At 38.6% G+C, this 72,089-nt stretch overlaps 3 protein-coding genes across 7 annotated transcripts; 1 reads left to right on the top strand and 2 right to left on the bottom strand.

Annotated features, from left to right (window-relative positions):
* Window positions 1-476: 476 nt before the first annotated feature.
* Window positions 477-10,640, top strand: LOC107773420 (putative CoA ligase CCL12). 3 transcript variants are annotated; one of them, XM_075241211.1, is made up of 14 exons: window positions 477-966; window positions 4,150-4,279; window positions 4,379-4,638; window positions 4,971-5,172; window positions 6,232-6,272; window positions 6,697-6,825; window positions 7,176-7,249; window positions 7,341-7,561; window positions 7,797-7,891; window positions 7,966-8,182; window positions 8,403-8,528; window positions 9,059-9,157; window positions 9,522-9,728; window positions 10,292-10,640. In XM_075241211.1, the coding sequence occupies exons 1-14, from the start codon at window positions 683-685 to the stop codon at window positions 10,403-10,405; spliced, it is 2,199 nt and encodes a 732-aa protein (XP_075097312.1). In that variant the 5' UTR covers window positions 477-682; the 3' UTR covers window positions 10,406-10,640. The 3 variants fall into 3 exon arrangements, with proteins under 3 accessions (XP_075097312.1, XP_075097313.1, XP_075097314.1); XM_075241212.1 differs by having other exon boundaries at window positions 633-809; XM_075241213.1 differs by lacking the exon at window positions 477-966 and adding an exon at window positions 3,187-3,303.
* Window positions 10,641-60,431: 49,791 nt separating this feature from the next.
* LOC107773015 (vesicle transport protein GOT1) lies at window positions 60,432-65,470 on the bottom strand. Of its 3 annotated transcripts, none has more exons than XM_075241209.1 (7): window positions 65,313-65,470; window positions 64,806-64,874; window positions 64,077-64,168; window positions 63,884-63,964; window positions 63,635-63,732; window positions 63,466-63,547; window positions 60,432-60,821 (listed from the first exon to the last, which is right to left on the bottom strand). In XM_075241209.1, exons 2-7 carry the CDS (start codon window positions 64,834-64,836, stop codon window positions 60,783-60,785), a joined length of 423 nt encoding a protein of 140 aa, XP_075097310.1. In that variant the 5' UTR covers window positions 64,837-64,874; window positions 65,313-65,470; the 3' UTR covers window positions 60,432-60,782. The 3 variants fall into 3 exon arrangements, with proteins under 3 accessions (XP_075097310.1, XP_075097309.1, XP_075097311.1); XM_075241208.1 differs by lacking the exon at window positions 65,313-65,470 and adding an exon at window positions 65,074-65,096 and having other exon boundaries at window positions 63,884-63,948; XM_075241210.1 differs by lacking the exon at window positions 65,313-65,470 and adding an exon at window positions 65,009-65,027.
* Window positions 65,471-66,832: 1,362 nt separating this feature from the next.
* LOC107773785 (spermidine coumaroyl-CoA acyltransferase-like) lies at window positions 66,833-68,770 on the bottom strand. Its single transcript, NM_001325168.1, is given in 2 exon segments — window positions 66,833-67,430; window positions 67,961-68,770. Coding segments are annotated over 2 exon segments (1,329 nt in total). The 5' UTR covers window positions 68,764-68,770; the 3' UTR covers window positions 66,833-66,904.
* Between the last annotated feature and the right edge of the window lie 3,319 nt (window positions 68,771-72,089).

Genomic DNA, 72,089 nt, shown 5'->3' with positions numbered 1-72,089 from the left:
ATCAATATAGTTTTACATAATGCATACTTCAATAGTGATTTCTGTTATGATATATAATTTCAAACATAATGTTAGACAGCAGATAAAAATTAAGATTATAAATGATCGAAACTCCCAGTTCATTGCTTCTATTTTTCTCTCTCGTCATCCAACCTTCTAAAGATATGTTTGAGATGTGCTTTGTCTATAAATAATCTAAAAAGATGTGAAATTAATTACCCGATGTCTCGTGTTTTAGAGTTGAATTTTCAAATTGAACTAAAACTTGAGTAAAAAAAAAATTCAAATATGATTTTATATATTTGAAAACTGTTCCAAAATAACTCATGAAAACTCAAAGCCTATAACTTGCTCAGACTCAGTTTAACCATTCACATTGTGATATGATTTTTTCATTAAATTAGTCATTTATTTTAATTTCTTCTTATATTAATGATATATAAGTATATAAAAAAGGCGACATCGTCAAATCAAATACCGTTACGTAAAAATGAGTAGGTGGGAATAATTTTTTTTTATTATCTAAAATATAATTTCATAAACTTTGGACAACAAACATTTGAAGGGTGACGGGTGGTTAAGTTAACGATTGAAAGTTACCTAAGTTATCTGCATCTTTGTCCTTTGCATATATAATATATATGTATCGGACCGGTAAGAGTCAAGAGAGAGAGAGAGAGAGATGGGAAAGAGCATAAGTGAAGTGAGGGTGGAAGATTTGGTAAGAGCAGGAGTAGCAGAGGAGGAAGCAAAATGGTTGATGGGAGAGCTGAATGTTGCAATTGCTAAAGTTGCTGTTAATATTAATGGTGAGTTGGATCAGAAGGAGGTATGGCGTGAAATCACTGCTCGGAAATTACTGAAACCCTCACACCCACATGCTCTGCATCAGCTCCTTTACTACTCTGTCTACCATAACTATGATCAGTCCACTCATGGCCCTCCTCTCTATTGGTTCCCTTCACTGTAAAAATCTCTCTTTCTTCCTCTCTGTCTTTTTTTATGGAATGCTAAGGGCCAGCATTTCTAGAAAACCCTTATCTAGATTTCATATTAAAAAAATTGATCTTTTCTGTATCATAAAAAGAATGATCCTTTTTCTTTTGAAAGTTAAAGGGGAAAATCTTTTCATTAATAAACTGATCTTTTCATAGTCTATGATTATTGGGTTTATGGTAGCTAATTTCTTGGATTAAGAGCTGTAAATTGTTCTCTTTCTGTTGTTGGCATTTTGATTTCATTGACAAAATTTACAGTGATACCTGCATGTGAAGTATTAATAATTGAATTGAAACGGCTCAAAATGGAGCTGAATGTGTGTTTGGGATTGAGACTAGTTGTTTGTTGTACCGTTCGCCAAAAAGTTATACTATATGCTGAATTCTCTTGACTTTTTTTCTATTGACTTCGTTGTATTTTGACTCCCCTTAATAAAAATACTGGTGGTGGAATAGAGATGTGCAAGAAAAAGTGAAAACCAAGAAAGTAGCGTATCTGAAGCTAGTGGAAAGTGTAGACAAGGAGGAGAAGACGGCGAATAGGGAGTATTATAAGTTGGCTAAGAAAGAGGCAAAGCTAGCAGTTACGGCGGCCAAGACTGCAACTTTTAGTCGTTTGTATGAGAAACTCGAGGGCCGAGATGGGTATAACAGGTTGTTCAGGTTAGCCAAGGCGCGAGAAAGGAAGGCGCATGAATTGGACCAAGTGAAGTGCATCAAGAACGAAGAAGGTAGAGTTTTGTTTGATGAGGGGTTTATCCGTCGGAGATGACAGATCTACTTCCATAGTCTCTTGAACGAGGAGTGGGACAGGAGCATTATACTGGGTGATTTGGAACTCTCTGGGAGTCGTTGTGACTTTGGGTATTATAGGCGGATTAGAGTTGATGAAGTTGAGGGGGCTATGCGTAAGATGAGCAGGGGCAAAGCGACTGGGCCAGATGAAATTCCGGTGGAGTTTTGGAAAAGTGCGGGCAAGGCAGACTTGGAGTGGGTCACTAGGTTATTTAATGTCATTTTTAGAACGAAGAAGATGCCCGAAAAGTGAAGGTGGAGCACGATGGTTCCTATATGCAAAAACAAAGGTGATATCCAAAATTGCAATAACTATCGGGGTATCAAGCTGCTTAGCCATACTATGAAAGTCCGGGACAGAATGGTAGAGCTAATGGTAAGGAGGAGTGTGTCTATTTCCGAGAACCAGTTTGGGTTTATGTTGGGGCGTTCGACTACAGAAGCCATCCACCTTGTTAGGAGATTGATGAAGCAGTATAGGGAGAGAAAGAAGGACTTGCATATGGTGTTCATCGACTTAGAAAAGACGTACGATAAAGTTTCGAGAGAGGTTTTTGTGGAGATGTTTGGAGGCTAGAGGTGTACATGTTGCCTACGTTAGGTTGATTAAGGACATGTATGATGGAGTAAAGATCCGAGTGCGGATGGTGGGTGGGGACTCAGACCATTTTTCGGTTATGATGGGATTGCATCAGGGGTCGACACTCAGCCCTTTTTTGTTTGTTCTGGTGATGGACGTATTGACGTGCCACATCCAAGGGGAGGTGCCGTGGTGTATGCTATTTGCAGATGATATTGTATTGATTGACGAGACGCGAGACGGTATGAACGCGCAATTAGAGGTATGGAGACAGACCCTGAAATCTAAAGGTTCCAAGTTGAGCAGGACCAAGACAGAATACTTGGAGTGTAAGTTCAGTGGCGAGACTCAAGGAGGGGAAGGGGAGGTGAGGCTGGACTCGCATGTCATCCCTAGGAGAGAGAGTTTTAAGTACCTTGGGTCTATTATTCAGGGGATGAGGAGATTGATGAAGATGTCACACATCGTATTGGGGTGGGATGGATGAAATGAAGACTCGCTTCTGGTGTTTTGTGTGACAAGAAGGTGCCACCGAAACTTAAGGGTAAGTTCCACAAAGTGGTGGTCAGAGCAACGATGTTGTATGGGGTTGAGTGTTGGCCAGTTAAGATCGCTCATATCCAGAAGATGAAGATAGCAGAGATGAGTATGTTGAGATGGATGTGCGGCCACACCAGGTTAGATAAAATCAGAAATGAGGTTATTCACGACAAGGTGGGTGTGGCCCCTATTGAGGACAAGATGCGGCGGCTTAGGTGGTTTTGTCATGTTAGGAGGAGGAGCACAGATGCCCCGGTGAGAAGGTGTGCGAGGTTGACATTGGAGGGCCTACGGAGAGGTAGAGGTAAGCCAAAGAAGAGGTGAGAAGAGGTGATTAGGCAAGACATGACGCACCTTCAGCTGACCGAGGACATGACCCTTGATAGGAAGGTATGGATATCAAAGATTAGGGTAGTAGAGTAGGTAGTCTAGAGTGTTCATAACAGTAGTATTGGCACGCAGTCTCGCTTTATGTTGCTAGTAGGTTTTTATGACTAACCGTTGTTTTCTTTCATTGTTAATCACCTTACTGTCTTGTTGTTTTTATTCTGCTTTTATATGGCTTTTTGGTACTGTCCCTTGTCTATATTTTCATTAATGTGGTGCTTATGCTTTTCTGAGCCGAGGGTCTATTGGAAATAACCTCTCTATCCTCACAAGGTAGGGGTAAGGCCTGCGTACACACTACCTTCCCCAGACCCCACGGTGTGGGATAATACTGGGTATGTTGTTATTAATAAAAATACTAGCTCCGCCACTAGTTGTACCTGCATGTGAGGCAGGCAATCATTACTCTCTGTTTCTTTACTAAAATGAGCAGTAGAATTTTGTGAAGATTTACACTGACTTGCTTTGTACGGATTTCCAAGTTGTCGTTGAAACTTGAAAGATAACATAAGTTAACTGTCCATTGTAGTGATATGTTTTTGTGATATTTTTTTTGCTGGATCATTCTGTGAGACATTTTGATAAAGGAAGAGTAACCTTTTTCAAGAGATTCCGTTAATGGATAAAACTTGAAGACTAAAAAGCTACTATCAAGCAGTTGAAATTGCTAACTTTTTGTTATATTTTTACACATAAATTTAGCAATGATACAGTTTTTGCTGAAATGTTTTACATTGTTTCTTGGAAGTGTTATAGTTATGAAACCTTTGTTTTCAGAGTTTCATATTACTTATCTCACCCGAAGCTTCCTGCTCTTGATCAGCTGACTCAACTGCTCTCTCTATGCAGGAATGAATCTAGATGCACAAATTTGGGCCGCATAATGGAAACTCATTGTCCGAAGCTTTTTGGAGCATCATACAAGGATCCGATCTCAAGTTTTAAAGAATTTCATAGGTTTTCTGTTCAGCATCCTGAGGCAAGTTCTTGTTTCAGTGTTGAATTTGAATTTCGGGTTACTGAGATTTATTCCACATTCTATTCATACTTGGAGCTAATAATTTGGAATTTTTTCCAGATTTACTGGCCAATTGTTTTAAAAGAACTACCAATTCACTTTCTGGAAACCCCTAAATGCATACTGGATACCTCTGACAAGTCAAAACATGGAGGTAACTGGCTTCCTGGTTCAGTTCTGAATATAGCCGAGAGTTGTGTGCGTTCGAGCAATTACCCCAACAAGCAGGATGATAGCGTGGCCATTGTATGGAGGGCAGAAGGGAATGATGATAAAGAAGTTAATTGCATGACATTGAAACAGCTGAGAGAACAAGTAATGTAGGCTCTTGCTTCATATTGTGATATCTGTTCATTCCATTCGTATTTGGTTTAATGAAGCTTACTTTCTCTAATTCATCTTGGTGAAAGTAAAGCCATGTACTTATTAAATTGTTCTTGTGGTTCATCTGGTGCACTATCTTGCCTTTGGTATTACGGATATGATATATTTTCCTTCCTTCTGTGTTGTTTTTTCTGATACTGTCTTCAGGCAAAATAATTTGATCATAAGTTGTCTTCTTGTATACATACATTGCCATTACGTCCCCCTTCATGCTCCCTTCTTCTCATAATTAAGAGAAGTCATTTTAAACTTGTCGTCTCTTCCACAGGATGGTGGCAAATGCACTGGAAAACATGTTCTCAAAGGGTGATGCCATTGCCATTGACATGCCAATGACTGCCACAGCAGTCGTTATATACTTGGCCATTGTTCTTGCTGGATTTGTGGTGGTATCAATTACTGATAGCTTTGCTGCACAGGAGATTGCGGTCCGTTTACGAGTATCTAATGCCAAGGCTGTATTTACACAGGTACTTCTAGTAAACAGAAAATGTTAACTAAAGGAGTTGCCTATTGAGGAGATAGGCGGGGACACATTTACGTAATGAATCCACCAAGAGATGGTTTTGCTCTACCTATTTAACAAACATTCCTAGATGTCTTTTACTGGATTGGCCTCCCCCCCCTTTAAGCTTGCAATCTCTAAAGATTTTCCCTAACCAGTTTTGAAGGACATGATCATTATCTCTATGAAAGTTCCTTCTCTCTCTTTTGAATCCCAGGGGTTACCACAGGGAAGAGGCCAGTCCCTGAAAAAGCCATCTCGATTGGTATCCTTTTTTTTATTATTATTTTTTTTTATTTTTTATTCCCTCCCCTCCAAGAGCTCCCCACATTGCTCTTGGGGTGACTCGAACTCACAACCTATTGGTTGGAAGTGAAGGGTGCTCACCACTTGAGCAACCCACTCTTGTCAATTGGTATCATTCAAATGTGAATATAGGCCTGATTGAAGCATAAAAGTGAAATAATAATAATGAGAGGCTTTTGTCCGTTGACGGGAGAAGAGAGTTAGCTTTCTGCTGAGTGAGCCCGAACAAGAGCGGATGCACACTAGATCAGAGCAAGTTTAGCTGGCCCAATAGGTGTGATTGTTCCCTTATTCCCAGTGATCAATCAGACAATGTTACAGGATTGAAGTTTTGCGGACATACGAGAATAGGAAATCCCTGCCTTCCAACTTATGTTGCTATAAAAAGACATTTCAATTTATAGGACCTTATTTTAAAAAAGAGATATCAAATAGCAGTTTTATAGTTAATCAGGTTCACATCATTGGGGATCAGATAATCTTGTTGCTCTTTAGTGCTATTGAATTCCATTGTGCAAATGTTAGGTTGATTATTAAGCTTTTGCTGGATATTCAGCTTTATTTTCTATGAGTCTGTTCTTGGGTGAGTTAATATTGTAATTCAACAAAAAAAAAGAAGAAGTAAATATTGTATAGTTGGTGACAGTAATCTTACTATCAGTAGAGTTATATTTAAATTGTGTATGATGATTCTAACTTCTAAGCTACACTTATTCAGGATTCCATAGTGCGAGGAGGCCGAAGATTCCCCTTGTACAGGTAACTGACTAATGTTATGCTGGATGCTAAAACTTTAATAATGCACATAAGAACCTATATAGTGTCTATCTTTGGTTGGGGATAGAAAATTGCGAAAACCCTTCAAGGAAGTGATGAGGACATCCATCTTCCTCTTAACCAAAAATTAAACATAATTACACATCCATCTTCCTCCCAACCAAAAATTACACATTCTTCACCATGAAAGAAAAGAACAAATAGTTGAAGTAAAAAAGAAAACAAGGAGACAATATACTAATTTACTGACATTCAAAAGTTCCAATGAAAAAGTAAATTTAAATAAAGAATAAATTAAAAAGAAGGGAAGGAAATTCAAATGTCATCACTACAGGCATTGATAATTATCATTTCCTTCTTAAAGAAACATTGTGAATACATGTTTTATGCTCTCTAACTCTTGCAGTCGAGTTGTAGAAGCTGCTCCACTTAAAGCTATTGTAGTTCCTGCGATTGGGGAGGATGTACAAGTTCAATTAAGGAACCAAGATCGATCATGGAATGATTTTCTTGCCAGTGTCAGTCACCTTCCCAGGTAATCTGATAATCTTTTTCTCCAAAAGCATTACGATGAATATGTTCTCGAACAAATTACCAAAAAAAAAAAAGAATATGTTCTCTAGCTTATAAATTCCTCTATAGCGTATATACCGTAATGATAGTTTAAAACTGGTGAATCTATCATGGCAATATGTAGCAATTTTAGTTGCAATCCAGGATTATGCTGGATTTGTCTTTTATTCCCAACATCATCACTTTTAGAAGGATGACGAAATTTCTAAATTTACAGAAAATTCATAAAAATGTGCTGCGACCATCGAATAATAACTTTATTTTCCCTTGTTGTAAGAACTCAAGCTTTGATAATATTTTCTTCTTTGGCAGGCCAAATTCTTATTTTCCAGTTCATCAATCGATAGACTCTGTTACCAACATACTATTCTCATCAGGAACCACAGGTAAAATATCCTTGTTGAGACTATGCAGTTTATTTTTGGCTGTGGCATTTGTGCAACTTGTTCATTCTGTCATTCCTTTTGCCTCGGTCAGGAGATCCAAAAGCAATACCTTGGACTCACCTGTCTCCCATTCGATGTGCTGCTGAGTCATGGGCTAATCTTGATGTTCGAGCTGGAGATGTTAGCTGCTGGCCCACAAACTTGGGATGGGTGATGGGACCAATTCTAATCTACAGTTGCTTTCTAACTGGTGCAACTCTAGCTCTCTATCATGGATCCCCTCTAGACCATGGTTTTGGGAAATTTGTGCAGGTAGAAACTTTTTCTTCATATTCCATTAAGGGGTCTGCCAGATTTATACTAAAATCTTTATTTCTTGGTGAATGTTTGTGGCAATTAAATGTCATAGTATATCTCGACAACACATTTTTCTAATGAACCAATTTACTTTGATCACATTGTTTGATATCCTAATTCGCCCGAGCTTGCTTTTCTGTATTTTCTATATTAATTTTCTTCATTCTTTCAACCCTTCATGTGTCAGTAGGATGCTGGAGTTACTATCCTGGGGACTGTTCCAAGCTTAGTGAAGACTTGGAAAAGTACTGGGTGTATTAAAGGCCTAGATTGGACAAGGATACGGTACTTATTGAGTTCAAGTGCTAAATATTATATCAATTCGTCAGTGGGAAAATCTAACATGAAAGCATCTGCAGGATGTTTGCTAGTACTGGAGAAGCCTCTAATGTCGATGATGATCTTTGGCTTTCTTCAAGGGTGGACTATAAACCTGTTATTGAATGCTGCGGAGGCACAGAGCTATCGTCATCTTACATTATGGGAAATCTTCTTCAACCACAAGCTTTTGGAGCATTTAGCTCTGCATCAATGTCCACCGGTTTTGTCATCTTAGACGAAGATGGGCGCCCTTATGTAAGAGAGCTTTACAGCATTTTAAATATCTTCAGCTTGTTGAAAATTCTTGGTCATAATTATTTATCCTTACAATCATTGAAAGAAAAGCCCTGCTGCATGGCTTCAAGGCTTATTCCTGACTGTCTTATTCATAAATGAGACACTCTTTTCCTCCTGTATGATGTCATAAAGCATACATTTTGGCTTTGATAAAGAATGATTTTGAACCTGTTTCCAGCCAGATGATCAAGCTTGTGTTGGTGAAGTAGGCTTGTTTCCAACCTATATGGGAGCAACTGATAGATTGCTGAATGCTGATCATGAGAAAGTGTATTTCGAGGGAATGCCGATGTACAAAGATATGGTATGCATCATATGTCGTAGAAAAGCATTGTTCTCTGTTGGCTTTTCCCTACAACACGTAGCATTGTCCTATTGAACTATGTGAAACCGAATTTGGATGAACTGGAGACTGCTCCTTCTTTACTTCCTAGCTTTAGATATAGAATTTTAAGCTAATAAAGGTTCCTTTCTAGAGAATGAAACGGTTTGATCAACTAGTCATGATTTTACATGACAAACCATTAACTTCCAATTGATAAATTCCTTGTAAAGAGTACCCCCCTCCCCCCCCCCCAACACACCACCCACCCTCTCTCCAATGAAAAGAATAATGTCTTTGTGCCTTTTTTTTTTTCCTGCTGATTTAGACGACCAAGTTCTTTGACCAAACAATAGAGTATGATCGTTGACTACAAATTGTGGATGATAAACTCAAAACTCAAGCCTTCTTTTCCATATTTTAATCGGATAAGTTGCACTCTGCTGAGTAGCTTTTAAGTAATTGGATCACTGTCATTGCTGCTATAACTGATGCCGCAGTTATATTTCCAGCAACTAAGGAGACATGGTGATATCCTAAAGCGAACTGTTGGAGGTTATCTTGTTGTTCAAGGCAGAGCTGATGACACCATGAATCTTGGAGGTATAAAGGTACTACACTACCATTCCACCACTATCAATCTCGTAGTTGACTCTACATTTGCTCCTTTCAACATACCCGTAGTATCTATCAAAACTTCTGCCAAGTGTGCCAGTCTGTGTGCTTATATGCTACTGATATCCCTTTCCACTCAGATTTATTCAGGCTAGTGGCGATAGTATAAAGTTGCTCTTACTGTCCTGTTCACATAACACCAGTGAATGCTCACATAATCTCTGATGCACTTGACACTCAGAACAAGCACAAATTTATTATCTTGAGTGTTTGAATCTATAACATAGCTGAAATTTTTATGGACTGCCTTTATTGATTCTGGAAGCAATACATAACTAAAATTTTCTTTTCTACCTGCAGACAAGTTCAATAGAAATTGAGCGTGTTTGTGATCGTGCTGATGTCAGTGTCCTGGAAACTGCTGCAGTCAGTGCTGCACCACCAAATGGTGGTCCAGAACAGTTAGCTATATTTGTGGTTCTCACAGAGGGGATAACTGTTTCACCAGACACTCTGAAGAAAAGATTCTCAAGAGCCATTCAAAGCAATCTTAATCCTTTATTCAAGGTTTGTACTTTCTAAGGTTTAAGCATAAGGTTACATTCAACTAGAGATTACAGAATTATCCTATCCTAGTCCTAGAAAAGAATATTTGAAATAATAGTTTCATTTCTCGTTTGTCAATCAAAAAAGAAAGATAACAATAACTTCTTGTCAAAGTAAACAGACCTCAGAAATTTACAAGAGAATTGATACAGTATGGAGATACAAAACTTTTTGTTGTTGCAAGTCTTCATTATTAGGGTTCTTGATCCATTTTCCATTGTTTAAAGATTGTTCCTGAGATTGTCAATTTTGGACATTTGGTATATTGTACAAGAACACTAAGATCCATATGTTATGCCTTTTTAACTCTTCAATGAGTCCTAGTCTAGAAGCATTAGTTCTTGCCCTGGAAATTTATGGAAGATGAGTCGGAAATGCAACTCCACTCGAAACCCTTTTATTTGCATTAAATGTTGCAGGTCGCACCCTCTCCTCTTTAGGGTGTCTTTGACTCTTCCGGGCAACAAAGAGTGTCTTTCACTTTTCTTACCATTTCTGATAACCACTTTTCTTACCATAAATAGGTGAGCTCCGTGAAGATAGTCCCGATGTTCCCTCGAACAGCTTCAAATAAGTTGTTGAGGAGAGTTCTAAGAGACCAGTGGAAGCAAGATCTTCAGATACAGAGTAAAATTTAGCTAAAATCACAAGTCTGGTATGTCTGTAATATGCTTATATAGTTATATACATATAAGCAAAAGTGGAAGGGTAAGCAAGAAGATATGATGTTGACATTATTTTGTGCATGTAGTAGTATTAGTGATATTTAAATCTCAGTTGGAATTTTCTTGTGTTACTTGTTAGTCCTGTGAATTTTCTTGTGTTACTTGTCATTTTAACTACAGTGGTATGCGATTTATCTCATTGTGCAAATGTCCTGTCTAAAGACTTACCGTTTCTATCAGACAGAATTGACATCATGTCTCAGTCACCAAAATGCTTTCAGAAAGTTTTAAGAGGATCAAGAGGAGTAGTACTAAATATATCTCACGAATTGGTGGGAGAAATGAGACATGAAATTTGCACTTATCATTGATGTTCGTTGAAATGATACTACAGGCAAATCTCTCTATAACAACCTCATTTGTTTCAGATTTTTTTGGTTGTTATAGTGAAGTGTTGTTATAGAGAACATATATTATAACATAGTATGAAAATTGGTTTGATAAAAGATTTTACTTTTATAGTGAATGACTGTTATATAGCGATGCTGTTATAGAAAGGCTTGACTGTACTAGTTCGTTTCTTGACGATTTTGCTTTCCTATAGACTCTTTAAAACAGACTATGGCTAAGTTCAAGTCCTATGGAAGTCAGACATTTGGTCCTCAACTCTTTCAAGCACCTGGGCACCTAACTATTGTTGACTCAAACATGTTTATTTAAACTATGTCTCTAAACTATTAGTAAATGTTTTGAATTATCATATACTTCATGTTAAGGAACAAAGAGAGGCTTCATGTATTTGATAATAATCCTATACTACTTCATGTTTTGAATTATTAGGTACTTAGTTGTTGAAAATCACACACATTTCTCACACATTTGATGTCGGAAACACTATATATTTGCCTTCCGAATTAAAGATCTATTGAATAAGTTGGATTAACTATCATATTAATGACTGACAAATGTTTTAAATCAAAAGATTGTCTTCTAAAGCATCAGAATCAACAACTAACACCACTCGTATAGACCTACGGATGATCTTAGAACAAAAAAGACTTTCAGAAAAGATAAGTACAAATTAGTAAAGTAGCCGATGTAGCAAGTTTTAAGAAATTTTTACTCGCTTAATCCTTTTTTTTTTTTACTATTATTTTAAAAAATAGAATCATTTCTTGTTTATTTCATAAAGAGCTTTCTTTTTAATGGTATTAGCATATTACAAAATTTATGCTCAACATTTAATGAAGGCACTAATCACGCTTTCTTGACCTTTTCTTTTTGAATAACTCCATGTATTTCAGCTAAATATGGCAATAGAAAAGCAATTTTTATCTCTTTTAGGTGGAGATGGACTCCTTCAGAGTAGTCATTCCATGGATCGTATATACCCACAATTACAGATTATTCACTCAATTAATTTGTATCGCATATGAATCATCCATGATACTACAATTATAACAATTACTATCCCATGTATAATATTGAAAATTAAGTAAAATAAAAAACACAACTAAAAGTCATGAAACATGAATAACATTATTATAGTCTAGCATAATACCATGCATCATCATTATATCAAAATTATACCATACATCTAATTTGCAAATATCTTACATAGTAACACATATGAAAAACTAAAATACCATTATTATACTACAATTATACTATATACAAGAGCTCCAATTTATATTATATGGTTAATAATTAAAAATACAAATTATATCCATATTTGAAATATTTATTGGTATTTGAATGATACCGTCATTAATATACAGCTACATATTCAAAATACATACATAAAATAAATATGGCATATATTTAAATTCTTGAAAAACATTGATAGTTTTAGTTGAAAAAAATACTACAAATAAACCATTAGTATACCTATCAAATATCTTTTCTATTTAGTTGTACATATCTTAAAAGTGGCCTTAAAATCTCCATCTTTCACTACTTAACTAATGTCCTGGTGATGCTATGAGTACTATAATAAAAGGCAAGATATTAATTTATAAAAGCAAATATATAACAAAGTAATGAAGACCGAAAGTGCATACAATTAGGTATCAAATAAACATGAATCTCGCTCAAGAGAGAGTTCTGTTGTTGGAAGCTGCTATGATATGCTTAGATCCTTGTAACGTCAGCTTTTCAGCAATACAAATATGATTTTTTTTATATATATCCGAAATAATTCCTATGTCCATAAATTGTGCATTTATGACAATCTTTCGAAAGAACCTTAAGAAAAAACTTTATGGTTTTCTCAATTTGCTCCATAAAGCAAACTACACTTTATAAAACTAACATCCAAATTCAAAGGAATTGGCACATATTATCGAGTCAAAACGAAATCGAATGTGCTAAAATTAATGAATTTGCAATAGTAAATAATCCAACTAGGAGAGAGCAAGGGACAGAGAGAATCCAAACTCAGATATCTCATTGAAAGAAAAAAAAAAACTAAAGCTATGCAAACCCAACTAATTAATTGGTTTGCACAAAAAAATTCCCGCAAACATATTTCTCAAGAAAAAATTATCAAAGAATTGTCTAAAGGCCACAGTTTTCTGATCTTATCAAAGTATGTATCATTCATCTTGTTTGCTCGATACTTCTTCTGAAAAAGAAACCTTTAATCAGAAGGAAAAAATAACGCCGATAATTGCGAACTGATGTCAATTCATTTGCACCATTTAATTTCCAAGAAAACAAATTAATCAGACAAACAGGAATTTAATAATACCAAATGAAATAATTAGTCGTCCTTCTTCACCATCAGCCAGTCATCATCTTCAGTCTTCACAACTTGAGTCATCTCCTCTTCAGATTGTGGTTTTGAGATTACTAAATAGTCATGAAAATTTTCAGTCAAATTTTCGAAATTAAATTAGGTACTTACAAGATAATACATCACGTGTATAAATAATTATAAATAAAATCACCTTCTTGTTGCGCATATTATCTAACAGCTTTTGTAGATTTGATCTTTCTTCAATGGCTTTCAAGATTCAAGTAATTCAAGAACACACAGTGAGATTCAGAGAGAGCTAAAGATCATTCAAAAAGAATTAGTAATTGAATACAGTTTAAAAACGTACTCTGATTAGTGGCGTCTTCTATTTCTGATTCAAGTAATTCAAGAATACACGATGAGATTCAGAGAGAGCTAGAGATCAATCAAAAAGAATTAGCAATTGAATAAAGTTTAAAAACATACCCTGATTAGTGGCGTCTTCAATCTCTGATTCAAGTAATTCAAGAACAGTGAGATTCAGAGAGAGCTAGAGATTCGTCAAAAAGAATTAGTAATTGAATAGAGTTTAAAAACGTACTCTGATTAACGACGTCTTCCATTTCTGATTCAAGTAATTCAAGAACACACAGTGAGATTCAGAAAAAGCTAGAGATCAGTAAAAAAGAATTAGTAATTGAATAGAATTTAAAAACATACTCTGATTAGTGGTGTCTTCAATCTCTGATTCAAGTAATTCAAGAACACATGGTGAGATTCAGAGAGAGCTAGAGATCCGTCAAAAAGAATTAGTAATTGAATAGAGTTTAAGAACGTATTCTGATTAATAACGTCTTCCATTTCTGATTCAAGCAATTCAAGAACACACAGTGAGATTCAGAGAAAGCTAGAGATCAGTAAAAAAGAATTAGTAATTGAATAGAGTTTAAAAACGTACTCTGATTAGCGGCGTCTTTCATTTTTGATTCAAGTAATTCAAGAACACACAATGAGATTCAGATAAAGCTAGATATTAGTAAAAATGAATTAGTAATTGAATATAGTTTAAAACGTACTCGCCTTCCATTTTTCGATGATCTAATTCAAGAATTAATACTATAACTCAAGAAGAAGAACACTAGTGTGTGAGACAGAGCTAGAGCTAGTGGCGCTTCTGTGAATTAATTAGGACTGGTTTAAATAGAGTGTCAAGTTGTAGTGTCACGTGTGCAAGAACCGCACGCGCCAAGCAACTGAATTCGTTACTATCCGTTGAGAAAGATTAAATATTTAATTCGTTAAAGAATAAGAAATTTTTAAATTTTTGGTATTAAAATGACATCTTTTGGTAAGACGGATTATCATTTCGATTTGTAAATTGACAATCTAATATGCTATATTTTGCAAATTCCTTAATATTTAATGACTAAAAGAAATAAAATTTATAGGTGTTTTGTGTGACTAGAAGGTGCTACCAAAACTTAAAGGTAAATTCTACAGAATGGTGGTCAAGCTAACTATGTTGTATATGGTTGGGTGTTGGCCAATCAAAATCGCCCATGTCCAGAAGATGAAGGTAGCAGAGATGAGAATGCTTAGATGAATGTGCGGGCACACCAGGTTAGATAGGATTATGAATGATGTTATTCGCGACAAGGTGGATGTGGCCCCTATTGAGGATAAGCTGTACGAAATGAGGCTTAGATGGTTTGAACATGTGAGGAGGAGGACTATAACATAATACATGAGCAAGCTAACAATGAAAAGCTGGTGGACTATAAATCAGACAAGAAAGAAAAATATACTAAAGAATAGGACATTATAATGAGGTTTGATCAATTGACCTACATATAAAAACTAGTATAAAGATATAAAAATTGTTGATAGAAAAATCTCCCCTAAACAAGATTCTTTAATGACTACATTGTGGATGCAATTGTTGTTGGTTGTGAGAAGGAAACGCCAATTTATAGAATACAAAACTTCTCCTCCAAGAAAAGGATAAGGCATATGAAAAATAATTTATTCTTTTTATGAGTCTTTTTCCCTTCCTTCAAGAAAAAGAGTCCTAATAGATTAAAAATTCAGGGCAAAATTCTAACAATTCTCCCTTTGGCCTGAATTTTCTTGACAAAACTTGATTCGTCTTCTTTACATAATCTTCATCAGTACTGCTTGCCATGATTAAAAATAGGTATAGATTAAAAAATCTTGATGTTGGTTGGAAGAAGCTCAAAAATGGGTTAAAAGGAGCCCGCGCATTAAGAATACACATGGGTTAAAATTGACATTGGTTAAAAGAAGCTCATGTGTTAAAAGAATCATGAGTTAAAACTGGCATTGAAGCCCATAAACATGAGTTAAAAAATAATTTTTTTTTTAAAGATGCAACAACATGAATATTGAAAATATGATTGAAACTTGATAGTTTTCTCCATACATATAGTATTCTTGATTTTTTTGTTGTTGACAAAAGTCTTTTTTATCGTCAAATTAGTGGCATCTTGATATGAACCCGCCTTGAACTAGTCTTCAACCTTGTTTAGAACCATTAGCTCTGATACCACTTGTTGGGATTAAAATAACATTGTGCATGCGAAAGCTAACAATGCAAAGCTGATGGACGATAAATCAGATAAGAAAGAAAAATATACTAAAGAATATGACATTATAATGGGTTTGGTCAATTGACCTACATATAAAAACTAATATAAAAATATAAAAAATATTGAGAGAAAAATCTCCGCTAAATAAGACTCTTTAATGACTATATTATGGATGTTATTATTGTTGTTCTTGTTGTGAGAAGAAAACATCAATTTATAGAAGTACAAACTTCTCCTCCAATAAAAGGATAAGACATATGAAAAAGGTTTATTCCTTTTAGGAGTCTTTTTTTCTTTTTTCAAGAAAAAGAGTCCTATTAGATTAAAAATTCAAGACAAAATCCTAACAAACCACGTATGCAGTTGATCTAATGCGACTTTAGTTTTTCCCCATCTCTATTTAGATTTGGCTATCCACATGTTGCCTATTCTACTTATTATGATTATTCCGACATTTGTATATATCTATATGCTTACTTTTTTTATTTCATAATTATGTATCTATTTTAGCTCCAATATTCAATATGCGTTTTTAATTAAACTATAAAAACTTGTAGCATTAGAGAATCTGTACAATCATATTAAATATTTCATTTTGAAATATATATATATATATATATATATATATATATATATATATATATATATATATATATATATATATAAGAAAATAAGAAAATAACTGAAATTCTAGATATTAGCTTTATAATCCTATTAGTTTTAGGACATGATACTATACATTAGGAATCCTACATAATTACCTTTAGGAAACCTATTAGTATAATTACTTTCAGGCGATCTAATTCATATAAAATTGAACAAGTAAATATCTTTTGTCATGTAATCATATTAATTTTAGGATATACTTCTTAAAAATTTTTAATACTAATTTAATTCGAGAACGTATTATAATGTCCTATTACTGTAACGACCCGGCCGGTCATTTTGAGTATTATAATCCCGTTCCTATATTTACTGCTCAATTTGTACTTTACTGTTATTTTATGACTTACAAGGTTAGTTGGTTCGGGTCCGGAAAGATTTCGGAATGAATTGAGACACTTAATCTCATAATTGAAAGTTTAAGTTAGAAAAATTGACCGGATATTGACTTATGTGTAAATGACCCCAGATTTGAATTTAGATGGTTCCGTTAGCTTCGTTGGGTGATTTTGGTCTTAGGAGCATGTCCGAATTGTGATTTGGAGGTCCATAGTGGAATTAGGTTTGAAATGGCGAAAGTTGAATTTTTTGAAAAGTTTGACCGGGTAGTTGACTTTTTGATATCGGGGTCAGAATTTGATTCTGGATATTGGAATATGTCGGTTATGTTATTTATGACTTGTGTGCAAAATTTGAGGTCAATCAGACGTGATTTGATAGGTTCCGGTGTCGTTTGTAGAAATTGGAAGTTTCAAAGTTCATTAGGCTTGAATCTATGTGTGATTCATGTTTTAGCGTTGTTTGAGGTGATTTGAAGGCTCGACTAAGTTCGTATGTATCACGACCCAATTTTTCCTCGGTATGACGTCGTGATGGCACCTAGTCTCTATGACTAGGTAAGCCTAACATTTGCGGAATAAATAAAATGAAAACATAAATTTAACAACTAACTGTAGCAATAACACTATAACTGAGTACCATGCCACTTGGCATGTACAACAACCAACTCTTCAATATACTACACAGCATTCCCAAAACCCGGAACATCGTGAATCACAAACTACAGAAGAAAAATCTAGTGTTTCTATACATCAGAGTCTATCAAAAGAAAATACAGAAGATAATGGACATGTGGAAGAGTAGAAGGGGACTCCGAGGTCTGCGGGCGCGGAAAATATACCTTGAAGTCTTCAAAGCTGTCCCGACTCACTGATAGTGCGGCTGATAAGGAGTACCTGGATCTGCACACGAAAAATATGTGCAGAAGAGTAGCATGAATACACTACAATCGGTACCCAGTAAGTGCCAAGCCTAACCTCAGTGTAGTAGTGACGAGGTCAGGTCAGGGCCCTACTGGTATATATAATAACACAAGATAGGATGAAATACCACAGTAAAATAAAGACTGAAATTTATAAGAATGAAATTATAGAAGACAACAACTCAGTACACAGAGATAACAACAGGGTTTTTTCCGAGATACCGTCTCGTAGTCCCAAACGTAAATGTGTAGAACAGGGGGATCTCCCGGAATACCGTTCCGTAGACCCAAAGTAAATATGCAATACATGGGGATCTCCTGGAATACCGTTCCTGTAACGACCCGGCCGGTCGTTTTGAAAGTTAGAGCCCCGAACCTCTATTAACTGCTTTCCCCAGTGGCTAGTTTAGACAGGCAAGTCAGAAAGCTAACATCAAAGAACATTGCTTTCGTGAAAGTTCATTGGAGGGGACAACCAGTCGAGGAGGCGACTTGGGAGACCGGGCAGGATATGCGCAGCCGTTATCCTCATCTTTTTCACCACTTCAGGTATATCTCTATGCTCGTTCGAGGATGAACGATTATTTTAAGAGGGGAAGGATGTAACTACCCGGCCGGTCGTTTTGAGAATTAGAGCCTTGAACCCCTATTAACTGCTTTCCCCATATCTATTTCTGCTATTGTGACTTGCCGGGATGATTGATTTTGAGTTTCAGAATATTTTGGGACACTTAGTCCCTAAATGAGAGCTTAAGTCTTAGAATTTGAACCGTAGTCGGAAATGTGTGAAGACGATTCTGGAATAAAATTTCATTGATTCCGTTAGCTCCGTTAGGTAATTTTGGGCTTAGGGGCGTGTTCGGAATATGTTTTGGGGGCCCGTAGCTCATTTAGGCTTGAAATGGTGAAAGTCAAAATTTTGGAGTTTTGGACCGGTAGTGGAAATTTTGATATCGGGGTCGAAATCCGATTTCGGAAGTTGGAGTAGGTACGTAGTGTTGAATATGACTTGTGTGAAAAATTTGAGGTCAGTCGGACGTGGTTTGTTGGTTTCGGCATCAGTTGTCGAATTTGAAAGTTTCAAGTTCTTAAAGTTTGAATCGGAGGATGATTTATGATTTTAGCATTTGTTTGATGTGGTTTGAAGATTCGACTAAGTTCGTATGGTGTTTTAGGACTTGTTGGTGTGTTTGGTTGAGGTCCCGGGGGCCTCGGGTGTGTTTCGGATGCTCAACGAGTCATTTTTGGACTTAGAGAAGTGGCAGATTTCTGGTGTTTTATTGCAGAAAAATCGTTCATCGAGTTCGCGAGAGGTGCCTCGCGATCGCGTAGATAATTTGGGAAAGGAATCTAAGTTGTTCTTCGTGTTCGCGATGTTGTTTCCGTGTTCGCGAAGGTGTGGGACACTAAGCCTACGCGTTCGCGATATGGTCCTCGCCTTCGCGTAGAGGAATGGGGCAGAGGGAGCTTCGGGCATTAAGCCTACGCGTTCGCGAAGAAGTTCCCGCGTTTGCGAAGGGTCCGTCAGTGGAAGATACGCGTTCGCGAGAGTCCCCTCTCATTCGCGAAGGAGGAGTTTTGGGCCAGTGAAAAATTGTTCATCGCGTTCACGGTCGTGATGTCGCGTTCGCGAAGAAGAACGCACGTGGGCAGAATTTAAGGTTAAAAAATGAGGGTTGAGTTCATAACACAAAAATTTGATTGAGAGCTCGGTAGAAGGCGAAATTTGGAGAGATTTTCGGAGGAAGTTTTTGGGTAATGATTCCTAACTCCTTTATGGTTATATTCCACTAATCTATGGTTGATTTCATCATTTAATTTCGAATTTTGGGGTTGAAATTGGGGAAATTTTGGAAGAACTTCTTCAACAAAGATTTCGAGTTTTGAAAGGGGATTTGTGGTCGGATTTGAGTAATTTTTATATAGTTAGACTCGTGAGTGAATGGGTATTCGTATTTTGTGACTTTTACCCGATTCCGAGACATGGGCCCCACGGGCAATTTTTGAGTTAATTTCGGAATTTTTGTTAAAGTGTTGATTTCATTAATTAGATGAGTCTATTATTGTTGTATTTATGATATATAATTGCTTTTGGCTAGATTTGGGCCATTCGGAGTCGGATATTCGTGGAAAAGGCATTGTGACCGATTGATTGAGCTTGGTTCGAGGTAAGTGGCTTGCCTAACTTTGTGTGGGGAAAATCCCCTTAAGATTTGGAACTATTTGTGGTAAAAACCCGATTTTCTTACCAAGCAGCAACATGTTTTCCTGTTATTTTGAGTTATACCATTTTAATAAGTACTAATCTATTTTCATTCTTAATTGAGTTGTTCCAATATGTGTAGCTATCATGTTTAGTCTCATACAACATGTCTACGTGTCTTAATTGTTTATGTGAATTCTGTGCAACATGCTTAGTGAATTTCCTGCTCCTTCCGTGACTGACACTTAGTCTAAATTGTAAGAATTTCGTGATGTAGTTTTATTTCTATCTTTCGCGCTGCATATTTACTTTGAGACTACGGAACGGTATTCCAGGAGATCTCCCTGTACTGCACATTTACTTTGGGACTACGGAACTGTATTCCGGGAGATCTCCCTATACTGCATATTTACTTTGGGACTACATAACGGTATTCCGGAGATCCCCATGTACTGCATATTTACGTTGGGACTACGAAACGGTATTTCGGGAGATCCCCCTGTACTGCATAATTACGTCTGGGACTACGAGACGGTATCTCGGAAGATCCCCTGTTGTGATTTCTGTGTACTGGTTGTTACCTTCTATGATTTCATTGTTGTTAAATTTTAGCCTTTATTTTATTGCGGTATTACACTATATATTGTTTTTATTATATATTTGTTTGTAGGGCCCTGACCTGACCTAGTCACTACTCGACCGAGGTTAGGCTTGGCACTTACTGGACACCGATTATGGTGTACTCATGTTACTCTCTGCACATATTTTTCGTGTGCAGATCTAGGTGCACCTTATCAGCCGCACTATCAGTGAGCCGGGACAGCTTTGAAGATTTCAAGGTATATCTACCGCGTCCGCAGACCTCGGAGTCCCCTTCTAGTCTTTCTCATGTCCATTATCTTCTGGATTTTCCTTGTTAGATTCTGATGTATAGAGACACTAGATTTTTCCTTCTATAGTTTGTGATTCATGATGTTCCGTGTTTTGGGATTTGTTGTGTACTTTGAATAGTTGGTTAAATTTATATTTTTATTTCACTATTCCGCAAAAATGTTAGGCTTACGTAGTTGTAGATACTAGGTTCCGTCACGACGTCACACGGAGGGGAAAATTGGGTCGTGACAAGTTGGTATCAGAGTTCTATGTTCATAAGTGTTGTGAGTCACAAATCGATTTAGTAGAGTCTCGCGGATCGGTACGGAGACGTCTGTACTTATCTTCGGGAGGCTATGAAGTTGTTAGAAAAATTTCACTACTTTGATTCCTTGTCGTGCGAAAGATTTGTTGACTTCAAAGTTTATAAACTTCTGTATTCTATTCTCTCACAGATGGCGAGACATGTATAAGAGGATCTGATGACCAGGAACCCGTGCCCCCTGCTAGAGCCGCGAGAGGACGAGGCCGAGGTCGGGGTAGAGGCCGAGGACGTCCACGTGGTGCAGACTGAGCACCCGCACAAGCTGCTACAGAGGAGCCCCCAGTAGCTCAAGCTCGAGGGCAGACACCTGAGATACCTGTTCCTGTACCAACCCTCCAGGAGACTCTAGCCCAGTTTCTAAGCATGTTCAGCACCTTAGCTCAGGCTGGATTGATTCCACTTGCTCCTGCCACATCTCAGGCCGGGGGAGGAGTACAGACTCCCGTCGCCGGTACTCCAGAGCAGCGGGTTCAGATCGACCAGGTTCCAGAGGTTGTACCAATATAGCCGGTAGCTCTAGCTCAGCCTGAGGTTAGGGTAGAAACTTTTGAGGTGGAGCATCTCAGACTTGAGAGGTACAAGAAGTACCACCCACCTACCTTCAGCGGATTGGCTACAAATGATGCTCAGGATTTTCTGGAGTAGTGTCATAGTATTCTCCGTACTATGGGCGTAGTGGAGACGAGCGGGGTTTCTTTTACTACATTCCAGCTTAGAGGAGCAGTCTATCAGTGGTGGCGTGCTTATGAGTTGAGTAGTCCGGCTGAGGCAGCTTCACTTACATGGACTCAGTTCTCGGACATGTTTTTGAGAGAGTATGTCCCTTGGAGCCTCAGGGACGCATGGCGCGCGAAGTTTGATTAGCTGCGCTAGGGTGCTATGACTGTGTCAGAGTATGCAATCCGCTTCAGTGATTTGGCCCTACATGCACCGACCTTGGTTGCCACAGTTGGAGAGAGGGTTCGACGATTTATTGAGGGACTCCACCCCAGTATCAGGATTAGTATGGCCAGGGAGTTGGAGATGGATATTTCTTATCAGCAGGTTGTGAGTATCGCCAGGAGATTGAAGGGCATGCTTGCCTGGGATAGAGAGGATAGGGCGGCCACGAGGTCTCGAGAGACTGGTTCTTATTCTTGTGCTCGTGACCCAGCAGCTCGCCATGGTAGGGGTTATGTGAGCCTCCCCGTTCATTCAGCTCTTCCAGCCGCCAATGGTGTTCCAGCTCCTTCTAGACCCCAGGAGCCTTATTATGCACCACTAGTATCTAGTGTACCTCTTGCACGGGGTGTTGCTAGCAGCCAGTCCAACAGACCTAGCCCGAGCCTGCCATAGCAGCCACGCCCTCCCAAAGTTTATTTTGAGTGTGGCGACACTCTCCATATGGTGAGGGATTGCCCCAGGATTAGGAGGGGTGCGCCTCCACAGACTTCTCATTCACAGCGTGAGCCACCAGGTCCTCAGGCTATGATTACAGTACCAACTGCCACCCCACCTGCTCAGCCAGCTCGAGGAGGAGGTCGGGGAGGTAGAGGTCGCCCTAGAGGGGGACAAGACAGATACTATGCCTTCCTGATCGTACAGAGACAGTTGTTTTTGATTCTGTCATTACAGGTATTTTTCCAGTCTGTCATAGAGATGCGTCAGTATTATTTGACCCAGGCTCTACATATTCCTATGTATCCTATTATTTTACCCCGTATTTGGGCGTATCGCGGGATTATTTGATTTCCCCTATTTATATGTCTACTCCTGTGGGATATTCTCTTGTTGTGGACCACGTGTATCGATCGTGTTTGATTGCTCTTAGTGGTTTTGAGACCAGAGCCGACTTATTATTGCTCAGCATGGTAGATTTTGATGTTATCTTGGGCATGGACTGGTTGTCGCCCCATTTTGCTATTCTTGATTGTCATTCTAAGACCGTGACGTTGGCTATGCCAGGTTTACCGTGGTTAGAGTGGAGAGGTACCTTAGAGTATACTCCCACCAGAGTTATTTCATTTCTTAAAGCTCAACGAATGGTTGAGAAGGGGTGTGACGCGTATCTAGATTATGTGAGAGACGTCAGTATTGATACCCCTACAGTGGAGTCAGTTCCAGTAGTGAGGGACTTTCCAGATGTGTTTCCAGCTGATCTTCCGGGCATGCCGCCCGACAGAGATATTGATTTTGGCATTGATTTGTTGCCGGGCACTCAACCCATCTCTATTCCTCCATATCGTATGGCTCCTCCTGAGTTGGAGGAGTTGAAGAAGAAATTAGAGGAGTTTCTTGATAAGGGCTTCATTCGGCCTAGTGTGTCACCTTGGGGTGCTCCTGTCTTATTTGTGAAGAAGAAGGATGGTTCTATGCGAATGTGTATTGATTACCGCAAGTTGAACAAAGTCACATTGAAGAACTGGTATCTATTGCCTCGTATTGATGACTTATTTGATCAGTTACAGGGTGACAGAGTGTTTTCCAAGATTGACTTACGTTCGGGATATCATCAATTGAAGATTCGGGAACCAGATATCCCGAAGACTGCTTTCAGGACCATATATGGTCACTATGAGTTTCTTGTGATGTCTTTTGGGCTGACCAATGCCTCAGCAGCTTTTATGCACTTGATGCAAAGTGTGTTCCGACCCTATCTTGACTCATTCGCCATTGTGTTTATTGACGACATTCTGGTATACTCCCGGAGTCGGGAGGATTATGAGCAACACTTGAGGACTGCACTTCAGACCTTAAGAGAAAAGAAGTTATATGCAAAATTTTCAAAGTGTGAGTTTTGGCTAGACTCAGTGTCATTCTTGGGTCATATAGTATCGAGTGAGGGGATCCAGGTGGATCCAAAGATGATTGAAGCAGTGCAGAGTTGGCCCAGACCGTCCTCAGTTACAGAGATCCAGAGTTTTCTTGGTTTGGCGGGGTATTACCGCCGATTTGTAGAGTGTTTTTCGTCTATTGCAGTACTTATGAACGGGCTAACCCAGAAGGGTGCTCTGTTCAGGTGGACAGAGGAATGTGAGGAGAGCTTTCAGAAGCTCAAGACAGCTTTGACTACAACCCCAGTATTGGTATTACCTATAGGTTCAGGGTCTTATACTCTATATTGTGATGCATCGCGGATTGGTCTCGACGCGGTGTTGATGCAGGACGGTAGGGTGATTGACTACGCATCCAAACAGTTTAAGGTGTACGAAAAGAACTATCCTGTACACGATCTTGAGTTAGCAGCTATTGTTCATGCCTTGAAGATATGGCGCCACTATTTGTACGGTGTTCCTTGTGAGATTTACACCAATCATCAGAGTTTGCAACATCTGTTGAAGCAGAAATATCTTAAATTACGTCAGCAGAGGTGGTTGGAGCTGCTTAAAGATTATGATATCACTATTTTGTACCACCCTGGGAAGGCCAATATGGTTGCCGATGCTTTGACTCGCCGGGCAGAGAGTTTGGGGAGTTTAGCATATCTACCAGCAGCAGAGAGGCCATTAGCATTGGATGTTCAGGCCTTAGCCAGCCAATTTGTGAGATTCGATATTTCTGAGCCGAGTCGAGTATTGGATTGTGTGGTCTCTCCGTCTTCTCTTTATGATCGTATCAGGGAGCGTCAGTATGATGACCCCCATCTGCTTGTCCTTAAGGATACTGTCCAGCACGGTGATGCTAAGGAGGTTACTATTGGAGATGATGGTGCATTGAGGATGCAGGGAAGGCTATGTGTGCCCAATGTAGATGGTTTGCGTGAGTTGATTCTCCAGGAGGCTCACAGTTCGCGGTACTCTATTCATTCGGGTGCCACAGAGATGTATTAGGACTTAAAACAACATTACTCGTGGAGGAGAATGAAGAAGAACATAGTAGATTATGTGGCTCGATGTCTGAATTGCCAGCAGGTAAAATATGAGCATCAGTGACCAGGTGGATTGCTTAAGAAGTTAGAGATTCCAGAGTGGAAATGAGAGCGGATCACTATGGATTTTGTTGTTGGACTCCCACAATGACCAAGTCAGCTTATTTCATTCCTGTGATGACTACCTATTCTTCCGAGCAGCTAGCTCGAATCTACATCCGTGAGATCGTCAGGCTTCATGGCGTACCAGTATATATTATATTTGACCGGGGTACGCAATTTACATCACGGTTCTGGAGAGCTATATAACATGAGTTGGGTACTCGGGTTGAGTTGAGCACAACATTTCACCCTTAGACGGACGGGCAGTCCGAGCGCACTATTTAGATATTAGAGGATATGCTCCATGCGTGTGTGATAGATTTTGGGGGTGCTTGGGACCAGTTCTTGCCACTTGCGGAGTTTGCTTACAACAACAATTATCAGTCCAGTATTCAGATGGCACTGTATAAGGCTCTGTACGGTAGGCGGTATCGGTCCCCAGTGGGTTGGTTCGAACCCGATGAGGCCATATTATTGGGTACAGACTTGGTTTAGGATGCCTTGGAAAAATGAAGGTGATTCAGGATAGACTTCGCATATCCCAGTCCAGACAGAAGAGTTATGCGGACCGGAAGGTTCGCGATGTGGCATGCATGGTTGGAGAGCGAGTCTTACTCCGAGTTTCGCCTATGAAAGATGTTATGAGGTTTGGAAAGAAGGGCAAGCTGAGCCCAAGGTTCATTGGTCCATTTGCGGTGTTGCGTCGAGTTGGGGAGGTTGCTTATTAGCTTGCATTGCCTCCCAATCTAGTAGGAGTTCATCCGGTATTCCATGTTTCTATGATCCAGAAGTATCACGACGATCTGTCCCATGTGTTGGATTTCAGCTCAGTTCAATTGGACAAGGATCTATCGTATGTTGATGAGCAATGGCTATTTTAGACAGGCAAGTCAGAAAGCTAAGATCAAAGAATATTGCTTCTGTGAAAGTTCATTGGAGGGGACAACCAGTCCATGAGGCAACTTGGGAGACCGAGCAGGATGTGCGCAGCCATTATCCTCATCTTTTTCACCACTTCAGGTATGTCTCTATGCTCGTTCGAGGACAAACGCTTGTTTTAAGAGGGGTAGGATGTAACTATCCGGCCGGTCATTTTGAGAATTAAAGCCCCGAACCCCTATTAACTGCTTTCCCCATATCTATTTCTGCTATTGTGACTTGCTGGGATGATTGGTTTTGAGTTTTGGAATGTTTTTGGGACACTTAGTCCCTAAATGAGAGCTTAAGTCTTAGAATTTGGACCATAGTCGAAGATGTGTGAGATGGTTCCGGAATAAAATTTCATCGATTTTGTTAGCTCCATTAGGTGATTTTGGGCTTAGGGGCGTGTCCGGAATGTGTTTTGGGGGCCTGTAGCTCATTTAGGCTTGAAATGGCGAAAGTCGAAATTTTGGAGTTTTGGACCGGTAGTGGAAATTTTGATATCGGGGTCGTAATCTGATTCCGGAAGTTAGAGTAGATCCGTAGTATTGAATATGATTTGTGTGCAAAATTTGGGGTCAATCGGACGTGGTTTGGTTGGTTTCGGCATCAGTTGTCGAATTTGGAAGTTTCAAGTTCTTTAAGTTTGAATCGGAGGATGATTTGTGATTTTAGCATTTGTTTGATGTGGTTTGAGGATTCGACTAAGTTCTTATGGTGTTTTAGGACTTGTTGGTGTGTTTGGTTGAGGTCCCGAGGGCCTCGGGTGTGTTTCGAATGCTCAACGGGTCATTTTTGCACTTAGAGAAATGGCAGATTTCTGGTGTTTTATTGCAGAAATATCCTTCATCACGTTCGCGAGAGGTGCCTCGCGAGCGCGTAGAGCATATGGGAAAGGAATATAAGTTTTTCTTCGCGTTCGCGATGTTGTTCCCGCGTTCGTGAATGTGTGGTACATTAAGCCTACGCGTTCGCAAAGAGGTTCCCTTGTTCGTGAAGGGTCCGTCCGTGGAAGATACGCATTCGCGAGAGTCCCCTCGCATTCACGAAGGAGGAATTTTGGGCCAGTGGGAGATTGTTCATCGCGTTCGCGGTCGTGATGTCACGTTCGCGAAGAAGAACGCATGTGGGCAGAATTTAAGGTTAAAAAACGAGGGTTGAGTTCATAACACAAAAATTTGATTGAGAGCTCGGTATAAGGAAAAATTTGGAGAGATTTTCGGAGGAAGTTTTTGGGTAATGATTCCTAACTCCTTTATGGTTATATTCCACTAATCTATGGTTGATTTCATCATTTAATTTCGGATTTTGGGGTTGAAATTTGTAAAATTTTGGAAGAACTTCTTCAACAAAGATTTCGAGTTTTGAAAGGGGATTTGTGGTCGGATTTGAGTAATTTTTATATGGTTAGTGTGAGACCCCAGGTGTTTCTCTCTTCTCTTACGTAATATACGTAACGTGGCGTGGTTATATTAAGTATATATGATTGGGTATAGCACATTGGGAGAATAAGACTGAAAATGTGTGGTAATATCAAGGAACTAAACTAAAGCTTTAAGTCAAAGGAATCCCTTAAACAAAGGTTCATGGTTAAAGAAATGGCTCGGGTAGCACCCCGTGCGTTCGGAAGCTTTAAGTTAACTAGTACCTGTGGGATAAGACTAAGAGTGTATCATATGCTAAGAATAATGTGTTATGAGGTATTATAATATCACACTAGTCACATGTTAAGTTTTGGAGTCAAGCAAGTTGCGAAATAAAGGTCGGCAAAAGTTATCGTAAATTTCTCTAATATATTTTCTAAACTTTGGGTCAAATGTATCAGATCATTTCTCCCAATATATAAAGGGTTAGGGGACCACAACCTACCTAAACGAAGGTCTACGAGTTTAGTTTACAACCAAAGAAATCTCACATCAAACCGACATTGGTGTAAAACGTTATGACGGTTTTACCGCGGACTGTCCGGGCTGAAATCGGGTCGCGAACCGGGTCGGGTCAAACAAGTGGTATAAGTCGGAAAATCCGACTTTTAAGACCCCAAAACATTTCATCTTCGTTCCAAAATAGTGAGAAAGCTTAAGAGAGGGTTTCATGGTGTTCTTGAGTGATTAAGGTGCATTTTTAATGATTTCTATCGTTAACGTTTGCCCCCGTGCCTAGAAGCGCAATCTCTACGCTTTGCAATCGTTTCCCCCTTCTATTAGCTGTGTTTGGAGCTATTTTTGGAAGATAAGAAATTGTTGTTCTTGCTGGTTCTTCAGGATTTATACTTGGTTTGCCAAGGTAATCATCTTGGGACTCTTTTATGATCGTTTTTACAAAGTTCTACGGGCGTTTCGTCAAGTTAGGGTCATATGGCAAATCTGCCGATTTAAACTCATTTATGAACTGTTTATAGGTGCGTATAAGCTGCATATATATATATATAGTGGTTTCGAAGCTTAGGACGTAAGGAACAACTTTTGTGAAGGAACTACAGGCATTATATATATATATATGTTTTCGAAGCTTAGGACGTAAGGAACAACTTTTGTGAAGGAACTACAGGCATTCGGACATCCATTGGAGAGGTATGTTAAGGCTAAGCTTCGTCCTTCCTTTTAGCACGAATTTTGGGAAATTCCTAAGACGCCAAATGTGATATTTTACTATTCTGTTGCTAGAAAGACGTTCTGTGAAAGGCATTGGTATCGTAGCTAAAGTATTTTCATGATGCTATTAGGTTGATATTCCACTCGTTCGGTTAAAAAGGGTATTCGACATCTATATATGTCATTTTATCGGTTTTCTTAAATATATGTCCATATATATGAATTCTTATTCATCTTTGGGTTGTGTGACTTAAAAATAAAAGCATTTAGTATTTGCGATCAGTACTTCTCCTTGTTAAAGTGTATTTTAAAATCTCTTAAGTGACACGTCGATTTTAAAATTCTCAAATATAATTTTTATGTTTAAACTACTAAAACATTTGATTTTTTTTGAAATACTTTCTTTTATTAATTATCAAGAAATCAGGTATAAGGACTAAGTGAAGCACCTTAAGCTTTTTATGAACATATTCAGAGTTAAGTTATCTTTCTAAAAGTCGATTTACGTTTTCAAACTTATTAAAAAAGATATGAGGTTCCACGAGACATTTGTATGCGATACGAAGGTGATTATGAGATTATGAGAATAAGAGTACCAATGAGCCAAGGTTAGCTAAGTTCTTGTTATGGCCTATTATGTGCATTCAAATTTCATATCATACATGATATATTATGCATGGACTTCGAGCTATAATCGGAGGTAAGGGACCTATTTTCCCGAAAGACTATATATATTGTACAGATGGCCACAGGTTGGCAATATGATACCGGTTAGCTACCGGGAGAGACTGCCATTGCTAGAATTTGGTTGGGTATGTCATGCATTTGCATCAATATATATGTATTCACGACATACGATTACACGAGCATACCATGCATATTTTATTACTATGAGGTCGGATGTCGGCCATGGAGGCTATCAGAGTTTCAGTGTCAGGTGGTATCTTTATTACCTTTTTACATCAGCTATGTATGATTCTACTTTCTGCCTTACATACCAGTACATTTTTATTCGTACTGATGTCCCGTTGCCTGGGGACACTGCATTTTTGTTTCGTGCGTGCAGGTCCAGGTAGGGACTCTGATCGACCCCTCCGCTAGGATTTCGGGGTTCAGCTGTGAGTTGGTAAGCTCCACCTCTTCCTGGAGCTTTCATAGGATGGTTACTTTTGTTGTACAGTTTGGGTATAGTTGGGGTATTATCCCGACAGTGCTTATGACACTCTTAGAGGCTATTGTGGACACAGTATTCTGGGTTTCTTTTTGCTGCTTTCAGTCTCTAGCCCATAGGCTTGGCATGTATATATAGGTGTGTAGGCATGTATGTCTTCAGTCGCGGCCTCGTCGGCCAGCTAGTATTTTATTATTTTGGCTTGTCTACCTATGTTTATATGGCTTATTGTTATTTATGTCATAACCTTACGGTCCGGGCTTAGTATTTCAGATGTTGTGCTGCCCGATCTGTTGGGCCCCCAGTCTAGTTAGCTAGTATGTTTAGTCGCTAACTCGATCGAATACTGTATCGAGTGCCAGTCGTCCCTCTCCTAGTTTGGGGCGTGACAGTTAGACTCGTGAGTGAATGGGTGTTCGTATTTTGTAATTTTTACCCGATTCCGAGACGTGGGCTACACGGATAATTTTTGAGTTAATTTCGGAATTTTTGTTAAAGTGTTGATTTCATTAATTAGATGAGTCTATTATGGTTGTATTTATGATATGTAATTTCTTTTGGCTAGATTTGGGCCATTCAGAGCCGGATATTCTTGGGAAAGGCATTGTGACCGATTGATTGAGTTTGGTTCGAGGTAAGTGGCTTGCCTAACTTTGTGTGGGGGAAATACACTTAAGATTTGGAACTATTGTGATATGTGAGCGTCGTGTACGTGAGGTGACAAGTACGTACACAGGCTAGTTGTGGTAAAAACCCGATTTTCTTACCGAGCAGCAACATGTTTTCCTGTTATTTTGAGTTATACCATTTTAATTAGTACTAATCTATTTTCATTCTTAATTGAGTTATTCCAATATGTGTAGCTATCATGTTTAGTCTAATACAATATGTCTACGTGTCTTAATTATTTATGTGAATTATGTGCAACATGCTTAGTGAATTTCCTGCTCCTTCCCTGACTGGCACTTAGTCTAAATTGTAAGAATTTCGTGATGTAGTTGTATTTCTATCATTCGCACTGCATATTTACTTTGGTACTACGGAACGGTATTCCGGGAGATCCCCCTGTACTGCATATTTACTTTGTGACTACGGAACGGTATTCCTGGAGATCCCCTTGTACTGCATATTTACTTTGGGACTACGGAACGCTATTCCAGGAGATCCCCCTGTACTGCATAATTACGTCTGGGACTACGAGACGGTATCTCGGGAGATCCCTTGTTGTGATTTCTGTGTACTGAGTTGTTACCTTCTATGATTTCATTGTTGTTAAATTTCAGCCTTTATTTTATTGCGGTATTAAACTCTATATTGTTTTTATTATATATATTTGCCTGTAGGGCCCTGACCTGACCTCGTCACTACTCGACCGAGGTTAGGCTTGGCACTTACTAGGTACTGATTATGGTGTACTCATGCTACTCTCTGCACATATTTTTCATGTACAGATCTATGTGCACCTTATCAGCCGCACTATCAGTGAGCCGGGACAGCTTTGGAGACTTCAAGGTATATCTACCGCGTCCGCAGACCTCAGAGTCCCCTTCTATTCTTTCTCATGTCCATTATCTTATGCATTTTCCTTGTTAGATTATGATGTATAGAGACATTAGATTTTTCCTTCTGTATTTTATGATTCACGATGTTCCGGGTTTTGTGATTTGTTGTGTATTTTTGAATAGTTGGTTAAAAAGTTTTATTTTTATTTCACTATTCCGCAAAAATGTTAGGCTTACCTAGTTGTAGAGACTAGGTGCCATCACGACGTCATACGGAGGAGAAAATTGGGTCGTGACAAGTAGGCATGCTGCACGTAGTTCTAGTAAACAATTAAGGCAAGTAGGCATGCTATTCTAGTCTAGCCTGATACCATACATGCTTATGGAACTCAAATAAGAAGGAAATCAGGTTATTACTTAGTAGAAAAAAATCAAGTTTTTACACAATTAGCCCGTGTACGTACTCGTCACCTCACGTACACGACGCTCATATATCAAAAACAGTACAAATCCTATGGGGAGTTCCCCACACAAAGTTAGGCTAGCCACTTATCTCAAACTAAGCTTAATCAATCGGTAAGAATGCCTTTCCCACGAATATCCGACTTTGAATGGCTCGAATCTAGCCAAAATAATTCGATACAGTCAACAAAAATTATAGGAATCAATTTCATAAGAAAATACTATATTTTTCAGTAAAATTTCGAAATTAACTCAAAATCGCCTGTGGGGCTCACTTCTCGGAATCCGGAGAAACTCACAAAATCCAACAACCCATTCAATTACGAGTCTAACCATACCAGTTTCACTCAAATCCGACTCTGATTCGGTACCGAAATCTCAAAAATTCGTTTCTATGAGATTTCTAAAATTTTCTCAAATTTCAATCTCAAAACACTAATTAAATGGTGAAAACAATGATATATTCGTGTATATTGACCAAATCCGAGTTAGAATCACTTACCCCAATGTTTTTCCTTGAAAATCTATCAAAAATCGCCTCTGCTCAAGCTCCAATTTGTCAAAAATGGAAAATGGGATGAAGTCCCCTGTTTTATAATTCTGTCTAGGCAGCCCTCGGTCTTGCGTCGATCATGGCCTTCGATCATGGATTGATCATGGCCCTCGATCCTGACCTTCGATCCTGGCTTCGATCCTGGCCCTCGATCCTTGCCTTCGATCCTGGCCCTCGATCCTGGCCTTCGATCATGGCCCTCGATCCTGACCCTTCGATTTCTGGGCTTGATTTCTTTGCTCGATTTCTGCCCCCCGAATTTCCAGCAGAAGAAACATTGAAGCAGCTGTTTTAGTCCAACTTTTGGTCTGTTAGCCATCCGAAAACTCACCCGAGGCCCTCGAGACCTCAACGAAATACACCAACAAGTCCTAAAACTTCATACGAACTTATTTGAAATCTCAAATCACATAAAACGACACTAAAATCATGAATCACACCCCAATTCAAGTTTAATAAAACTTAAGAATTTCCAACTTCTACATCGATGTCGAAACCTATCAAATCAAGTCTGATTGACCTCAAATTTTTCACACAAGTCATAAATTACATAACAGAACTATGAAAATTTTCAGAACTAGATTCCGACCCCGATATAAAAAAGTCAACTCCCCGGTCAAACTTCCAAACTTAAATTCCTATTTTAGCCATTTTAAGCCTATTTTAACTATAGACTTCCAAATAAAATTCCGAACATGCCCCTAAGTCCAAAATAACCATACAGAGCTGTTGGAATCATCAAAATTCTATTCCGGGGTCATTTGCATATAAGTCGACATCTGATCATTATTTGAACTTAAGCTTTAAAACTTGGAACTAAGTGTTCCAATTCATTCCAAAACCTCATCGAACCCGAACCGACTACCTGGTAAGTTACATAACAGTTATAAAGCACATAATGAGCAGTAAATAGAAGAATAGGGCTATAACTATTAAAACAACTAGTCGGGTCGTTATGGTATGCTGTTTCAAGACGTGTTGGTATGTTTGGTTGAGGTCTCGGGGGCCTCGAGTGGATTTCGGGTGATTAACGGATCCAGTTTTGAAGTTGTAAGGTTGTTGAAGGATTTTAATTACTGGTGTAATCACACCTGCGGAGTGGGAACAATAGGTGCTAGCCTGCAGAAGCGAGAAAAGAGCCGTAGAGGTCGCAGGTGCGAAGATTTTGCCGCACCTGTGTGGCCGCAGAAGCAGGCTGATGGGGGTAGATGCGGGCTAGTGCGCAGGTGCGCTGGAATGTTTCCGCACCTGCAATTGCGCAAATGCGGTCCAAGGCTCGCAGAAGCGGAGGCATTTGTGTAAGTGTATTCGTAGAAGCAGCTTCGTAGAAGCGGCCTCACAGAAGCGAGAAATTGAGCCGCAGGTGCGAAAGCACTAGGTAGTGTACAAAACAGAGGAGTTTCGATATTTTTGTAATTTTTGACATTTTAAGTACGGTTTTGGGCAATTTTTCAAAGAGAATTCACGGAAAATCTTGAGGTAAGTCACATGTGATTATTGTAAGTCAATAATATTTGGATTATCATTGAGTATTTTGACTAGATTACATGTTTTGAGGTAAAATTAGAGGATTTGGGCCTAGGGATTTCATAATAAGATTTGAAGATTTGAGGGTCGAATTGATGTTGGAATTTGGTAAAATTGGTATGGTTAGACTCGTGGTTGAATGGGCTTTCGAATTTTATAACTTTTGTCGGGTTCCGAGATATGGGCCCCACGGGCAATTTTTGGGTGAAGTTTTGGATTTTGATGAAAAATTTATATTTTCATATGGAATTAATTCCTATAATTTGTATTGACTGAATCACATTATTTGTGGATTGATTCGAGGCGTTTGGAGGCCGATTCGCGACGCAAAGGCATTGTAGAATAAAGAATTACATGGTTTGAGGTAAATAACCTTTCTAAATCTGGTTCTGAGGGTATTAAAAACCCGGATTATGTATTATGTGATCGATTCTGAGGTGACGCACATGCTAGGTGACGGGTGTGTGGGCGTGCATTATAGAAATTGTGACTTGGTCAAATTCCATGGAACTGTGTAGTTGAATAACCTGTTGTTAAATGTACATTCTCTAGTAGTAGAGAAATTGAACCACAAATCATGTTTAGATTATGTGTTGGGAATGTAGGGGCCCACAGAGATAGTGCACATGTTAAATTATCTGCTAAATTGTTGTTTTGTACTCAGTCACAGTTTACTTGTTTATTTTATCTCAGTCTCTATTGTTCCTTGTTGATATATGATATCATTTCTATTGGGCTGAGTTTCATAATTATTGAGAGCCCGAGAGACTGGAGAGATTTATGATTGAGTGAGGTCGAGGGCCTGATTGTGAGTTATTATAGTATAGTACATGAGTTGTCTGTGCAGCACGTGAGTTGTCCGTGCAGATCCAAATATTATATTATAGCATGTGAGTTGTCCGTGCGGATCCAAATAATATACGATGGCACGTGAGTTTTCCGTGCAGATTATAGCACTTGAGTTGAAGAAGCCCCTCAGGAGTCTGTACACCCCTAGTGAGCGCAGGTACCTACTGAGTGCGAGTGCTGAGTGCTGAGCGGGTGGAAGTGCTGAGTGTATGTGATCCTGAGAGGATGCATTTGATTTCATTCTTATTTTACTACAGTTGTCATATATCACTGTGTTGGAAATTTCTGCTTGGGCCTTAATTGTTAAACTTGCAAGCATGCCTACTTTCTTATGTTGGAAATTAATGTAATTGGACTTAGTTATGAAGCTCGTCACTACTTTAAGTTCTTTATTTATTATTGTTTCTTACTGAGTTGGTTGTACTCATACTATACCCTGCACTTCGTGTGCAGATCCAGGTGCTCCCGGACACAATGGGTGTTGATTCCTTCGCTCAGTTGATTTTTTGGAGATTTTGAGGTAGCTGCCGTATTTCGCAGACCTTGTCTCTCTTTCCCTATCTTCTTGTTTACTGTATTTGGTTTCAGACTATTATAGACTGTGTTTTCAGACTTGTGATGTATAGATGCTCATGTACTCAGTGACGCCGGATTTTGGGAGTGTATTTATACCCAGTATTTGTGAAATTTTTACTTATGTTTGATTATCATGTTTTCAGTATTTAAAAGAGATTGTGGGTTATTGATGTTGTCAGCTTGCCTAGTATGGAGATATGCGCCATCACGATAGGTGATTTTGGGTCGTGATAAGTTTGTATCAGAGCCTAGGTTACATAGGTCTCACGAGTCATGAGCAAGTTTAGTAGAGTCTTGCAGATCGGTACAGAGACGTCTGTACTTAGCTTCAGGAGGTTGCCAAACCCTTAGGAAAATTTTACCTTCTTGTATTCTGTCGTGCGAATTTGTTGATTCCGGAAACTAAATTTCTGTTATTCTATTCTCTCACATATGGTGAGGACACGTACTACCGAATCGGACGATCAGCCACCAGTTAGTGCCGAGAGAGGCCGGGGTCGTGGTAAAGGCCGGGGCCGAGTAAAGGTCGAGGTGCAGCTCGTACGACAGTTAGAGTAGCACCTGTAGCACCACCAATTGCTCCAGCTCAGGAAGAGATTCCAGATATAGCTGAGCCAACAGGGCCAGCTCAGGCACCAGCTATGCCCATTGTTATTCCAGGACTTCAGGAAGCTTTGGCCTAGATATTGACAGTTTAAACTGGCCTTGCTCTGGTGGTTTCGGCTCAGGCTGCACCTGCCACTTCTTAGGCCGGGGGAAGTACTCATACCCCTATTGTGCGTACTCCAGATCAGGTAGTGCATGGACTTCAGATACCGGGGGCACTACTAGCCCAACCAGTTATAGCTGCTCAGGCCCTGGTAGTCCCCGTTATGGCAGATGATGAGCAGAAGAGACTTGAGAGATTTGGGAGGCTTCGACCTCCATTATTTAGTGGTGCTGAGTTAGAGGATGCTCATGGTTTTCTAGATAAGTGCCAGCGGATGCTTCGGACATCGGGTATTCTGGAGACTAGTGGGGTCTCGTTTAACTTTTTTTCAGTTTTCTGAGGATGCCTTCAGTTGGTGGGAGGCTTATGAGAGGCGCATGTTGTTCGGTGCAGTACTACTTACATGACAGTAATTCTCCATTCTCTTTTTAGAGAAGTTTGTGCCGCAGTATCGCATAGAGGAGTAACGTAGACAATTTGAGCAACTTCGGTAGGATGGCATGTCTGTGACCCAGTACGAGATAAGGTTTCCTGAGTTGGCGCGTCATACAGTTTGGTTAGTTCCCAATGATAGGGAGAGAATTAAGAGGTTCATTGATGGCTTCACATATCAGTTGCGGTTACTTATGACTAGGGAGAGGGTATCTGGTTCTACTTTTGATGAGGTGGTTGAAATTGCTCGGCAGATAGAGATGGTCCGTAGCCAGGAGCGTGGAGAGAGGGAGTCCAAGAGGCCCCATGGACTGGGTGATTTCAGCGGTGTTCCTTCAGGGGGTCAGTTTTACCACGGCAGGGATCGTCCTTATAGGCACGCTCAGGCGGGTCGTCCAGCTCATCGTGGTGCATCATCTAGCCATAGTTCTTACAGTGCTCACTCAGGCCAGTTTTTATTCAGCGCACTACCAGTGCAGGGTTCTCACCATGCCTTGTCCTCTCAGGCTTCTACAGGTAATTCCCCAGGTTATCAGCAGTAGCAGTTTCGTCAGAGGATGGATTGTTTCGAGTACAGAGAATTTGGTCACATCAAGAGAGATTGTCCTAGGTTGTTGAGTGGGGATCCACAACAGAGTTCTGGACTGACGGCACTAGCACCAGCAGTTACACCACCCGCCCAACTATCTCGGGGTGGGGCTCAGTCAGCTAGGGGTCGCCCAAGAGGGGAAGGCCGATCAAGTGGCAGTCACGCCCGATTCTATGCTTTTCCTGCAAAGCTAGATGATGTTTCTTAAGATGCAGTGATCACAAGTATTGTTTCAGTGTGCCAAAGGGAGGCTTCTATATTATTTGACCCGGTTCCACTTATTCGTATGCATCATTGTATTTTGCTCATTATCTGGATATGCCCCGTGAGTCCTTAGTTTCACCCGTTCGTGTATCTACGCTGGTTGGTGATACTATTATTGTGGACCATGTGTATCGGTCGTGTGTGGTAACTATTGAGCAAATGGATACCAGAGTTGATCTTTTATTGCTTAGTTTGGTTGATTTCGACGTAATCTTGGGTATGGATTAGTTGTCTCCATGTCATGTTATTCTGGACTGTCACGCAAAAACTGTGACATTGGCGATGCCGGGTTGCCAAAGGTTGAATGGAGAAGTTCTCTAGATTATGTTCCCAGCAGGATAATTTCTTATTTGAAGGCCCAACGTATGGTTGGGAAGGGATGTTTGTCATATTTGGCCTTTGTGAGAGATGTTGATGCAGGTATTCCTCATATTAATTCAGTACCGGTAGTGCGAGACTTTCCGAATGTATTTCCTGCAGACCTGCCGGGTATGCCACCCGAGAAGGATATTGATTTCGGTATTGACTTGATGTCGGGCACTCAGCCCATTTCTATTCTCCCGTATCGTATAACATCAGCTGAGTAGAAAGAATTAAAAGAGCAACTTCAGGAACTCCTTGATAAGGGGTTTATTAGGCCTAGTATGTCACCTTGGGCTGCACCGATTTTGTTTGTGAAAAAGAAAGATGGTACTATGCGGATGTGCATCGATTACATATAGCTGAACAAAGTTACAATCAAGAATAAATATCCTTTGCCGCGTATTGATGATTTATTTGACCATATTCAGTGAGCGAGGGTATTCTATAAAATTGATTTGAGATCTGGGTATCACCAGTTGAAAATTCGGGATTCGGATATTCTAAAGACGACATTCAGGACTCGTTATGGCCACTATGAATTTTTCGTGATGTCTTTTGGGCCGACCAACTCCCTAGCAACATTTATGCACTTGATGAATAGCATATTCCAACCGTATCTTGACTTATTTGTAGTGGTATTTGTTGATGATGTCCTGGTATACTCACGTAGCTAGGAGGAAAATGCACAACACTTGGGTATTGTATTACAGAGGCTAAGAGAGGAGAGCCTTTATGCCAAATTTTCTAAGTGTGAGTTATGGCTTAATTTGATGGCATTCTTGGGGCACATAGTGTCCAGTGAAGGAATTAAGGTGGATCCGAAGAAAATAGAGGCAGTTCAGAGTTGGTCCAGGCCATTTTCAGCTATTGAGATTCGGAGTTTTCTCGACTTGGCTGGTTATTATCGTCGCTTTGTGGAAGGTTTCTCCTCTATTACGTCGCCTTTGACTAAATTGGCCCAGAAAGGTGCTTCGTTCAGGTGGTCGAATGAATGTGAAGAGAGCTTTCAGAAGCTCAAGACAACTTTGACTACAGCCCCAGTACTGGTGTTGCCTACAGGTTCAGGGTCTTATTATCACGACCCAAAACCTAACCCGTCGTGATGGCGCCTATCGTGGTACTAGGCAAACCAACCTTTCCAAAACTCTTTCAAAATTTAATAGAAATGAATTAACACATTTAAAATATCCGGAGTTTTTCATAAATACGGGATAAAACCCAAATAAAACATAAGTACGGAAAAATAAATAGCCCGATATCGGGGTGTCACTAAGTCATAATCATCTAGATAACCAAACTAATACAACCAGTGTCTAAGTATCAATACAAGACAGAAAGAAATATAGAAGGAGAGACAAGGTCCTACGGATGCCGACAACTACGTCGTAGTCTCCGGTACTCGATCGCGCCCAAACTCAATGATCTCCGTGATCAAACACACCTAGATTTTCACATAAAGTGCAGGGTGTAGCATGAGTACAACCAACTCAGCAAGTAACATAAATAAATAAGGAACTGAGAAGCAGTGACGAGCTATACAATATAGTTCATTTAAAAAGTTTTCAGTAAAGAGTGAACATGCTTTCAAATCCTGTGGTATAAGTCAAATCAGTTCGCGCTCATATAAAACAGATATGAATCTTCCAGAAAATTCACAACAACAACAGATAACAACTGAGTGCAACAATAAATAAAAGCAAGTACAACCTCTCAAGGCAGCAGTCACTCAACCCATCTCAACAGCTCACACTCTCGGCTCTCAGCCCTCAATACACACTCTCAATAGGTGCTTACGCTCACTGGGGGTGTTCAGACTCATGAGGGGCTCCTACAGCCCAAGCGCTAATCCGCATGGACAACTCACGTGCTGCACGAACAACTCCCATGCTATAATATCATATCTGGATCTGCACGGACAACCCACATGCTGCACGGACAACTCACGTACCATATAACAATACCTCACAACTAGGCCCTCAGCCTTACTCAGTCATGAACCTCTCTAGTCTCACAACTCTCAATAAAGAAAGGGAAAACATCCCAAATCAAGTGTTATAGTATATCATCAGGGAAAAGAAATAAGAGACCCCATCAGGTAAACATGTACAGAAATCACTATGACTGAGTATAACTACCATGAACACGAATATAGCCTAAGCATGATTTCTAGCATAAAAGCAGTCAAGTTCTAGTAGAGTGGAATTCATGTAAATACAATTAAAGGCTATTAGACTTCACAGTCTGTCGGGACGGACCAAGTCTCAATCCCTCACGGAGTACTCCCACATGTCCATCACCTGGCATGGGTACCACCCCCAAACAGTCATATCATACCAAACTTCGGGTTTCATATCTTCAAAACCAGATTTAAAACTGTTACTTACCTCAAACCGATCAAATCCCTACTTCGTGATGCTCTTGCCTCTCGATTCGGTATCTAAATGCTCTGAATCTATTCACAATCAATACAATACCATCAATTTATGCTGAAGGAATGAATTCCACAAGAAAAATACCAAATTAGACTCAAAACCCCAAATTGGCTCAAACCAGGCTCCCGAGCCCACGTCTTGAAATCCAGCCAAAGTCACAAAACCCGAAAGCCCATTCACTCACGAGTCTAACCATACCAAATTTACCAAAATCCGACATCAAATGGCCATTCAATTCCCCAAAATTAGCTCTCCAAATCCCTAGTCTCAAACCCCCAAATTTCACCTCAAAACCTCATTAACTAGTTGTAAAATCAGTGGGGAAACGTAATCATTGAAGAAAAATGGACATAAGGATTTTACCTCAAGAATTCCCCTTGAAAAACCCTCTCAAAATCTCTAAAATCCGAGCTCAAAATGTTATAAATGGTGAAAAATTTTGAAACCTCGTATTTATATGTTCTGCCCAGGTCTTCTGCACCTGCGGCCCAAATCCCGCTTCTGCGGTCCCGCTTTTGCGGTTGAAATTTTGCTTCTGCAGAAATCACTAACTTCTCCACCTACCGCACCTACGCACTCATTTCCGCTTCTGCGAAAACGCTTCTGTGCAATAGGTCCGCATCTGCGCCTCGCAGGTGCGAAAAGTACCTCGCACCTGTGGCCACTGCCAAGCCTCCTCCTTTTCGCTTCTACGGGCTCGCACCTACGATTCCCACTTTGTAGGTGCGATTATTACAGTAGTAGAAAATCTTTAGTTGCTTCCTCAACTTACTTCCAAGTCCGTTAACCAGCTGAATTCAACCCGAGACCCCCCGGGACCTCAACCAAATATACCAACAAGTATTATATCAATATACAAACTTAGTCTAACCTTCGAAACACTCAAAACAACATCAAAACACCAAATTATCCTTGGATTCAAGCCTAAGAACTTCTAAACAACCAAATTCGACAACCGATGCCGAAACCAACCAAACCACGTCCGAATGACCTCAGATTTTACAAACACATCACGAATGACACCACGGACCCACTACAACTTCCGGAATCTCATTCCGACCCCGATATCAAATTTTTCATTGCCGACCGAAATCGCTAAATTTTCAACTTTCGCCAATTCACGCCTAATTCTACTATGAACCTCCAAATCACATTCTGGATGCACTCCTAAGTCCAAAATCACCTAACGAAGCTAATGGAACTATCGTAATTCAAATCCGATATCGTTTACACATAAGTCAACATTCAGTTGACTTTTTCAACTTAAGCTTCTTCTCTAGAGACTAAGTGTCTCAATCCACTCTGAAACCACTTCGGACCCGAACTAACTAACCTGGTATATCATAATATAGCTGAAAAGTACAAAAGGAAACAAAAATGGGGGAAACAGGGCTATAACTCTTGAAACGGCCGACCGGGTTGTTACATTTATACTGTGTATTGTGACGCGTCGCGTATTGGTCTCAGCGCAGTGCTGATGTAAGATGGTAAGGTGATTGCCTATGTGTTCAAACAGTAAAAGTTACATGAGAAGAATTATCCGGTCCACGACCTTGAGTTAGCAGCTATTGTTCATGCCTTGAAGATTTGGCGATATTATTTGTACTGTATCCATTCTGAGGTTTATACCGATCACTAGAGTCTACAACATCTATTTAAACAGAAGGATCTGAATTTGCGGCGGCGGAGGTGGTTGGAGTTGCTTAAGGATTATGATATCACCATTCTCTATCATATCGGAAAGGCCAATGTGGTGCCTGATGCCTTTAGTCGTAAGGTGGAGAGTTTGGGCAGCTTAACATACTTGCCAGTAGCAGAGAGGCCTTTAGTCTTGGATGTTCATGTCTTGGCCAACCAGTTCATCAGATTGGATATTTCTGATCCGAGCTGAGTTTTGGCTTGTATGGTTTCTCAGTCTTCTCTTTATGATCGCATCAGAGAACGTTAGTATGATGACCCCCATCTGCTTGTCCTTAAGGACACGGTTCAGCACGGTGATGCCAAGGAATTCACTATTGGGGATGACAACGTATTATAGATGTAGGGTAGGCTATGTGTGCCTAATGTAGATGGTTTGCGTGAGTTGATTCTCCAGGAGGCTCACAGTTCGCGATACTTCATTCATCCAGGTGCCGCGAAGATGTATTAGGATTTGAGGCAGCACTATTGGTATAGGCGAATGAAGAAAGATATAGTTTGGTTTGTAGCTTGGTGTTTAAATTGTCAAGATGTGAAGTACGAGCATCAGAGACCAGGTGGGTTGCTTCAGAGACTTGAAATTTTGGAGTGGAAGTGGGAGCGTATTACTATGCATTTCATAGTTGGGCTTCTAAGGACTTTGGGGAAGTTTGATGTTGTATGGGTGATTATAGATCGGTTGACCAAATCCGCACATTTTATTCCAATTGGTACTAATTATTCTTCGGAGCGCTGGGCAGAGATTTATATCCGCGAGATTGTTCGCCTGCACGGTGTGCCAGTGTCCATCATTTCAGATCGGGGTATGCAATTTACATCACAGTTTTGGAGAGCAGTGCAGTGAGAATTGGACACACAGGTTCAGTTGAGTACAACATTTCACCCAAAGACGGACGGGCATTCCGAGCGCACTATTCATATATTAGAAGATATGCTACGCGCTTGTGTTATAGATTTTGGGGGTTCTTGGGATCAGTTTCTGCCACTCGTGGAGTTTGCTTACAATAACAGCTACCAATCGAGCATTTAGATGGCTCCGTATGAGGCTTTATATGGGAGACAGTGTCGGTCTCCGGTGGGTTGGTTTGAGCCGGGTGATACTAGGCTATTGGGTACTGACTTGGTTCAGGATTCTTTGAAGAATGTTAAATTGATTCAAGAGCGGCTTCGCACGGTGCAGTCTAGACATAAGAGTTATGCCAACAAGAAGGTCAGTGGTGTTACTTACATGGTTGGAGAGAAGGTTCTGCTCAAGATTTCACTCATGAAGGGTGTGTTGAGGTTCGGAAAGAAGGGCAAGTTGAGCCATCGGTATATTGGGCCTTTTGAAATACTTAAGAAGATTGGATAAGTGGCTTATGAACTTGCTTTGCCACCTAGTATATCGGGTGTTCATCCAGTGTTTCATGTATCCATGCTCCGGAAGTATGTTGGGGATCCGTCTCATATTTTGGATTTCAGTATAGTGCAGTTGGACCGTAATTTGACTTATAATGTGAAGCCGGTGGCTATTTTTAGACCAGCGAGTTCGAAAGCTGAGGTCAAAGAACATAGCGTCACTGAAAGTACATTGGAGAGGCCAGCCAGTCGGAGAAGCTACTTGGGAGATTGAGCGGGTGATGCGGAACAAATATCCATACCTATTTGAGACTCTAGGTATAATTCTAAACCCGTTCAAGGACGGGCGTTTGTTTAAGAGTGGGAAATATAACGACTTAGCCAGATATTTTAAGTATTATGACCATGTTCCCCATTTACAGCTCAATTTGTGCTTTACTGCTGTTTTATGACTTGACGGGTTAGTTGGTTCAGGTCCGGAAGGATTTGGGAGTGAATTGAGACACTTAGTCTCATAATTGAAAACTTAAGTTGAAAAAGTTAACTGGATATTAAATTATGTGTAAACGACACCGGATTTGAATTTTGATGGTTCTGTTAGCTCCGTTGGGTGATTTTGGACTTAAGAGCGTCTCCGGATTGTAATTTGGAGGTCCTTAGTGGAATTAGGCTTGAAATGACGAAAGTTGAATTTTTGGGATGTTTGACCGGGGAGTTGACTTTTTGATATCGGGATCGGAATCCGATTCTGGAAATTGGAATAGGTGTGCTATGTCATTTATGACTTGTGTGCAAAATTTGAGGTCAATCGGACGTGATTTGATAGGTTCCGGTGTCGTTTGTTGAAATTGGAAGTTTCAAAGTTCATTAGGCTTGAATCTATGTGTGATTCATAATTTAGCATTGTTTGAGGTGATTTGAAGGCTCGACTAAGTTTGTATGATGTTTTAAGACGTGTTGGTATGTTTGGTTGAAGTCCCGGGAGCCTCGGGTGGATTTCGGGTGATTAACGGATCAAGTTTTGAAGTTATAAGGTTGCTGAAGGATTTCCATTGCTGGTGTAATCGCACCTACGGAGTGAGAACCACAATTGCTAGCCCGCAGAAGCGGGAAAGGAGCCGCAGAAGCGGCCAAGGGAAAGGTGAGCAGAGGTCGCAGGTGCGAAGATTTTGCCGCACCTGCGTGGCCGCAGAAGCGGGCTGATGGGCGCAGATGCGGGTTGGTGCGCAGGTGCGATGGAATTTTTCCGCACCTGCGATTGCACAGATGCGGTCCAAGGCTCGCAGAAGCGGAGGCAGTTGGGTAAGTGGATTCTGCAGAAGCGGAAATTTAGCCGCAGAAGCGAGAAATTGAGCCGCAAGTGCGAAAGCACTAGGCAATTTACAAAATAAAGGAGTACCGACATTTTTGTTATTTTTGACATTTCAAGTACAATTTTGGGCAATTTTTCAAAGAGAATTCACGGGAAATCTTGAGGTAAGTCACTTGTGATCATTGTTAGTTAATAATATTTGGATTATCATTGAGTATTTCGACTAGATTACATGTTTTGAGATGCAATTAGAGGATTTGGGCCTAGGGATTTCAAAATAAGATTTGAAAATTTGAGGGTCGAGTTGATGTCGGAATTTGGTAAAATTAGTATGGTTAGACTCATGGTTGAATGGGCTTTCGGATTTTATAACTTTTGTTGGGTTCCAAGACGTGGGCTCCACGGGCGATTTTTGGGTGAAATTTCAGATTTTGATGGAAAATTTATATTTTCATATGGAATTAATTCATATAATTTGTATTGACTGAATCGAATTATTTGTGGCTAGATTCGAGGCGTTTGGAGGCCGATTCGCGAGGTAAAGGCATTTCAGAATAAAGAATTATACGGTTTGAGGTAAGTAACCTTTCTAAATCTGGTTCTGAGGGTATTAAAACCCCGAATTATGTATTATGTGATCGATTTTGAGGTGACGCACAAGCTAGGTGAGGCGTGTGGGCGTGCACCGTAGAAATTGTGACTTGGTCAACTTCCATGGAACTATGTAGATGAATAACTTGTTGGTAAATGTACATTCTCCATGTAGTAGAGAAATTGAACCACAAATCATGTTTAGATTATGTGTTGGGAATGTAGGGTCCCACAGAGGTCGTGCACATGTTAAATTATCTGCTAAAATTGTTATTTTGTACTCAGTCACAATTTATTTATTTATTTTATCTCAGTCTCTGTTGTTCCTTGTTGATACATGATATCATTTCTGTCGGGCTGAGTTTCATGATTATTGAGAGCCCGAGAGACTGGAGAGATTTATGATTGAGTGAGGCCGAGGGCCTGATTGTGAGTTATTATACTATAGCACGTGAGTTGTCCGTGCAGCACATGAGTTGTACGTGCAGCACGTGAGTTGTCCGTACAGATCCAGATATTATACTATAGCACGTGAGTTATCCGTGCAACACGTGAGTTGTCCGTGCGGATCCAGATATTATACTATGGCACGTGAGTTGTCCGTGCAGATTATAGCACTTGAGCTGAAGGAGCCCCTTCGGAGTCCGTACACCCCTAGTGAGCGCATGTACCTACTGAGTGCGAGTGCTGAGTACTGAGCGAGTGGAAGAGCTGAGTGACTGTGATTCTGAGAGGACGCATTTGATTTCATTCTTATTTTACTATAGTTGTCATATATTACTGTGTTGGAAATTTCTGAAAGATATTACCTTCTGTTTTAGTTGAACTTGATATGAAATTGTTGTTTGGGCCTTAATTGTTAAACTTGCAAGCATGCCTACTTTCTTATATTGGAAATTAATGTAATTGGACTTAGTTGTGAAGCTCGTCACTACTTTAAGTTCTTTATTTATTATTGTTACTTACTGAGTTGGTTGTACTCATACTACACCCTGCACTTCGTGTGCAGATCCAGGTGCTCCCGGATACAATGGGTGTTGATTCCTTCGCTCAGTTGATTTTTGGAGATTTCGAGGTAGCTGCCGTGTTTCGCAGACCTTGTCTCTCCTTCCCTATCTTCTTGTTTACTGTATTTGGTCTCAGACTATTATAGACCGTGTTTTCAGACTTGTGATGTATAGATACTCATGTACTCAGTGACACCGGATTTTGGGAGTGTATTTGTACCTAGTATTTGTGAGATTTTTACTTATGTTTGATTATCATGTTTTCAGTATTTAAAAGAGATTGTGGATTATTGATGTTGTTGGCTTGCCTAGTATGGAGATAGGCGCCATCACGACAGGTGTGATTTTGGGTCGTGACAATTACTAATTTAATTTGAGAGTGTATTATATTGTCCAAATCTATTTAGAAAAAGTAGAGTCTATTTTATTATAAAAGCATAAATACAATATTAATATACCAGAATAGCCCTAAAATATTAAGCGGAAGAACTCATAGGGAAAGGACATAACTGCAATAACCTATATTTGGACTATAATACCTTCTTAGCTAATTTTTAATATTTAATATTTTAAAATTAATAAAATTTTGTCTATTAAATTCTTACTAAAAATATATAGGAAGGTTTAATAAAATCAATTTCATAAGAATCCTCCGTATTGGCAATACATTACCACTCGAAATGTCTAATACCAAAAAATATATATTAAATGGACTGCATAAATAGTTAAAATTGAGAAAAAAATACCCCAATGATAATATATTTTTATATTATATTTGAACTATTTTCCTACTCAAATAATATTTTTTAATCAAATTTTCGTGTAATATTGAAAAATACTCAATTATTAAACAACAACTAAGAAAATATTTAAGAATATAAATGTATGAGAAAGAGAAAACAAAATGGTTGGTAAGAGTCAATACCACTAACAGCTTGTTTGGGTAGTTGTTACACATCGTTTCATAATGTATCGTATTGTATTGTATTGTATTGTATTGTACTGTATCGTTTGATAAATACAATATTTGGATAGATTGTATCATTTGCCGTTGTTTTCATGATATTATGCACCATCAATATAAAAAATAAATTTGCAATATTATAAAGAAAAATTATAATATGGGGTAAATTTATTATATAAAAAGATAGGGTAAATGATAAAATAAAATAATTTAATAATAGTGAAGGGTGAGATGAGAGAAAAATACAAGATAACGACGTAACCACACCAAATCGGTCGTTACATAAAGTGACACATTTCGTCGTTACGTAATGACGGATTTAACGATACGATACAATAAAATTTAAGTAACAACCAAAACAAACATAGTATTTAAAGTAACAATACGATTCAATACAATAGGTAACGACCATCCAAACGAGCTGTAATGATTCTACAAATATAAATATCTAAAAGTGAATATCATATCAATCTTTTACTCTTTGAAAATAAAATTTATAGTGGATAAAATTATAATTAAGATTAAATATTCAAAACAAGAGATGAACTAATATTAAGATCTGAATCAACGTAGAATAAATTATTTTTTATGTTAAAATCAAATAATTAAATCTTTTAATTAATTATTTAGAAAGAGAATCCAATTCAATTATTTTTTAATTCATCATATGAGTAAAATTCTTATTCAAGTTTAAAAAAAATCTTAGGATACATAAATTTATTCCATAAAAAGAGCGTTAGAACACAAAGTAAAAAGGTTGGTATATTATTAAGAATACTATATTATAAAGAGTCGACTCTCGTATAATGGGATTATTCTTTATAGATGTCTCCGACGGAATCGGAATAATATTTCTATATCATGCATTACTTGCAAATATCATATCAAGAGGTATGACACTGTTAGCAATAATAGCAAGTGGTGTACCAACAACGATTTTATTGTGAGGTCACCCATTTTAGATTTGATATATTTCTTCAAACAACTTAAATAATCATCACAAATATATCAAAGCAGAGTAATGGTGCTAAATTTATAAGGAAAGTAAAATTGATAATATGGGATGAAGCACTTATGGCAAAGTATCAAACGATCGAAATAATTGTCCGGAGTTCTAATTAATGAACCATTTGGTGAAAAATTAATGGTTTGGGAGGTGATTTCTGTTAAGTACTACCAGTAGTTCCAAAATCGACAAAAGCAGAGACTGTAGAAGCTAGCTTGCCAAATTTATACTTCTGGCTCAAATGAAAAAGATTCAACTGACAAGAAATATAAAGTAAGAACAAATTCAGTATTTAGTGCCTTCTTGCTTCGTGTCGGAAACGAAGAAGAGCATCCAATAAAAGATGATATGATTTTTTCCTGAACACTTGGTTATCAATCCCAATGGTAATAGTAGTGCATTTGATAAGAGAAATATTTCTATCATTATATTAAAACGCAATTTGTACAAATCGCATGATAGAATTCAAAAGATATCTTAGTTAGCAGAAATGAATATATTGATCAACTAAATAAAAGATTGATTGCAAAATTTTATAATAAAAATAAAATATTTTTCAGAGTTTGACTCAGCAGAAAATGATACTAATAATTACTACCAAGAAGAATATTTAAGTACTTTAATACCAAATGGCCTTCTATCATACATGTTTGTTGTCAAGCTTATTATTTTTTACGTATGTTAGTATCACCGTATATATAATAGACTAAGTTAAAATTGATCTTCCATTGTATATAGGTTAATTTTGAAAATAAATATGTCTGTCATGCTACTGAAAAACTTAGATACACCGAATAACTTATGTAATAGCACACAGATGGTATATTGAAGTTTTGACAATAACGTCATACATGCAAAAATTATGATACTCGTCAATGTGCTTCTAAGTATATTCTTATCCCTGAATTCAATTTTCGTCTTCCGAAATTAAGAAATATCCTTTTAAATTTATGTGAAAATAATTTTTAGTATGTTTATATTTTGTAAATATAATAAATAAAGTACAAGAATAAACATCCTAAATATTTAAGTATTTTTACCTATAACAATCAAATTTATTTATAATATTCTCGTTTGTTTCGATATCTTTTAACTTGAATTTTATAGTGAAGGATTGTTACATTACAATTCTGTAATATATGGGGAGGTCTGACCGTACGAGTCCGCCTGAAAAAGAGATTAGCGTTTGCTACACAGAAGGTAAGATAATTAAGTTATCAATTGAAACGACAGAACTAGGCCACGTGAACACAGATTAGATATCTATATGCAAGGTACATACCTTCACCTTTTGCCTCGACTTTCTTCAACTTCTTTTCATCAGCCAAATCTTTCTCGTTTTTTCTATCAGTCCCGCTTGGCACATGCGACTCTGAATTTGTCAAGAATATACTTAAAGCATTTGTGAATGTCAAAGTTATAAATCATCAAAGAAACTTAATTACATTAACTTTAATTCATAAGATATAGTCCTTATATATGTTCTAGTTTACTTTTTACGTTTATCTTGAGACAGCGTTTATCGGAAACAACTTCTCTATCGGTGGCGAAACTAGAAAGTTTTCCAAGAGTATTCAAATTTGAAAGAAGTGAAAATTAATTTGCGACAAATGGTGTTCAATATGTGTTATATACCTCTAAACATAATATTTTACCTATATACTCAATGCAATTTTTCGACGAAGAGTGGTCAGTTGACCATCCTTGTGACCACGCCACATGCTCTCTACCTTCACAAGGTAGGGGTAAGGTGTACATTTTACCCCCTCCCACTAAGACCCTACTTTGCGGGATTACATTAGGTTTGTTATTGTTGTTGTTGTTGTTGTTTGTATATGTTCCAGACTCAGTGGCGGAGGCAGGATATCCGCTAATAAGGGGGTTCAAAAAAGAAAAAGGTTAAAAAATATTACAACTAGTGAGCTTACAAAAGTTTTGAATCCCCTTGATCACTAAGCTACGCTTTTGGATTGTGTTGAGGGGATTCAAAATATAATATATAGAGGTAAAAAACAGATTTTGCCTTATATATACAATGTAATTTTTCAGCAAAGGGGGTTCGGGTGAACCCCTTCTGCTCCTTAAATCCGCCCTTGGTTCTAGGTTACGAGGGTCAAATTGACTAAATTAAAATAAATACATATTTAATAACTACATAAAAGTATTATAAGTCACAACAGTTAACAATTCGAAATATTTTTAAAAAATTATTGGAAATAACATAACATGCTACACATACCTTGATCTTGGAAATCTACTCCATGATTCATCACAATCTCTTTCAACTCCTGAAAAACTTTTCTGTGTCCGACGAGGAGTGTCATTTTAGTATTCATGAATTAATTCGAGTTCCATGATTTCCTTCTCAACGTCTTGAAGTACTGGCTGAATCCAGGATTTAACGAACTGTATCCTTGCCGCCCTTTCTCTACTATCAGATTCCGACGACGTCGTTTCATCATTGACGGTCATCTTATCATCACAGTGATCTAGCTCATACAAATTTTCTTCTCCGGTAATGTTTTTATGCTCAGCCATGAAATTTCAATAATAGAAACCTTTGCTGATGATTTTGCTTTGTTGCAAGAGATGCGGAGCAATAACCCTATTTATAATAGTATGAAACTATCATAACCCAAAATCTAATCATGATCGTGATTGCGCCTATCGTGTTACAAGGCAAGCCTACTTTCCAAAATATTACTACTAAATCGATTATAAGAATTTAATAAAATATTTCAACATTTAAATTTTTCATAAACTAAATCAACTCTAAATATAATATAGAAAAATACAAAAACGAGCCCCAAACATCGGGGTGTCACTAAATCATGAGCGTCTAAATCTATGAACTAAGAAATAAAACTATCTAACTGTCAATACAATCCAAAAGAAGAAATGATAAAAGGAGTGACAAGGTCCCGCGGTCGCTAGCAGCTACCTTGCAGTCTCCAACGATAGCCGGCCTGAACTCAACGATCGCCGCGCTCTAACTCACCTAGATCTGCACATAAAGTGCAGGGTGTAGCATGAGTACAACCACCTCAGCAAGTAACAGAAATAACTAAGGAACTGAGCAGTAGTGACGAGCTAAGTAAAACAGTCCAATTATTCATTTTCACAATTTAAAAATAAACAGAAATAAATAGGTAAATTCCATAACTCATTAAATGTCACAAGGAAGCTTAATAGATAAATACAGTAACATCACAAATAAATACAACCTCACAGTAATGTCACTCCATCACTTATCACTCGCACTCAACACTCAACACTCAGAACACTCAACACTCTACGCTCACTGGGGGTATGTACAGACTCCGGAGGGGCTCCCAAAGCCCAAGTGCTAAGCACGGACAACTCACGTACCATCATATCAATACCTGGATCCGTACGGTCAACTCACGTGCTACGCAGATAACTCACGCGCTATTGTATCAATACCTGAACCCGCACGGTCAACTCACGTGCTACGCGGACAACTCACGCGCTATGGTATTAATATCTTCACGACCAGGCACTCGGCCTAACTCAATCATGTACCTCACTAGCCTCACCATCATCAACAATAAAGGAACACAACCCACATCAAGTATCACAATATATTAGCAAATAATAGAGACTGAGGTAAACATGTACAATAATTTCTATGTCTGAGTACAAATAATGTGAGCATGAATAAAGTCTAAGCATGATCTCTAACATGAAGGCAAACAAGTTCAACAACAAATAAGCACATAACCATAGATAATATCCATTAGGCCTCACAACCTCACGGGACGGACCAAGTCTCAATCCCTCACGGTGCACACCCACACGCTCGTCCCCTAGCGTGGTATCACTTCCAAACAATTACGTGATGTCAAATCTCCGGGTTTATACTCTCAAAACCAGAGTTAAAACTGTTACTTACTTTAACAGCGTAAAATCCTACTCCGGGATGCCCTCGTATCTGTACTCGGTCTCCAAAAGCTCCAAATCTAACCATAACCAGATTAATACCATCAACATAGGTTAACGAATCGAATTCCACAATAAAAACTACAAAATATGCCAAAAATCCGAAACCGGCCAAAATCTGACCCCCGGGCCCACATCTCAAAATCAGTCAAAAGTGATAGAATAATAAACCTCGTCCTCTCTCGAGTCTATCCATATAAAATTCATCAAAATCCGACATCGTTTGGTCCTTCAAATCCTTAAATTACTTCTCGTAAAATTTCAAGCCCTAACCCCTCATTTTTACTAATTACAATGATTAAACAATGGAGAATCACTATATATACAAGTATTAGGGCTCAAGTAACTTACCTCAACGAAACCCCCTTGATTCCCTCTTCAAATCTCTCCCAAAAGCTCCAAAACCGAATAGAAATGGTGAAGAATGCACAAAAATTCACGAAGTGTGCAATATGTACCCTCTGCCCAGGCTTCTCGCACCTGCGGCCATTTTCTCGCACCCGCGCGAACACACCCGTGCGACCGCACCTGCGGTCCAAGGATCCGCACCTGCGCAACTCACTTACGCGCCTAGACTCCGCATCTGCGGCAAACCCGTCGCGCCTGTGAAGGCGCACCTGCGCGTTTCCTCCGCTTCTGCGAAGCCTGCCCAGCATTTCCCTTTTCCGCATCTACGCCTCAGGTTTCGTACCTGCGGGCTCGCAGATGCGACCTCCAACTCGCACCTGCGCATCTTTCCTAGCCCAGCGTCGCCCGCACCTGCGCACTCCCCATGCGTACCCGCGGCCTCGCACCTGCGACTCTTCTTTCCGCAAGTGCGGAAATAGTAGAAGCAGCAGCTTCAGCTGCATTTTCCAACTTCGACAAATCTGTTAACCACCCGAAATCACCCTGAGGCCCTCGGTACCTCAACCAAAAATACAAACAAGTCATATATCAACACACCAACTTACTCGAACCTTCGAATCACTCAAAACAATATCAAATCATCAAATTACCCTCGGATTCAAGACTAAGAACTTCTAAATTTCTAAATTCGATAACCGATACCGAAACCAACCAAACCACGACCGAATGACCTCAAATTTTGCACACACATTACAAATGACACTACGAACCTACTCCACCTTCCAGAATTGCATTCCGACCCCAATATCAAAGTTTTCCACTGCCGACCGAAATCGTCAAATTTCCAATTTCGCCAATTCAAGCCTAATTCTACCACGGACTTCCAAATCACATTTCGGACATACTCCTAAGTCCAAAATCACCTAACGGAGCTAACAGAACCATCAGAATTCAAATCCGAGATCGTTTACATATAGTTCAACCTCCGGTTGCCTTTTCCAACTTAAGTTTCTACTTAAGAGACTAAATATCTTAATTCACTCTGAAACAACTCCGGTCCCAAACCAACTAACCTGATGTAACATAATATAGATGAATAACACAAAAAGAAGTAGAAATGGGAAAAATGGGGCTATAAATCTCGAAATGACTGGCCGGGTTGTTACATCCTCTCCATCTTAAACAAACGTTCGTCCTCGAACGAGTCTAACAGGAGAACATACCTGAAATCACAACATCTGAAGTAATATCGTCTTGCCTGGCTGGGAGAGCATAGAAACGGGCCTGACCATCCCCTGATCTGCCTTTCCCTCTCGGGCGACCCGGGCTCCTCCCCTACCTGGCTGAACTCCACCCCTAGCTGGCTGAGCGGGTGGTGGAGGAACTGGTGATATTGGCCGAGTACTCCGCTGTGGAGTCCCACCCAACATCCTAGGGCAATATCTCGCAATGTGACCAAAATTCCCGCACTCGAAACAACCCCTTCTCTGACGAAACTGCTTCTCTTGATGCCCAAAGAATTACCCAATGATACCTGAGCGGGCGGGGCATAATGAGAATCCTGCGCTGGCAATGCACTGAATGATGACTGACTCTGCTGAAATTGGCCCTGCTAAAACTGACCTCCCTGAGGAGCACCACTGAAACCACCCTGACCACGAGGCCTCTTAGCCTCCGTCTCAGCCATCTCCTGACCTCAAACCATCTCAATCTATCGAGCAATGTCGACAACCTCATCAAAGGTAACACCAGATACTCTCTCCCTGGTCATAAGCAATCGAAGCTGAAAACTGAGGCCATCTATAAACCTCCTGATCCTCTCCCGGTCTGTGGAAACCAACCAGACCGCATGATGAGCTAACTCGGAGAACCGCATCTCATACTGTGTAACAGATATCTTACCCTGGCGAAGCTACTCAAACTGCCTGCGCAACTCCTCTCTGCGGGACTCAAGTACAAACTTCTCTAGAGAGAGAACGGAGAACTGCTTCCAAGTAAGGGGTGCTATGCCAACAGGCCTACGCCTCTCGTAAGTCTCCCACCATCTGAGTGCAGCCCCAGAAAACTGAAAGGTAGTGAATGAGACCCCACAAGTCTCCAAAATACCAGCAGTACAGAGTATCCTCTGACACCTGTCCAAGAAATCCTGAGCATCCTCTCTCTCTGTGCCACTGAAAGGTGGCGGCTGGAGTCTCCCAAACCTATCCAACCTACGTTGATCATCCTCGGGCATAGCAGGAACCATATAATCCTGTGCAGCTACAACCGGCTAGGCTGGTGGTGCCTCTAGTGTCTGAAGTCCCTGAACAACCTGCTCGGGTGTGTGAGCGACGGGAGTCTGAGTGCCTCCCCCAGCCTGAGAAGTGGTTGCGACCGTCGAGATATAGACCGCCTGAGCAAGGCCGGTACATGCTGTTAGAATCTGAGCTAGGGCCTCCTGAAGGCCTGAAATCACAATAGGCACAGGTGGTGCCTGAGCTGGTGCATCAACAACTGGAACCTGGTCCTGATCTGGGACAATCGGTGGATCTGCAGGTACTGCCCCAGCTGTTGTACGGGCTGCACCTCTGCCACTACCACGACCTCTACCGCGGCCTCGGCCTCTCAAGGCCCGAACTGGTGGCTGATCCTCTTGACCGGTAGCACGAGTCCTCGCCATCTGTGAGAGAATGGAATACAGATGTTTAGTTACTAGAATACACAGAACGCACGATAAGAATCCAAGAATGTGAAATTTTCCTAAAGGTTCTGCAGCCTCTCGAAGATAAGTACAGACGTCTCCGTACCGATCCGCAAGACTCTACTAAACCCGTTCATGACTCGTGAGACCTATGTAATCTAGGCTCTGATACTAACTTGTCACGACCCAAAATCTAACCATGGTCGTGATGGCACCTATTATGTTACAAGGAAAGCCTACTTCCCAAAATATTACTACTAAATCAATTATAAGAATTTAATAAAATATTTCAACATTTAAATTTTTCATAAACTAAATCAACTCTAAATATAATATAGAAAAAATACAGAAACGAGCCCCAAACATCGGGGTGTCACTAAGTCATGAGCGTCTAAATATATGAACTAAGAAATTAAACTATCTAACTATCAATACAATCCAAAAGAAGAAATGATAAAAGGAGTGACAAGGTCCTACGGTCGTTAGCAGCTACCTTGCAGTCTCCAACGATAGACGGCCTGAACTCAACGATCGCCGCGCTCTAACTCACCTAGATCTGCACATAAAGTTCAGGGTGTAGCATGAGTACAATCACCTCAGCAAGTAACAGAAATAACTAAGGAACTGAGCAGTAGTGACGAGCTAAGTAAAACAGTCCAATTATTCATTTTCACAATTTAAAAATAAACAAGTAAATTCCATAACTTAGTAAATGCCACAAGGAAGCTTAACAGATAAATGCAGTAACAACACAAATAAATACAACCTCACAGCAATGTCACTCCATCATTCATCACTCGCACTCAACACTCAGAACACTCAACACTCTATGCTCATTGGGGGTGTGTGCAGACTCTGGAGGGGCTCCCAAAGCCCAAGCGCTAAGCACAGACAACTCACATGTCATCATATCAATACCTGGATCCGCACAGTCAACTCACGTGCTACGCGGACAACTCATGCGCTATAGTATCAATACCTGGACCCGCACGGTCAACTCACATGCTACGCGGATAACTCATGCACTATGGTATTAATATCCTCACAACCAGGCCCTCAGCCTCACTCAATCATGTACCTCACTAGCCTCACCATCATCAACAATAAGGGAACACAGCCCACATCAAGTATCACAGCATATTAGCAAATAATAGAGACTGAGGTAAACATGTACAATAATTTCTATGTCTGAGTACAAATAATGTGAGCATGAATAAAGCCTAAGCATGATCTCTAACATGAAGGCAAACAAGTTCAACAACAAATAAGCACATAACCATAGATAATAGCCATTAGGCCTCACAACCTCATGGGACGGACCAAGTCTCAATCCCTCGTGGTGCACACCCACACGCTCGTCCCCTAACATGGTATCACTTCCAAACAATTACATGATGTCAAATCATTGGGTTTATACCCTTAAAGCCAGAGTTAAAACTGTTACTTACCTTAACAGCATAAAATCCTTCTCCGGGATGCCCTCGTCTCTGGACTCAGTCTCCAAAAGATCCAAATCTAACCATAATCAGATTGATACCATCAACATAGGCTAACAAATCGAATTCCACAATAAAAACTACAAAATATGCCAAAAATCCAAAACCGGCCAAAACCCGACCTCCAGGCCCACGTCTCGAAATCAGTCAAAAATGGCAGAATAATACACCTCGTCCTCTCCCGAGTTTATCCATATAAAATTCATCAAAATCTGACATCGTTTGGTCCTTCAAATCCTTAAATTACTTCTCCAAATATCCCAAGCCCTAACCCCTCATTTTCACTAATTATAATGATTAAATAACGGAGAATCACCATATATACAAGTATTAGGGATCAAGTAACTTACCTCAACGAAACCCCCTTGATTCCCTCTTCAAATCTCTCCCAAAAGCTCCAAAATCGAATAGAAATAGTGAAAAATGCACCAAAATTCGCGAAGTGTGCAATATGTACACTCTGCCCGGGTTTCTCGCACCTGCGGCCATTTTCTCGCACCCGCGCGACCGCACCTGCGGTCCAAGGAGCCGCACCTACGCAACTCACTTACGCGCCCAGACTCCGCATCTGTGGCAAACCCGTCGCGCCTGCGAAGGCGCACCTGCGCGTTTCCTCCGCTTCTGCGAAACCTGTCCAGCATTTCCCTTTTCCGCATCTGCGCCTCAGGTTTCGCACCTGCGCATCTTGCCTAGCCCAGCGTCGCCCGCACCTGTGCACTCCCCACGTGCACCCCCGGCCTCGCACCTACGACTCTTCCTTCCGCATGTGCGGAAATAGCATAAGCAGCTGCTTCAGCTACATTTTCCAACTTCGACAAATTCGTTAACCACCTGGAATCACCCCGAGGCTCTCGAGACCTCAACCAAAAATACCAACAAGTCATATATCAACACACCAACTTAGTCGAACCTTCGAATCACTCAAAACAACATCAAATCATCAAATTACCCTCGTATTCAAGCCTAAGAACTTCTAAAATTTTAAATTCGGCAACTGATGCCGAAACCAACCAAACCACGTCCGAATGACCTCAAATTTTGCACACACATCACAAATGACACTACAAACCTACTTCAACTTTCGGAATTGCATTCCGACCCCGATATCAAAATTTTCCACTGCCGATTGAAATCGCCAAATTTCCAATTTCACCAATTCAAGCTTAATTCTACCACGGACCTCCAAATCACATTCCAGACGCACTCCTAAAGTCCAAAATCACCTAACGGAGCTAACAAAACCATCAGAATTCAAATTCGAGATCGTTTACACATAGGTCAACCTTCAGTTGACTTTTCCAACTTAAGTTTCTACTTAAGAGACTAAATGTCTCAATTCACTCTGAAACCACTCCGGTCCCGAACCAACTAACCTGATAAAATATAATATAGCTGAATAACACAAAAAGAAGTAGAAATAGGAAAAACGGGACTATAACTCTTGAAACGACTGATTGGGTCGTTACAGAAACCTACTTTAACCAGAAACTGGAAAACTTATTCATATACTATATTTCTGAATTACATAAACTAGCAAATATAAAATTCTAAACAATTTAGGTTTCCCACTCCTTATTAGGAAGGCCTTGAATTCTACAACCAAAATATCTTTCAGCACGGGGGCACGTTGCGCGGATGTTCATTTATTCATCTGATGATATAGTTAAAACATGTGAAATAAAATATATTGTAATATGGAATATAAGTCATTTTAGTTTGATTTGCATATATTAACCGGAAAAAATAGGTGGGGGGAAAACAATGCATTTTTAAAAAAAAATTAACTTGATGATACTGCTTTTGAAAGAGCATGAAAACGTTAACAAAATTTGGTCATGTTCTGAATAATAAACTATTGTTGAGCAAAACGAAACGTAGAAAAATGCTAGAATAAATTTTTATATTTTCCTTTTCAATGTTTTTGGCTAGAATGATTTTGTTTGCTTCTATTTTTGTAACCAACCATTTCCGTCAGCGTGAGTTTCAAACACTTTGATGATCGCCTTAGGAGTGTTATATTAGTATCTACAAACCTTTTCATTGCACTAAATATATGTGTTTATATTTATAAATTTAATACTCCTAATGCAGATAGTGGAATATGTGATGTAAGAATGACAGCTCAAATTTGGTTTATAGAAACCAGTGAATTATCTTATTAGATTGTCGTTGAATGTGTAACTCATTAAAGGTCCTAGCAAAGATGTAATATGCTATATGAGCTTATCCAGTTCACTTTCAAACTACTTCTCAATGGCTCTCTCTCGTTCCAATGTCTTTGTTTCACTGAAGATATCTTATTGCATGACTTTCTGTTAACTTCTTTTGTTTAACAAATTTTTCCGTTTTCTCGTTTTGGAACCTGTTAAGGTTATTAAGTGGGCGTTTGGACATAAGAATTGTAAAATTTCAAAATAAGGGGAAAAACTTTTCAAACTAAAAATGATATTTGGAATTTAGAGTTGTGTTTGGACATGAATATAATTTTGAGTTGTTTTTGAAATTTTGTGAGTGATTTGGGTGAAAATTTTGAAAAACAACCTTTTAGAGTTTTTCAAATTTTCGAAAATTTTCAAAATGTATTTTCAAGTGAAAATTAGAAATTTTATGAGTAAACGTTGATTTAAAAAAAAAGAAAAATTTTCTTATGTCCAAACGGGCTCTTAATTCACGAATGTGTAAAATTCATACAAGTGAGAAGATGTAAGAAAAACTTGCATGTGCAAAATTATGAACATATGTGACAAGTAAATAATTACTACTTATAATTCATACGAGTGAGAAAACTTGCATGGGCAAAATTAACTTATGATCGTGCACTCAGCTAGTAGTACATGTCATGTAAGTATCCGTTGCCAACTTTCCATCATGAACAGTACCTTACAGTTCCTCCCTCCCAGTGAAACCTCCAAGTTTAATTAGAATCTTGGGGGAAGTGTACAGTTAGCCGTTAATTAGACATGTCTTTATTCTTTAGTCACTGTTTAAAATATATTTACTTTTTAGCAGTGCTTAATAAATTTTTACCCGCCCGGACGAAAATACTCATGTGCTAGAAATAGGTGCCGTGTAAATATTAAGGACATGGTGTCCTTAACTTCATGAATGTTGTGTATATATTAAGGACAAAATGTCTTGTATTTGCACCTTCAGTTGTTAAACTTTAGGACATCGTGTTCTTAACTTCATATATGCAGTGTAAATGTTAAGGACATTGCGTCCTTAACTTCATGTGTGCAGTGTAAATGTTAAGTAAGGACACTATGTCCTTAATATTTACACATCACTCATGAAGAAAGGGTAAAACCATCTTTTCTTATTAATTTTAATAAAGTAGTGGCTATTTTTGCCCAACATTAAAAATACTGAATAAAAACTAAATATCATGTTAAAAAATGACTATCTCACACCATTTCTACGAGATTCTTAGGGGTGGCAAAATAAAACAGCCCATTTGACACCCCTAATTGAGATGCATAGTTTATCTGCCTCAAGACTTGCACCAGGCATGCACTTTGGATTATGTGACGAGGACGATGTCTGTCACAGTGAAGTCACTGATCATTAGGGATGACAAATGGGTGGGTTGGATAGAGCATGTCAAAAACGGGTAATGCAAAAAACGGATAAATTATTCGACCCGATCCGATTCATATTTAATAGGGATAAAAAGGATTAACCGACATATCCATATTATCCATGACTTCTTGAATATGATCACTTTTGAAAGAATTCTTAGTCCTCCAAAGTTGAGAAACCCCCAATTTCAGGCTTTACAAATGTAAGCTAAATCCATTAGTTATCCATTTTCTAAGTGGATAATTTGATTCTTATCCATATTTAACCCGTTTTTAAAAAGTTCACTATCCAACCCATTTTTTAATGGATAATATGGGTGGATAACTATTTTCTTTTAACCATTTTGACACCACTACTGATCATTAACGCTAATGGAGAGAATGTAATTCATGAAAGAGCAGATCATATATAAACACATGCATTAATTTACTTCAACCTTGCTGGCTGAGGAGGCTCATCTTGATAAAGCTAGCCATTGGCCATTGGCCAGTAAGATTACGTACTCAGACAGTAAGTCCATCATCAGTACTTCCATCCACTCAATCAGTTTAAGTGCACAATCATAAGCTAAGACAAAAACTGCACTATCTAGATGTATAGACAAAGGTTTAAGACTCATCATTTACTAAGATGAGCAGAAAAGAATTGCATTCGGAAGAATTGCATTAGGCACTAAAAAGGCCAATCTCAACGTGGGAGAACAAACTGTACTGATGATCACCTTTCTAAATGTAACTCTAGAAACACGGTACTTTACAGTTCTTACAAGTGGGCTAACCGGTGTCATTTCATTTGCACCATTCCGACCAGTTAAACAGGAACGCGTTTTCCACGGTAGCGGTCAAAGAACTGCAGAAAAGAAAACAATCTCAGACAAAAGAAATTCAACAATAACAGCAGCATATATTTTTCCATTTTCCATCTCCGCATTCCCGATATCGTTTTATTACTTCTACACCACGGAGGCCGGTAATGGTAACAAGTGTAACAAGAGCATTAGATTAGAAGTGGAATTATTTTTCATTTGATATATGCCGTTTTTAATGTTCACTTGAAATAAGACATAATCTAGTAAATCAAGTGAGCACTCCATCTCCTGCAAAGCTACCTTAATGTAGGACCTTGGAAGTCTTTTCAACAGATTAGACATTCATAACATTACGTAGCAAGAAACCAAATACATAGTATCATTTTTTTTATCAATTCCGAAATACATATTATCCGCTACATCAATTCACCTGAATGTAGCTGTCTAACAACTGATTAACGAAAAAGGATATAGCTGTCTAACAATCAGATGAATTATTTAATTTAATTTACGGCATAGTAATGGATGACTGATAAAGGAATAGAGTAACTAAACACAACGTATCACATAACGTGACAGGATTGAAGCAATGATAAATACCCTTGCATAACCTTTTAAAAAAAGGTTATGCAAGGGTATTTATCATTGCTTCAATCCTATTCTAGAAAAGCCTAAAGAAACTAGTTGCACTCTGTACTCTAGCAAAGCCTTAATAAATGAAATTGCATTCTAAAAATTGATCTATATAACTAACTGGGAAAACAACCAGTGGGCTCATCACTAATTGTTATCTGCTATCACGACAGAAGTGAAAAAGCTAGTAGTTGATCTCCTGCTTTTGAAATGGAAGTCTGAAAAATGGGGGGAAAACAAATAAAGAAGAAAGGTCGCACAGTTAGTGCACGTATTATGGTAGACTACAGGGGCGGATCTATGTATATGGTTCGGGGTGGTACGCCACCCGCAAGCTTCGGCGAAAACTCTATGTACACATGTATATATGTATAAGAAATAGTATATATATTTAAAGTGTCACCCACAAAAGAAAAGTGGCCAAGGTGCCAGTGGAAAACGTCCATCTTTTACTTTTGTTGGTTGTGAGTTCGAATCCAGCTGTAAGCAATTAGTTTTTTCGCTCCTTCTATTTAAAATAATAATACTCCTAGAAAGCTCCTTCTGCCACTTTCCCCTTTCCCAAAAATTATACTCCAGCAAAACAAATCCCAAGTTTCCAACCCTTCCCCCACTTTGCTCGTCGCTTCTCCTTTGGCTTCTGCAGTTCTGCTTCACGATTTTTTGCACTTCTTCTGCTTCACCTCGGCTGCTTCAAGCTTGCTCACTGGCCACTGCTCTACAGCCACCATTGTTAAAGCTTCCTCACTTCCTCTTGTTTATTTTTTAACCCTATGTGGGTTGTGGCTATTTTTTTTCTCCATTAAATATATGTTCTTGCTCTGCTTTTTTTGTATTTAGTTGGATTTTAATGTTCTTGCTAAACTGTATTGTCATTTTTGAATTATTTGTTATGTATTTCTTTGGTTTTGTTGAAAATCCTATGCCACTTAAATGGTTTCATTGTAGAAACTAATTTCTTGGCTAAAAGAGAAAAAACATCCCCAATAATTTTGACCAAGAAAAAATCAAAATTAACTCCATTTTAACAATAAAAAGTATTAGGGAAAGTTGAATAATTTTCGTTGGCTAAACTTATTGATGTCATTATGGATCGTTTTCAAAATATAAAAACTCGTCGAGGACAATTGTAAATAGATGATGTATATATATAATACTAATATTATTGTTGGAAGTTTTATGGTTGCATCAATTAGTTATAGTTATTATATTTTTTTTCGTTTGATCGATTTGTCTATATAAATAAAAAAGAAATAATCCGAACCGACGCCCGAGTTGATCAAAACGATTAGCTTGGCACCCGGAGCTCCCAAATCCTGGATCCGCCTCTGGTAGACTATTAAATGAAAAGAAAAGGTGTACCAGGATTACTTCTATATTCTAGTCTTCTGGGTGACCAGTGGATAGGAAGATAACAAAGAGAATTAGGGAGAAGAGGAAGAGATAACAAAGAGAACAAAGGATTTGCTCATAAACGTGTGTAATAGGACACAACGTACCATATTCATGAAACTTAGGTGGAACTCTCAACTCCTAGTACTCATTTTTATTTCTCCGAAGGACCAAATCGCAAACATGGAATAATTAACATTTATGCTCAGGTGTCTCTATTTTAATCGGTGGGACTGTTATGCACAGAAGTTGAAGATCTCTAATAGACTGACAATATGGTGGGCATTTTGGGGTTTTGTTTTGGGGGGGGGGGGGGTAAGCATGTGGTCCGTGAAAGTCGTGGTGGAGACTGGTAAATGTTGAACTAATTGCTAGTTAGCGGGGGGGAAGGATTGATAATTTCTTTCCGTTCCTATTTCAGTTCCTTTTAGGATTCTAATAATTCTGGTGTAGCATAGTCGTATTATGACAAAACTTTGGACAGTTAAAAGTACTTCCTGGTTTCTCTGTGTCAATTCCAAGGATTACCTACTACACCATGAATCAACATATATTACTTCTTTCCTAATCTTAGTAACATAAATTCCAAAAAATCCTTCAATGCACAGAATATAACAAAGCTGATAGCAATGAAAAAGATAAATGACGGGAAACACATACCGATCTGACAAAAGGCTGCTGAAAGATCCAGCCTATAATAGGTATCTTTTGCAGGAAAACTGCCAGGGTTGGCCAGAAACCACTGTCCAAAACTATTTATTAGCATCCCGAGATAAAAGTAAAAGGACTAAAGGTGAAGGACCATCAATAACTTATGAATCCAATTTACCTGAAGAGTACGACAAATCCATAGGCCTCAAGAATCATTCCCAGTATAGGCCAACCAATGACAACAAAGAAAAATCCAGCACCAAATGAAATGGTTCCCTGTGGAACAAGCAAAACAAGTATGCAAGATAGCTAAGCATAATAATAAATATAAACACAAATGATATACACCAGATCATCAATATGAGGAGTAAAGAGGAAAAGATGGAAGAAAAAAGCAGGAAACAAAGACACATAAAAGAAAGCAAACCTTGTAATTACTACGTTTCATAAAAAACTGCAATGATGACTTGAGACCAATGGTCAGTGCCACCCCTGAGATGAAGAGTATCTGATTCAGTAAAATAACAGTATGTCAACTGGCAGAAAAGTAAGGTAAGCTGGCAAAAGAAAATCAAGGAAAACAGAGAAATATTATGATAATGGAAAGACATTAAACTTACATTTCCCATGGCAATTAGTCCCTTGTCGAAAAAGAAAACAATCCCAAGGAATGAGAAAAACACTCCAAATCCCGTCAATCCTAGCCCAATCTCTGTTTCAACAAGAATCCCAAGCTTAACAGAAATAATATAATATATCAAATAGCGGTGCTGAATGCGTCATTTTTTTTATCTTCCAAGCTAGAATAGCACTAAGCAGCACACATATAAATATCTGGTAAAAGAAACACTATCATAAAAATGCACACTGTCCGCAGACCAAAATAGGAGGTAGAAATCCATAAGACGCTATCATCAGGAAAATGTGATGTGATAATTGAAAAAACTATATACAAAATGAATATTCATGCTTCCTGAATGCTAAAACAGGTACGCTTTAAGGTTCAGCATTACATAAACTGAAATCTAAACCATCTACATAATCCGTATTACTATCCCGATTACAGGCTAGACCATAGCTTTAACTTGATCAGAATTTACCAAAACAGATATGCAATATAAATTTGCAACTTTTCTTGCATACCGCAGCCCAAATCAAACCCTAACTAGAACCCCCAACCTCGAGGTTGGAAGTGGAAGCTCCTTTTCTTTAGACTATCCCTCATTTCGCCACATTCTACATTTCCATTTACTGAAGGCTAATCTTCAACGCACATGAACAATGGATTGCTAAAGGAAATAACTCAAAATTAGAGCAACATTAGATTAGTAATCAACTGAATGACTTACTCTTTCGATCGTTCATTTCGAAGGACAACATTTTTCACCAATTCAGATAAAGCCAAATCCAAGTGACACCTACAATGCAGAAAACATCACCAACGTAATCAGTAACCACTGTTATGAATCAAATAGAAAAATATACAACGAGAAAAGTGCTCGAATGAGTCAATATCATTAAATTTAATATAAAGTAACTCTGCTCAGCGTACCAATAGAATATTTTATCAAACCTAGCAAATTAACTCAATTAAAATCGCAGTTCACAAAAACACACATGAATCAGAGTCGGATCAAGCATAGCAGCAGTGAGTCGTGAGTGCACACATGAACTCACCGTCTCGGACCTAAGTAATGCATGAAATATCATAAAGTTATAAATATATATATATATATATATATATATATATATATATATATATATATATATATATATATATATATATATATATAATTAGATAGAAGCATCCGCTGGATTCAAACTCTAGATCGGTGTTCGAAAAAAAGAGAACGTACGAAATGATGAGATGAGCGATATGATTGAAGCAACAAAAAGGAGCTGAAGTGATGAATCTGAGAGTTTAGAGGTGTAGAATTTAGAAATGGGGGTATTAATGTAGTTTACGGTGTCGTTTGGGGTGTGAGGCAAGCTAATGCTATTGGTGTGATGGCGTCAATTGGAGCAGTATTTCCCCCTTTATAACTGAAAGGATTGGAAGTAGTTACTACCCGATTTTAAGAGAGTTGATTAAAAGAATAATTAACTAAATAGTCATTTATTCAACTCCTTAAACAAAAAATAATCGGCATGTGTATATTATATACTTAATTCATATATAATATGTGTATAACCATATATATAGTCGGTGCATAACTTATGTACACGACCAACTAGATAAAGTAATCAATTAATTCGTCGTAAAGATTCCTTATATTAACAGTTTATACATGGCTACACATAAATATGCATATATTATGTCTACATATTATTATTTTTTTGGGTGGGGCGACTATCTAGATTAATTTCTCCTTTGCAACGGGTTTAAGGCCCAACCTAACATTTGGTTATGCCTTCAACATGGGTTTAAGGTTAGTCACTTCTTTAATATATATTTTTTGGGATTTCTATATAATAGTCGGCTTGATTTACTATTTTTAGTAACTATACATAGATTATACATCGATTATATAGTTATGCACATACCATACAAAAATTATATATATATATATATATATATATATATATATATATATATATATATATATATATATATTATGCTTCTGATTATTTCAAATTTAAGCGATTGAATGAGTTGCTATTTAAGTTAATATTGTTTTTCAAGTTATAAAAAACTTATCGTCATGTAGTCATTATTTTAATTGTAATACTACATATTACACTCACGTAAGCAAGCCACCTAAAGCTCTTAACTAGCTCATGATTAATTTAAGTGAAAACATGTCATGATTAACTAAGCCATATGTACTAAAACTAAGAACAAGTCTAATATTGCATTAGTATATGAATTTAAGTTTTTATCCTTTGACAGAGTAAATCATTTTTAGGTTGATGTGGTGTAAACTTTCTAGTTTCACGTAAAATCTCTCCAAAGGTAAATATAATCATTAAGAACTAGCACAGATTTAAATTAACTCAATAAATCCAGGTGAATCTTGCAACCCCTTGGTGGGTGCAAACAAACCTTATAGTACAGTGAGATCACTCTATAATTGTATTGGTCATTCACTATAAAAGCCAAGTTGTTTATGGAACCAATTTTCATGCTATGTTTTAATATATGTTTTCTATAACAACGTAATCAAAAAATTCGGAATAAATGAAGTTGTTATAGAGAAGTTCGACTCTATATAGAGTAAGAAATTAAACAAGCTTATTGCAATGACTGTGGAAAACTTTGCTATTGCAAAGAAAAGAAATTAAGTTACTAAGTCATTATTATTTTGTCTTAGTTTATTGCTATTTCTCCCCTCCACAAAATTTATGCTCATGGTTTTCCCGTGAAACTTTCAAGTTTCACAAGCACTCTCTTATAGAACAACATATATTACATATAATATCCCTAAAGAGGACCTGCATATATAGTAAATCAAGAAAGACCATGCTCCAATTGTTTCATCTCTTCCTTGAAAACAGGCATGGCTTCTTCTTGCAGACAAACCAAAACTTTGAAACCATCTTTCTTACCTTCAGTAGCAGAAGAATAAGGCAAGAAAAAGCAAGGTTCAACACTCCCAACTAAGTGCCTAGACAGAGGGAAGACAGTCACAGGTCCGCCCCACCCAAAATCAACTGTCTCGTGGCCTACGTGCCGCCAATCTGTAAATGCACTCACCCTATTCCCTGCTGTAATCCCTTCATCATAATGAAGCTCCTGGAAATCAATTAACGAACGAACATACTCATCCGTGATGATGCTCTTGCTCTTCTTGATCGCGTCTGCTGTTTTCCAGATAGGTTGATTGATGAGGTCTTTTGCAAGGAGCTGAACGTATATTGGCACACAACCATTGCCCCAGTAGCCTGCTGGCAATGCTGGCTTCACTGTTCTTCTGATATTGGTTAGATAGGCATACTTCACTATCTCATCACCTGGGATTTTAGAAGCCTTTGCCCTATTTCACAAGTATTAACAGATCAGTCCCTAGCCTAGACAATTAACACATGACAAATATTATTACCAATTCCTTCAAATGATACCATTTGTCTGCATATAATTGACATTAAGGGAATCCCTGCCAAGATTAGCTACCGATTATTATGTCAAGGGTCTGTAAATACTTTTTTTGGTCTAAAATTTCTGGTGATATGTACAAAATGACAACAATAAAAGAGGCAAAAATAAAGGAACAATCTTTAAGAATTTGAGATGACCTTAAAATGCTAGAGTATTTGATGTTATTTCATCTATAGGCATTTAATCAAATTACTAAGCTGATTGAGGAGTAATCATAAACCTATTATAACCATCTTTTTTTGTTCGAACTTGATCATTTTTAAACTTTGCAAAGCTCACATTAGCAGAGCTTTCATCTATAAATACTATAAAGGAAAATGATTAATCTTCTTGAATTTCGTGACAAAAAAAAATCCCAAAAGTACTAAAACTACCAAAGAAGTTGGAAGTAAGGGAAAAAAGACATACTTTGCTCGCCAGATAAAAGCTCCCAGAGCTTCAAACGTTGTAAAATTTAAACCGGATTGCTCATTTAGAAACCCCTTAAGCCGATCCAACCACTCATCCTTCACCTCAAAGCACTCTCGAACCGCCGGTTTACCTGACTCCAAATACGGCGATAAATCCTTATCTAAACTGAGAAACTCATGAACCGGGAACTCAACTCGCGGTGGGTTCCTCGGTCCAAGCAAACTCGACCGGTTCCAAACCGGTTCAACCTTCATCTCATTCCCTCCACGAGCAATCTCCGCCATAGCATGGAAAAAAAGCGTGGATCCCATACCATCACACATCGCGTGGTGAACCGCCGTTCCGAAAACCCACCCGCCACACTTAAACCGGGTCAGCTGCAGAATCAAGGGTTGGGTCAATGCCTCGTCATATCTCGGGTCGGGTACCAACTTCTCAGCAAACTCATAATCTGGATCATCCAGGTAGTTAATAGAGGCCAAGGTACAATCAACTGTGGACAGAATTACAGGAATGCCATTCCCTACTTGACAGTAAAGTTCTAGGCGGTTGTCCGACGGACGACGACGGAGACAGCCGGTGAATTGGTAGTAGGGGACGAGAGCGGCGGAGAGGGAGGAGGTGAGAACTTCATATGGGTCCAATTGTTGTGTTGTGTGGTTGACGTAGACACGGAGGTAACGGAAAGTGAGATTGAGGTTGCGGTCGGTGTCAAGGTGGGAGAGAGGAAGGACATGATTTTCGGAGAAAGGCGGCTTAGAAGGGAAGATCGTAGTGGTTTCGTGGATGGTTACTTCCATTTTTTGCCGGTGGTTATGATCGGAGAATGGTTGCTGGTTTTTCGTTTATATGAAAGTTAAAGAAGTAAGATAAAGATGGTAGGTGGCTAAAAATTGGAAAGACGTCAACTACCACCTACAAAGTCGTTGATGTTTTTTATAAAAAATATTTTTTTGTATTTGATTGGTAAGTCAAAAATATTTTTAAAAATGTTAATAATATCAGTAAATTAAGAGTATTTTGATGAAGTTTTTGAATACTAGAGATTAATAATAAAAGTTACTATCTCCGTTACAGTTTATGTGAACCTATTCTTTTTTGATCAGTTCTAAAAAAAACAAACTCCTTTTTAAATTTAAAAATATTTTATCTTAAACTCTCAATTTTGAGAAGCTTTTACAATCATACAAATATTCTGGACCCTTTTTTAACTTATTTATGACTATAAATTTAAAAAATCTTCATTTTTCTTAAATTCTGTGTCAGTCAAACAGGTTCACGGGATAAATGTTACTAGTTGATGCAAGTAAATAAGAAGAATAAAAGTAATGGTTTTAATTGGTTAATGGATCTTTTAAGTTGTTGTCTCTTTATATCCATCCTATCGGTATATTAGAAGACAAATAAAGCAAATGAATAAGCTCTCGTTTTTTGCTTTATTTTAAAAAAAATTAAAATATTATTTATTTATAAAATATAATTTCAAATTTCCCAAAAATTGGTTTATGATAACTTTTAGGTGAAATTTTTTATTGCACTCATAAACTTCAAGGTTTTTTTCAAATAAAATTCATGTCTAAACTAATATTAACTTTCAAAAAATATTTTTCAAACATAACTTTAAATTTTTTTAAAAAAAAAATTCAATCAAATTTATATTGAAACTCTAGCTAAGAAGAAAAAAGAGGACTTTAAATAGAAATTGCATATAATTAGGAGTAAAAGAACTTTTTTTGTTCTTTTGTCGTCACTGATGATGTTCAAGCCTTAGTCTGATTTGCTTCAAAAGTCATTGGTCTTCTCTGATTTGGAAACGGAGAAGTTTTGTAGCGTGTTTGGTACTTTTTTTTCCAAAAAATGAGGTGTTTGGCCAAGCTTTTGGAAGAAAAAAAAAATATTTTTGAAGAGAAGCAGAAGCTTTGAAGAAATAGAAAAAAGTAGATTCTCTATAAAAGCACTTTTGAGAAAAATACACTTAGAAACAGTTTTTAAAAGCTTGGCCAAACACTAATTGTTGCTTAGAAGTATTTTTCAAATTAATTGCTCATACACAAATTGTTTCTCAACAAACGTACTTTTGAGAAAAAAATACTTATCAAAATAATATGATTTGTGCAGCTTGGCCAAACAGACTATTAGTCTGATTTGCTTCAAAAGTGTTTTGCCAAACTTTAAAAAAAATGCTTTTAAGAAAAAGCATAAGCAGTTTTGGAGAAGTAGAAAAAAATAGTTTCTCTCCAAAAAAGTAGTTTTTGAAAAAATATTTTTTGAGAAAAATATACTTAGAAGTAATTTTTAAAAATTTGGTCAAACACTAATTGCTGTTCAAAAGTGTTTTTCAAATTAATTACCCAAATACAAAAGAAAAATTATTTATCAAAATAAGCTTATTTTACCAAAAAAGAAGAACAGAAAACAAACGAACAAAATTAAGAAAAAAGAATAATAGACGAAGAAGGGACCTTTCATCTGATTGTGGGGACAAATATGGTAAATTTCAGCAAATGGCCAAAGGAAACTACTAAACTTCTTTCCAGTTTTGATTTAAAAGGAAACAAAATAAGACTTCTCTTCTCCGCTTTGATAATTATCACTCATATAATTACGTAGTACATCCACAAGTAATTTTTAATTACAACGCAAATCAATGCACCCATCAAGACAAAAGTAGGCAAAAATATACAGTAGTATTATTTTTAAATTCTCTTGATCCCACGTGGACCTGACCCTGATTTAATTATTTAAATTTGACATTATATTATGTATTACTTTTTAAGCGTCTTTTCTTTCTTATATACGAAGTCATGATCCATGTTCAAACTTTCTTAGATTAGTGTATTTGATACCAAAAAAAATCTCATAGTTTTCTAGAAATTGCACCAAGATAGCCGTCGGTCCCACGAAAATTACTGTATGTAACTAAAAGTATCATAGCAACATGCATTAATCATTCCTTTAGACCATACCTAACTTTCTTCTAGTGTCATACATGCACGCAATTTCTACCTTTGTTTTATTATCACTAGTACTTTTTTACTAATTATAAACAGTAAATAGTATTGTTTACCCGAAAAACGTTTTTTCTTAAATTTGTACGTAGTTCTAAGGATATGTGGTATAGCTTAATACAAATCGTAAGGATAAATAGAATCTTAAATACGGATACTAAATAAACAAGGTTGGAAAGAACATAATTTTTAGGACTAAGCAAGATAAATCAATATATAAAGCTTAAAGGAATAACTCTTCGCTATTATGGTGCTTTAGTTACCATGTAAGCAAAAAAAAAAAACTCTTTCTACAGAAATGTAGTCATCCTCTTTACAGTGGAGGATCCTATTTTAGATATAATTAAAAATACATAATGGAGAACCCATGATAAATCAGTTTTTTTTCTAATTTTCACCAAGATTCTCTCCCTTAGTGTGTTTGCAACGGCTCTTGCCTGTGAGCTCGAGCTCGATCGGCCTCGGTGCTGGTCGGTATTGCTTCTAGAGCTCGATGTGGACTCGGGATCAGGTGATGATTCGGGCTCGGTATCGGTTGGCCTCTGCCCCTTAAGCTCGAAATCATCTCATCATAGTTTGATTCGGGGCCCGAACTCGATAATGACTTCGAACTCGGTGTTTGACCTATACCTGAAATCTGAAGCTCGTTCGTATCATTTTCGGAACCCATCTTTATATTACGAAGTCTTTCTTCGATCCATTATGTTTCGACCTCGATCAATCGTATGAAGGCCGAAATCTATTTCGACTGTATGCAGATAGTCCTCTCGTTTCTCAGGAAGGATGTGGCGAGAAACGATATGATTTCCCAACGGCTCGCTCGTATATACGCTGACGTTTGTATCGAGCCCGACCATGATGTACGCGATAGCTGTCCCATCAGTTCAGTTTATCAAGGCATTAAATGCGTGTCAGACGGTGGTCGGTCACTGCTGATATTGAACCGTCGCTGCTTATAAATAACCCCTCTTTTCACTATTTTTTACTTTTAGATCTCTAAATCTTCTAAGGTCCTTTTCGCATCTTCTGAGTTTTCTGTCTGCAAATCTGTGTTTTTACTGCAAATTCCTTCTCAAAACACCAAATACTCCCGTTCTTCGTTCACAGAATTTTAGATG

This window comes from Nicotiana tabacum, chromosome 20 (genome assembly GCF_000715075.1).
Source record: "Nicotiana tabacum cultivar K326 chromosome 20, ASM71507v2, whole genome shotgun sequence".
NCBI classification, from domain to species: Eukaryota; Viridiplantae; Streptophyta; class Magnoliopsida; order Solanales; family Solanaceae; genus Nicotiana; species Nicotiana tabacum.
The sequence above is the reverse complement of the archived record's forward strand: the minus strand, read 5'-3'. Positions and strand labels throughout refer to the sequence as shown.

Bases quoted from the DNA above. Each gene is read 5' to 3' on its own strand.
- LOC107773420 (XM_075241211.1), top strand. From the start codon at position 683: ATGGGAAAGAGCATAAGTGAAGTGAGGGTGGAAGATTTGGTAAGAGCA. The intron at 4,280-4,378 runs GCAAGTTCTTGT...AATTTTTTCCAG, and splicing joins TTTCTGTTCAGCATCCTGAG to ATTTACTGGCCAATTGTTTT. The intron at 8,183-8,402 runs GTAAGAGAGCTT...ACCTGTTTCCAG, and splicing joins ACGAAGATGGGCGCCCTTAT to CCAGATGATCAAGCTTGTGT.
- LOC107773015 (XM_075241208.1), bottom strand. The intron at 63,949-64,076 runs GTAAGTTTAATG...TCTTCATCTCAG, and splicing joins GACTAATTGCCATGGGAAAT to GGGTGGCACTGACCATTGGT. The intron at 60,822-63,465 runs GTATGTGTTTCC...TCTTTTCTGCAG, and splicing joins AGCAGCCTTTTGTCAGATCG to TTCTTTGACCGCTACCGTGG.